General features: G+C 49.9%; 1 protein-coding gene across 1 annotated transcript; it reads left to right on the forward strand.

Moving 5' to 3' along the window:
• Nucleotides 1-32,049: 32,049 nt before the first annotated feature.
• trhra (thyrotropin-releasing hormone receptor a) lies at nt 32,050-42,044 on the forward strand. Its single transcript, XM_038808493.1, has 2 exons — nt 32,050-32,873; nt 41,631-42,044. The coding sequence occupies exons 1-2, from the start codon at nt 32,091-32,093 to the stop codon at nt 42,042-42,044; spliced, it is 1,197 nt and encodes a 398-aa protein (XP_038664421.1). The 5' UTR covers nt 32,050-32,090.
• The last annotated feature ends 30,045 nt before the right edge of the window (nt 42,045-72,089 follow it).

Here is a 72,089-nt window from a genome sequence, read left to right on the forward strand (position 1 = left end):
GCATCCAACACTTTGTGTAATTGATCGTGCATCAGCCAGTTGGATAACGAACTGGCTAACCAATAGAAGTCAGAGAGTGGTGGTGGATGGCAAATATTCAGCCTGGAGCCCAGTTACCAGTGGCGTACCGCAGGGATCAGTTCTGGGTCCTCTGCTGTTTGTGATTTTCATTAACGACTTGGATGAGGGAGTTGAAGGGTGGGTCAGTAAATTTGCAGATGATACGAAGATTGGTGGAGTTGTGGATAGTGAGGAGGGCTGTTGTCGGCTGCAAAGAGACATAGATAGGATGCAGAGCTGGGCTGAGAAGTGGCAGATGGAGTTTAACCCTGACAAGTGTGAGGAAGGACAAATATGAATGGGGAATACAGGGTTAACGGTAGGGTTCTTGGCAATGTGGAGGAGCAGAGAGATCTTGGGGTCTATGTTCATAGATCTTTGAAAGTTGCCACTCAAGTGGCTAGAGCTGTGCAGAAGGCCTATGGTGTGCTAGCGTTCATTAGCAGAGGGATTGAATTTAAGAGCCGTGAGGTGATGATGCAGCTGTACAAAACCTTGGTAAGGCCACATGTGGAGTACTGTGTGCAGTTCTGGTCACCTCATTTTACGAAGGATGTGGAAGCTTTGGAAAAGGTGCAAAGGAGATTTACCAGGATGTTGCCTGGAATGGAGAGTAGGTCTTATGAGGAACGTTTGAGGGTGTTGGGCCTTTTCTCATTAGAACGGAGAAGGATGAGGGGTGACTTGATAGGGGTTTATAAGATGATCAGGGGAATTAGTAGAGTAGACAGTCAGAGACTTTTTCCCCGGGTGGAACAAGCCATTACAAGGGGACATAAATTTAAGGTGAATGGTGGAAGATATAGGGGGGATGTCAGAGGTAGGTTCTTTACCCAGAGAGTAGTGGGGGCATGGAATGCACTGCCTGTGGAAGTAGTTGAGTCGGAAACGTTAGGGACCTTCAAGCGGCTATTGGATAGGTACATGGATGACGGTAGAATGCTGGGGTGTAGATTGATTTGTTCTTAATCTAGGACAAACATTCGGCACAACATTGTGGGCCAAATGACCTGTTCTGTGCTGTATTTTCTATGTTCTAAGTATGAGAAAGTGTTGAAAGATTCCCTCGGTGCAATGTCCGGAGTTGAAGTGCAACTGAAGATCAAGCCAAACAGTACACCCAAATGTCTCAAAGACAGAACCACACCATACGCCATCAGGTCAAAAGTTGAAGAAGAAGTAGAAAGACTAGTTCAAACAGCAGTATTGAACCAATTGCTGCAAGTAATTGGGCAACACCAATAGTTCCTGTATTGAAATGTGATGGCTCAATGGTAATATGTGGAGATTTTAAAACAACTGTTAACCTGGCATTGTGCATAGATCATTATCCATCGCTGCTGATTGAAAAGTTGTTTGCTGGACTTTCTGGAGGGCAGAAATTCAGTAAATCTGATCTTTCACAGGCGTACCTGCAGGTGAATATGGCTGCTGAATCACAGCCATCACTCACCAGCTTAACGCAAAAACATCTGTTTCGTTACAGATGACTTCCTTTTGGAATAACATCTGCACCAGCTCTTTTTCAAAGAGGCATGAATCAAATTGTAAGTGGGTTGAATGGAGTGCAATGGTATTTGGATGATATACTCATCATCGGTTCAAGTGACCAAGAACACTTGAAGATCTTGGAAGCATCTCTGAAGCATTTACAGAGCCCCAATCTGAGAGTTAAAAAGGAAAAGTGTGACGTTTTTCAGTCATCCATAAATTACCTGGGTCATATCATCGATAAAGATGGCTTACACAAGGTGCCTAAGAAGATGACCGCAACCTTAAGAACACCATGTCCTCAAAATGTGACACAATTAAGGTTGTTTTTAGGATTGAAACCTTCACATGCCGATCTTAGCAACAGGACTGATGCCTTTACACACGTTGATGTGTGCCAAACAGGCATGGCAATGGTTAGAAGAATGTGAAACTGCAGACAATGAGGTAAAAGATGTATAACAGAAGTCAGAGCTGGTGGTTTATTACAATCCCAAGCTGAAGTTGCAATATTCTTGCGATGCCCCACCCTATGGTGTTGGTGCAGTTGTCTCATAATGCGAAGGACGACCAAGAGCATTTGCTTCTCGAACTCTTACTCACGCAGAAACGAATTACGCTCAGCTAGAAAAAGAAGATTTGTGCATCATTTTCAGGGTAGGAAAGTCCCACCACTACCTTTATGATCATTTTACTATTTTGACAGATCATCGACCCTTGGGCCGTATAAAGGTAAACCTTCTTTAGAAGCCAGTAAGTTACAATGGTGGTCAATGATATTGTTGGCACACACATACAATATCCAATATCGTGATTCAGAGCAACAGCAAATACTGATGCTTTCTCTGGATTGCTGTTACAAGTCAAGCAAGTACTTGAAGAACATTTCATTGACATCCTGTATTTCTCACTTGTGGATAATGTACCTGTGACTTCATCTCAATTTCAAAGATACGCAAGATCCAGTCCACTGATGGAGAGGTTGAGGGGGCGGCACGGTGGCACAGTGGTTAGCACTGCTACTTCACATTGCCAGGGTCCCAGGTTCAATTCCAGTCTGTGTGGAGTTTGCAGTTTCTCCTCTTGTCTGTGTGGGTTTCCTCCGGGTGCTCCGGTTTCCTCCCACAGTCTAAAGGTTCGGTGGTATTATGGGGATAGGGTGGGACTTGATGGGCTGAGTGTCTCCTTGGTGAGCAGGAGTGTATGAGGGTGATGGATGAACAGGATTTAGTGTAAATTAGGAAACAGGCATGTTAGATCTGGGTTGAAACCTGACAATAGGGAACGTGATCGAGGTTATCACTGTAGTTCTGTTTTCAGGTATTCCTGTATTTCAAATTGAGATGAGCCTTGTTATGTTTGAGAAGATGAACAGAGGCAGTCTCCCGGATCGATGTCCATCCCTCAGTCAAAGGGATTAAAACCGAGAACTACTCGGTTACGTAAGTGACGATTTGGTTTGAGCAAACTCTCTTTTCCTTCATTACAACATTTGAGTGCATTTCTGTAAATTCCTCATTGCCTGGGAAGTACTTTCGGACATCCTAAAGATGTATAAAGGTGGTTTATCAACACAACTTCATCCCTTCTAAGCACTAGAATCAGTATTAAATGGCAAGCTCGTTATTCCTAATTTAAACTGCGATTTAAAAAATGATTAAAACAATAAAATACCAAAGAGGTCAAATAATTTCAAATCATTCATTATCGAGAAATAACATTATGTAAATGTGGTAAGTTATTAATAGGTGCTATTAGGCTGCACTGGATAGCAACAAAAATCATTACAGGCCTTGTTACCTTGGAAACAGTCATCTGTCAAGAATACTCTGTGTGGCTTTGAGCTGTTTGCTTTCACATTAATGAATAGTTTTGGAAATTTCTGAAACGGCTGCCAGTACAACAACTTTAACACTTTAGCACCTTTAACAGGGTAACAATGTTTCACACTGGAATTGTTGCAGATTCACACCAGGACACACTGGGACAGGGGACCGCTCTAGGCAACATCTTAACGAAGGAGGGAGATGGATAGAGGCAGAGAGGTTTAGGGAGGGATCCAGAGCTTAGCCCCCAGAGAGCCAACAGCACACCCGCTAATAATAGCACAATTGAAACTGGGTCAGGGGTGCAGGAGTACAGGACCCACAGAGAGTTGTGGGGTTGGAGGAGGTTACAGAGATAGGGAGGATTGTGAGGCTGGAGGAAGTGGTTACAGAGAGAGGGAGGATTGTGAGGTTGGAGGAAGTGGTTACAGAGAGAGGGAGGATTGTGAGGCTGGAGGAAGTGGTTACAGAGAGAGGGAGGATTGTGAGGCTGGAGGAGGAGGTTACAGAGATAGGGAGGGTTGTGGGGCTGGAGGAGGTGGTTACAGAGAGAGGGAGGATTGTGAGGCCGGAGGAGGAGGTTACAGAGATAGGGAGGGTTGTGGGGCTGGAGGAGGAGGTTACAGAGATAGGGAGGATTGTGAGGCTGCAGGAGGTTACAGAGATAGGGAGGGTTGTGAGGATGGAGGAGGAGGTTACAGAGATAGGGAGGATTGTGAGGATGGAGGAGGAGGTTACAGAGATAGGGAGGATTGTGAGGCTGGAGGAGGTTACAGAGATAGGGAGGATTGTGAGGCTGGAGGAGGTTACAGAGATAGGGAGGGTTGTGAGGCTGGAGGAGGTTACAGAGATAGGGAGGGTTGTGAGGCTGGAGGAGGAGGTTACAGAGATAGGGAGGATTGTGAGGCTGGAGGAGGAGGTTACAGAGATAGGGAGGATTGTGAGGCTGGAGGAGGTTACAGAGATAGGGAGGGTTGTAGGGGCTGGAGGAGGAGGTTACAGAGATAGGGAGGGTTGTGAGGCTGGAGGGGGAGGTTACAGAGATAGGGAGGTTTGTGAGGCTGGAGGGGGAGGTTACAGAGATAGGGAGGGTTGTGAGGCTGGAGGAGGTTACAGAGATAGGGAGGGTTGTGAGGCTGGAGGAGGTTACAGAGATAGGGAGAGTTGTGAGGCTGGAGGAGGTTACAGAGATAGGGAGGGTTGTGAGGCTGGAGGAGGAGGTTACAGAGATAGGGAGGGTTGTGAGGCTGGAGGAGGAGGTTACAGAGATAGGGAGGATTGTGAGGCTGGAGGAGGTTACAGAGATAGGGAGGGTTGTAGGGGCTGGAGGAGGAGGTTACAGAGATAGGGAGGGTTGTGAGGCTGGAGGGGGAGGTTACAGAGATAGGGAGGGTTGTGAGGCTAGAGGAGGTTACAGAGAAAGGGAGGATTATGAGGCTGGAGGAGGTTACAGAGATAGGGAGGATTGTGAGGCTAGAGGAGGTTACAGAGATAGGGAGGATTGTGAGGCTAGAGGAGGTTACAGAGATAGGGAGGGTTGTGAGGCTGGAGGAGGTTACAGAGATAGGGAGGGTTGGGAGGCTGGAGGAGGAGGTTACAGAGATAGGGAGGGTTGTGAGGCTGGAGGAGGTTACAGAGATAGGGAGGGTTGTAGGGGCTGGAGGAGGTTACAGAGATAGGGAGGGTTGTGAGGCTGGAGGAGGTTACAGAGATAGGGAGGGTTGTGAGGCTGGAGGAGGTTACAGAGATAGGGAGGATTATGAGGCTGGAGGAGGTTACAGAGATAGGGAGGATTGTGAGGCTGGAGGAGGTTACAGAGATAGGGAGGATTGTGAGGCTGGAGGAGGAGGTTACAGAGATAGGGAGGGTTGTGAGGCTGGAGGAGGAGGTTACAGAGATAGGGAGGATTGTGAGGCTGGAGGAGGAGGTTACAGAGATAGGGAGGATTGTGAGGCTGGAGGAGGAGGTTACAGAGATAGGGAGGGTTGTGAGGCTGGAGGAGGAGGTTACAGAGATAGGGAGGATTGTGAGGCTGGAGGAGGTTACAGAGAGAGGGAGGGTTGTGAGGCTGGAGGAGGTTACAGAGATAGGGAGGGATTGTGCATGAGTAGATCTTACTGTGTGTAAATAAATAGTATTGAATTTGAACTAACTAACTGGTGTATTGGCTCTTTGATCAGTATTCGGGTTTGAACATTGTGGCGGTATCGAGAGATACCTGGCGACTCTACGTGTAAACATAATTAGGATTAAGGAAGGCGACCATATTGACTACCATATTTATAACCAGATAAATATAGCAACATTCACTGGCGACTCTGGTGGGACTCGACCTAAAAGTGGCCTAGTCACTCCGAGAGAACCCAAATTTGAATTAGAATCCAATTGGAAACAGAAAAACCACAAGCGTAAGACCAATACTGATCAAACAATCAAAATTCGGAAGTGTGTTATTTGCATGCGTACTAACAGGGATATAAGGTAAACCTGAGAGATTTTGTTGCGTAAAACTGTCGGGAGTTTTGTAGGCCGGAAATTAGCGTAAGCCGTACCCGTGTTTACGTCACCACTTTATCACCCCCTGTTCCAAATTCAGTAGAGACCCCAGAGATAGCGAGAAAAATGGCAATGAAGGCAATGGAACTCCTTATGAACCCCCAAGAATTCGGGGTCACAGCGACCAGTAGAGTAGGACAGTGTCCCGTATGGGAAGAGGAAATTAGAAAATATCTCAAAGGGAAAGGATGGCCCCTTTGGAGCGAATTCTGCGAGAATGACGAAACAGGTCCCGGGAGTATAGGGCATACTTGGTGGGAGAACCTGACAGAGATTCATAAGAAGAGCTTAGGGAAAGCTCGAAAGCCGATGGCAATCGTGTCCTGCTGGGCACAATTGCGAGGCACAGAGGAGGTCGTGAGGACGCTCCGCAGAGAGATTGAGGAGAGAGACAAGAGTAGTGAGGGAGATGTGAGCGAATATGTGAACGAGAACAGGGAACTGAGAGAGCAGTTAGCGGCGAGGGACAAGGAGGTGGCTGATGCCAAGCGGGCACACCAATCTTGTCTCGCCCATCTGAGCAGTTTTCAGTCCCAATATGACAAAGCCTACCAAGGCAACACGCGGTGTTGGTAAGACAGGGAACAGAACACCAAGTTGAGCAGTTATAGAAACAGTGTAACAATTTAAAAGCAGCCCTACGAGCACTCCACACTACCACGATGGAACAAAGGCAGAGCTCGGGAGATCACGCAAAATGTCGGAAGCAAATTGCAGAACTCTGCAATTCTGTTCAGAATGGGTTCCAGAGCACATTTGGACCCCAGTTAGACCAAGAAAATGGCCCCAATTGGCAGGAGTTAAATGAGACTGCCCACAGATATGTACATGGCACATGTACAAAGCACAAATCCCAGAAACGAAAAGCACCCCAACCCCCGACTGCACAGGCAGAACACACCCCTATGAACCCTGTAACCACACAGCGCAGGGCCACAGACGGAGACCCAGATTTCCTGTACACGACCCCATTAACCGTCACTCAATTAAGGGACGCGTGTGACAAGGTTACACCGTTCCTACCCACATCAGACCCCCACCAGTTCTTTGCAAGAGTAAAACAGCAGGCGACCATGTACTGCCTGGATGAAAAGGAGCAAGTGAAGCTCACAGTTTTGAGCCTCGACCCCTCAGACGTGGCAGCCCTTCTTGACCCACAAAATGTAGGAGGAGGCACACTCCAAGAAATGCACACAGCGATCCTAGACCGATCGGCTACAATAAGGGAGACCCCGTAGAAGGCCTAAACAAGTGTAGCAAAAGAAGACAGAACACCTCACAGTGTTTGTTGGATGCTTATGGATACATTTTACTGCGGTGTTCGGAGAGTTAGCCCGCGCCCATTTGTCCCCAGATAATATGGCCAAATGGACCCGCATCCTAGTCTCTCAAGCGACGAGGCAGGACAGAGAGCTTGTGCAAATTTCGACCCCTCAGACGAGGCCCACAACAAGAAATGGGTTTTGAAAAGATTGTCCCGCGCTTGGGAGCGGTCCATCCAAGATAAATCAGCGTATGGTAGAGCAGAGGAAGAGCAGGCAGACATGCATCCAGTTAGGACGCACCAGAACCCCGCATGGGTAAATGAGGGCAGGAACGGCCCACAGCAGACCAAATCCCAGGAGTGTTATAATTGCGGCCAATTAGGACACTAGAGTGCACTGCGCCCCAGAAGCAGCAGAGAAACCAGCAGACAGGCACCCTAAACAGGAATAGGGCAAAGCCAATCCACAATATTTGCTCCCGTTCTGATAGCACAGATATGAATGGCACCAATTGACATTGTTCGGACTCCCCAACTTGGGTCTGCGACACCCTTTGGGACAAATCCAGTAGACCAGTAGTGGCAGGCACAGTCCGGGGACACCCCGTGGAGTTTCTTTGGGACACAGGAGAGTCCCGTACCACGATAAATTCCTCCACAATGTTTCAGCGAGACACATGGCCCACCACAAACACCATTACTCTCAGCGGTTTTACAGGGCACTTACAGCAGGGACACATCACAGCCCCTGTAGCCATTCAGATAGGGAACTTTAAAACAAAACACCCCGTAGTTCTGGTCGACCTACCCCAGACAGCCGAACACATTTTAGGTATTGATTTTATGAGCTCCCACAATCTATCATTCGACCCCGTAAATAAATGTGTGTGGAGAATGGCAAAGGCCGCATGCGCCCCCGCCACTTGCTAATCACTGGCTTGGTGAATATTACAGGTCCCGACCCCAAACCCCAAAAGCAGTACGGTTTTCCCCAAGAAGCAGAGGGAGAAATCTCAAAAGTGATACAGAGTCTGCTTGATCAAGGCGTACTCTGATCAGTAGCCTCCACGAACAATGCCCCAATTTGGCCTGTCAGGAAACCCGATGGATCGTGGTGACTGACCATTGATTATCGGGCACTAAACAAAGTAACCCCAGTAGCAGCCCCCACCATAGCCACGGGTACCGAGACCATGCTCAAACAGGGACTACAGTCAAAACAATTTTGGTTTTGGACATTAGCAACGGCTTTTGGTCCTTTCCATTGGATAAAGCGTGCCAATACAAATTTGTATTCACATTCCAGGGACAGCAATATACGTGGACGTGCCTTCCACAAGGCTTCCACAACTCCCCCTCCATTTTCCACCGACAGCCAGCAAATGGTTTAGCGAAATTTTCCCGACCCGATTGTCTGGTCCAATATGTAGATGACTTGCTTTTGCACACTGACACTAAGAAAGAGCACATTTTGCTTCTCGATGAATTATTAGGACTCCTACAACAAATTGGCTGTAAAGTGAACCCAAAGAAGGCCCAGATTTTACAAGAAAAGGTGATTTGCTTAGGTACAGTAATCACACATGGCAAACGCGAGATCAAGCAGAAAAGAATCGACCCGATCGTCAAATTACCCCTGCCCCATAACGTCACAGCCCTCCGGTCATTTCTAGGACTGGTTGGTTACTGTAGAAACCACATCGACGGTTTTGCCACAAAGGCAGCGCCCCTATCCGACCTTCTCAAGAAGCAAGCACCTTGGGAATGGCTTCCATTGCACACGGATGCCGTGGATGCATTAAAAAGAGCCCTCAGCCCAGCCCCCGTGTTACAGGTCCCAGCTCCACTCTCCCCGTACGCGATAGAAGTAGCCAGCACCGACCGAACCCTTTCAGCCGTGCTCCTCCAAGAACAACATGATCATTTAGGCCCGTGGCAGACGCCTCATGTGTATGAGATCCAGTCGAGCAAGGATTTTCTGCCTACGAAAGGCACCTGCTCGCAGTTTTTTGGGCAGTTCAATACTTCGCCTACATTACAGGACTCAACCCCATCACACATTTTAACAGAGCACACCCCAACATAACTCCTACTTGATGGTAGAGTTAAGGATGGCACAGTCAGCCAAATCCACGCAGCCCATTGGACCCTTCTCTTACAAGGACGGGACATAACAAACCCACACTTTCCTCGCTGATAATTTACACTATGCAGGCACCCCACTTCAGTGTGAAATAATAACCACTAGACACAATACAGGACCCTTTGTACCAAAGTCAGCTCCCCCCAAAACCAGGTACTACACCCCAGAGACCCCAGCCCACAGACACATGCGCACCCCTTAGAATCTATGTGCATGGCTCCTCCACAATTTTAAACGGCAAAAGGATTACCAGTTGCGGTATTTATGTAGAGTACGCGCAGGGACGCGCGTTAGAAGAGATTTTGTTAAAATTGCGAGGACATTTAGGCTCGCAGGCAGCAGAACTAGCAGCCGTAGCTTACATTGTAGACCACCCCGACTCATTCCCGGCCCCAGCCAACATATATTCTGACAGTTTATATGTCTGTAACAGTTTAACAGAATTCCTACCCCTGTGGGAATCGAGAGGATTCGTTTCCGCAGATGGAAAGCCCCTATCCTCAGCCCCATTACTCCAGCATATCCTAAAGGCAGCCAAAGATAGAAAATATGGAATTATTAAAGTCCGTAGCCATCATTGTTCTTCTCCCCCCCTGGTAACGTTAAGGCAGACGCCCTCACTATTAGTACTTGTGATACTCTGCAGTGTCGTTCAGACCCTAAGACTGAGGAAATTGCGGAGGAAAGCCTCCCGCACTCCGATATACACATTCAGATCCCCTATTTTCAGACTTCAACAAACCCCCCAAACCCTTTAAGTGAATTAAAGTGTATCCGGTTTTTTTTTGTGTTTGCTGTTCTAATAAAAGAAATGTAAAACTCTGTGCTTGACTGCCAAGCCAGAGAGACCTGTGTTGCTGCTATTGTAGTTTAAAATGTTGTAAATTCTTTTGATTGATTGAGAATAGTTTAGCTAAGGGTAGTCAGAGGTTCCAGTTTTTTTATTTTGTAATGCATGCCTGAATGTCATAGTGCCCCATAGAATTTTATAATGATGTATGTACATAAAGTAAATTAGGTAAAAGTTTTAATTCATAGGACAGAGTAGTGTAGGGCCTGTCCTTGCTTATGGGTGCCCGACATGGGAGGAGAACGATGAAGATGCAGTAATTTGATCCTTCACGCTTCGCGTTGAGGATCACAAGGAGGGAGTGTAGCCACCTGGGGTGGCCACTTCCAGAATATAAAATGGATGATCGCAATGACTGTAGGCTCTTTGATCAGTATTCGGGTTTGAACCTTGTGGCGGTATCGAAAGATACCTGGCGACTCTAGAGCAAACGTAATTAGGATTAAGGAAGGCGATCATATTGACCGCTGTATTTATAACCAGATAAATATAGCAACAGGAGGACGCTGGGACAGACAGTCAGCACCTAGAGGAGAGTGTGAGAGGGGGACACTGGGACAGACAGTCAGCACCCACAGGAGACTGTGAGAGGAGGACACTGGGACAGTCAGCACCTAGAGTAGAGTGTGAGAGGAGGACACTGGGACAGTCAGCACCTAGAGGAGACTGTGAGAGGGGGACACTGGGACAGACAGTCAGCACCTAGAGGAGAGTGTGAGAGGAGGACACTGGGACAGACAGTCAGCACCGACAGGAGACTGTGAGAGGAGGTTAGTGGGACAGCCAGACAGCAGCACTTTGAGGAGAGTGTGATTTAACTACTTTGGTGGGGGTTTGGGTCGCAGAGTGGAGGTACAGTGGAGGGGGGGGGTCATTCTCAGCTAAATATAGAAGAAAAACAGAGTCAGTGTGGAAAGTAGAGCAACAATTGACATGTTAAGACACAAGGGAATAAGGCAAGGCTGGATGGCATTTAGTTCAATGCAAGGAGTCTAATGGGAAAGGCAGATGAATTGAGGGCTTTGACTAACACACAGCAGGAGAATACGTTTGCTCTCACAGAGACATGGTTGAGGGAGGGCAGGACTGGCAGCTCAATATTCCAAGGTATCGAATCTTCAGGCATGACGGGGTGGGTGTTTATGTAAAAGAGGAGATGGTGTTGCAATATTGATCAAGGAGTCAATTACTGGAGTGAGGAGAAATGACATTTTATCAAGCTCCTCAATTGAGGCCATATGGGTGGAACCTAAAAACAAAAACGGGGAAAATCATACCACAGACCCCCCCCCCCCCCCCCCCCCCCCCCAAACAGTCAGGAAGCGAGAGAAGTGCATATTTGTAGACAAATCTCAGAGAAGTGTGCTATCAATAGGGTAATAATAGTCGGGAATTTTAACTTCTCCACTAATAATTGGGATAGGATGAGTGTGAAAGGCTTAAAGGGGGCAGAATTTTAAAAATGAATCCAGGAGAGCCAACACCGAGAACGTTCAACAAGACAGAATCATTATAGAATCCCGACAGTGCAGCCAGAGGCCTTTCGACCCACTGAGCCTGCACCAACCCTTTGAAAGGCCATCCACCCTGGCCCCATTCCCCCACCCCATCCCCATAACCCCACATAACCTTCGGACACTGAGTGTCAATTGAGCATGACCAATCCACCTAACCTGCACACCTTTGGACTGTGGGAGGAAACCGGAGCACCCGGAGGAAACCCACGCACACACGGGGAGAACGTGCAGACTCCACACAGACAGTGACCCAAGGCCGGAATTGAACCCGGGTCCCTGGCGCTGTGAGGCAGTAGTGCTAACCACTGTGCCATCGTGCCTCAATACTGGACCTAATTTTAGGAAATGAAACCGGGCAGGTGGTAGAGGTGTCAGTGGGGGAGCATTTTGGTGATAGTGACCATAAAGAGTGACACAAGGGTTAGTGGGGGATTTCTTTGAACACATCCTCATCCAAGATTGTATTGCGGTTTAGGAGTTCTTTAAAGTGTACTCTGCATTGAAGGACGATGTTTTCTCTCACTCTCAAGAGGGTTCCGTCCTTACTCTGCACCAGTTTGAGGTCCAGACTGTTGGATCCACATATTGCCTTGGTGGCAGTGAGAAAGCCCCAGGTGCCGTGCTTGACAGCGAGGAGTTGCAGCTCCTTCACTTTCTCAGTCCGCTGTTGGTTCTTGTTTTTCCTAGTTCTTCTTTGTACCTCTGCCTTGGCTAATTGATGAGCTCTCCCCTCTGCCTTGCTGGTGACGTTGTTTTGCCCAGCCTGGAGAGCTCTCCTCCTCATGTCGATGAGTTGTTGGATGGTATGGTCGTTCTCTTTGAACCAGGCTTGGTGTTTCCTGGTCTTGTAGCTGATGGTTTCTTCCGGAGATGAAAGTAGGTCCAGTTCTAGTGGCAAGGGATCCTAAATAACTGGGATCTCCACCTACTGTTATAGCCCTCATCCGTCACAGCAGCCGTTGATATCGCACAAATGTCTACTGCCTGATCTGCCATTGAGCACTTGCTTTAGATTGTGCTTTGTCTTGTTCCTTTCCTCTCACCTTGGGTAACCCTGCCAGGAGTTTAAGACTCCAAATGGCATCTGTTGTGATCAATGGAACACTCATACTTCTCCACGGCAAGGTGGCGATCCAAGGAAGGTCAGCGCACTATAGGAAGGATGTGATTGCGCTGGAGAGGGTGCAGCAGAGATTCACCAGGATGTTGCCTGGGCTGGAGCGTTTCGGCTATCAAGAGAGGCTGGATAGGCTGGGGTTGGCTTCCTTAGAGTAGAGAAATCTGAGGGGGGAGGATGTACAAAATTATGAAAGATATTGAGAGGGTAAACAGGAAGAAATGTCTTTCCATTGGTAGATGGGTCAATAACCAGGGGGCAGAGATTTAAGGTAAGGGGCAGGAGGTTTGGGGGAAAAGCTTTTTCACCCAGAGGGTGGTGGGAATCTAGAACTCACTGCCTGAAATGGCGGTAGAGACGGAAACCCTCACAACATGGGAGGCACGGTAGCACAATGGTTAGCACTTGTGGTGATATGCATCACTGTAAATACACAAGTGGTTAATGTAAACACACGTAGACTAGCTAGACACTAGAGGGAGCACCAGAGACATGACACACAGACATTCAACCAATAGGTCAGTAAGGTAGGACACGACCAATGGGCATTCACGATACACACAGAGGTGACACTACCACAGGGGGGCATTACACCAACCCATATAAAAGGACACAGCACACATGATCTTCCTCTTTCCAGTGGAGACACTCAGTGAGTACACAGGGTTGATTTGAAACAAGTTGCTTCAAATCAGACCACATTTTAGATTCAAGTGTTGCGATTTCTTTCTTGTCAGTTGAACAATGACATGAAGACTTGCATTGCTGTAGCACCTTTCACCACCTCAGAACATCCCAAAGTGTTTTACACCCAATGAAGTAACTCTGAAGTGTAGTCACTGCTGTAATGTACAAAACATGGGAGTCAGTTTATCACTGTTGTGATCTGGAAGGTGCTCCTGAAGGGGTGGCAGAAGCAGATTCAATGGTGAACTTTCCAAAGGGAATTGGATAAATGCTTGAAGGGGAAATAACAGGGTCGTGAGAAAAGAGCAGAGGTAGGACTAATCAGAGAGGTTTTACAAAGAGTCAGTACTGATATAATGGCAAGAATAGCAATCTTCACTGCTGTATCATTCCATATGTTCTTTTTGTGCAGAACTAGTTCAGGAAAAGCCCCGCCCAATGATGCAGCTCCTTCCTGTCCCAGAATTTGATGGCCATATCCCATGAATGGTATCCCTTCTTCACCCAACAACAATCTTCTTGATGTACACACACACTCTCTCTCTCTCTCTTACTCTCACTCTCACACATTCCCGTATACGGTTAGAATCCTGGACAAACCCCCAATTTTATAAAGCTACAGGACCAGACCCCAGCCTTTGTCAGGATACTGTATGAGAACCCAAACAATTTTTCTATTTGTAAAACTGAGGAAAGGATATTTCACCCCGGAGCGATCACTCTGACCAATAGAGTTCTTTCATGTTAAAACAAACTTTTATTTAAACAGAGAATCAACACATCAACATCAAAAAAATAGCTTTACAATTAACAGTTAAACGGTTCTTAAGTACAGGGAAAAACTTAAACTTACTATCTATACCTGCTACTAACTCCAATTAAGCAACCCAGTATAGTTCAAATGCCACTTATAAATGAAGTTAACAAACAGATTACCTGCTTAGCTGTGTAGCTCTTTGGAGAGAGAGACCCTTTCAAGAGCAGTACCAGTACACTTCTGCTCAACCTAGCAGCATTTTGCAAAACTGGTGATCAACTTAAAATGCTCCTGTCTTATCAGGCTCAAATCCTTTCGCAAAACTACAGATAAACCTGGCTCCTTTCATTAATTACATCATCTGTATCCCACTTAGATTCTAGGACTAAATACAACTGCTCATAAATGATTTACTCTCCAGGGAATCTCCAGCAATCACAACAATATCCCATTAGCCTTTTATCTGTAACTAAGTAAGTGGTTTGAATTAATCATGACCTCACCTTTTACAACTACTTAATTACAGGTTTAGCAGCCACACAGTCTGGATACCTTAACCTAGATTCTTTAATAATATTACTGCAGCAAATATACACCTTAACCCAGGTTTTTAATTACAGTACTGCAACGGATGCAAAATATAATATATATAATTTTTTACATTCGTCACAACACTCACACTCTCTCATCCACACTCACACTCACTCTCTCAGACACACACACACACACACACACTCGTCCATGCACATACACGAACACACTGTCCAAGGCTTCCTGTTCCCAGGGAGTGGTTGCTGATGTAAAATCAGCTGCTGGAAACTCATCTCGTGGAGAAATCCTTTGTAGCAATTGGCCACACTGAGAGCTTCACCTGAAAGAGATGATAGAGACACCCTTTGTGCTGTCACTACAAGTTCAGTACGTTAATGTTCCAGTCTCCTGGGTGGATCATTCTATTTTCATTTCCACCTGTGGAGGATTATGTTTCCAATCCCTCCAAAGATTGATAATCATCGCTGGTTTTCACCAGCAGATTCCGGAAATATCTGATTCATTCTATCATGGTCGCATCTGTCACGTCTCCAAGTTGTGTAAGGAGGTGTGATCCTTGCACACAGCTGGAGAACTTATGTGAAACATTTTGTGCTGTGCTTATTCCTCTGACTAGATATTATATCAATTTCTGTCAGTGTCATCGCATAATAATTGTTATTTTAAGGTTTTGATGAGCAACGAGAATTTACGACTAACCTTGAATACTTGCGCTATAATTTTCAGATGAATTTTTTCACTGACATTCCAAGTTTCAAAATGAAGTGTTTTGGTGTTTGATAGGAATTCATAACAGCTTTGCCAACCAATCAAATTATCCTCATCATTCTGTCACTACCACTTTTCCAGACGCATTTTTGAAATAAGTAACTATGAATTATCATGAGCATTTATTTATTTAATGACCAATCTATCTGTGGGTGGAACGGTGTAAATTATAATGTTTGACTATGCCTTAATCATACATTTCATTCAGAAGGGGAAATCTGGTGATGGAATAATTGCCTCAGCATTTCAAGGGAAAGGAATACATGATCATCGAACGAACTTCCCATGATAGTTTCTGCAATATCCAACCTTTATTCCATTCTGTCATTTGCTGACACAAGGAACATTTTTAAATTTTGGTCACGGGCTGTTGGACATGGCTGGTTTTGGCCAGAATTTAGTGCCCTCATTGCCCTAATTAACCTTGAGAAGGTGGTGATGAGCTGCCTTCATGAACCAATGTAGTCCGTGTGGTGTAGGTACACCCACCGTGCTGTTGGGGAGGGAGCTTTAGGATCTGGACCCAGCGACAGTGAACTCTATGCAGCATGGTGGTGGGCAGGTGTCTGACCTGGAATTACGTCAATCGCTGAATGAGGCCTTTCGGTCCATCATGTCTGTGCTGACCATCAAGCACCTATCTATCCTAATCCCATTTTTCAGCACATGGCCCATAGCTGTGTATGCGATGGCGTTTCAAGAGCTAATCTAAGTGTCTCTTTAGTGTTGTGAGGATTCCCATCCTGCGACAATTGGAAGATGTTAGGAAAATTGGATTATAAATGTGGTGGGCAATTTAAGGCTTGCATAGAAGATCGGAGCAGCAGGAGGCCATTCGGCCCTTCGAGCCTCCTCCGCCATCCATCACCATCCTGGCTGACCATCCAACTCAAGCCTGGGGCTAGAAACCTGGGGTTAGAATGTGTTTATTTAACAATTATTCTGTTCTGCAGGGCCTGGGTGGTTTTACTAGGTGAAATGACAAAGGAATGGATAACGACTCGAAGACTTTAAGAATATTGGATTCTACGTCCTGGCCACTTAAGGGTTAGAATGCTGGGATATAGTGGGCTGGATTCTCCGATTTCAGCAATTGGCCAGAGAATCCCCGTTTCTGACCGAATCGGGGGCGGAGCCACTTTCACGATGCTCCGCCCCATATCAACGACCTCACGACATTATCTGAGGCCTGACCCCGATGCTCCGCCCCCAACCGGCCAAGTTCCCCACGGCGTGGGTCCCTCATGGTATTTTGTTTCCGGGAACTCAGCGTGGTGGCTGCGTCCTCAGTCCAGCTCCGTCACAGACGGGGGAGGGCCGATCAGCGGGCAGGGGGGGACTTTGCCGGGGGGCTGGGGGCAATATGGGGGGAAGGGGTGGTCCTGGGCGCACGAGCTGACCATAGGGTGGGCATTATTTCACAGGCCAGGTCCGCGAGCGGCCGGCGCCATGTTGCACAGCGCGGCCTCTGCCTCGCACACGCGCGGCCATGGATCGGCAATTCTCCAGGCCGTATCAGCAGCTGGAGCCGGCTGCCCTACGCTGCCTTGCTGCTAAACACCACCGTTCCCACGCCTGCTTGGGGACATAGCCTCAAAATCAGAGAATGCAGCCCAGTGTACTTTAAAAAGATTCTAGGAAAAGAAATGTGAAATTGATGAAGGAATGTGTGATTGAGTCTCGACTCATGGGCTGTGGTTTGACTGGGGAGTTAACGTGCTTTATCAGCCTGTAGAGATCATTTGTTTTTTTAGCCTTGGGAGATGAGGTCATTGTTGGGTAGATTTTACAGTGCAGAAGGAGGCCATTCGGCCCATCGAGTCTGCACCGGCTCTTGGAAAGAGCACCCTACCAAAGGTCAACACCTCCACCCTATCCCCATAACCCAGTAACCCCACCCAACACTAAGGGCAATTTTGGACACTAAGGGCAATTTTATCATGGCCAATCCACCTAACCTGCACATCTTTGGACTGTGGGAGGAAACCGGAGCACCCGGAGGAAACCCACGCACACACGGGGAGGATGTGCAGACTCCGCGCAGACAGTGACCCAAGCCGGGAATCGAACCTGGGGCCCTGGAGCTGTGAAGCAATTGTGCTATCCACAATGCTACCCTGCTGCCCACCAACAAGTTTGAAGAAGCTTTGATTCTGTCTTCACAAAAGAGGACACAAATCAGACACCAGACGTGTTGGAGAGTGAGAGGGAAGAACTGAGGGAGATCAGCATTAGTGGAGAAATGGTGCTGGGAAAACTGATGGGATTAAAGGCGGATAAATCCCCAGGGCCTCAGAATTTGCATCCCAGAGTGCTTAAGGAGGTGGCTCTGGAAATAGTGGATGCATTGGTGGTCATCGTCCAGGATTCTATAGACTCTGGAACTGATCCTGCAGATTGGAGGGTAGCTCACGTCACTCGGCTATTCAAAAAGGGAGGTAGAGAGAAAGCAGGGTATTATAGACCAGTAAGCCTAACATCAGTAGTGGGGAAAATGCTTGAATCCATTATCAATGACTGTATAGCAGAAGATTTAGAAAGCAGTGGCAGGATCAGTCAGAGTCAGCATGGATTTCTGAAGGGAAAATCATGCTTGACAAATCTGTTGGAATTCTTTGAAGATGTAACCAGTACAGGTGACAAGGGGGAGCCAGTCGATGTGGTATATTTTGACTTTCAGAAGTGTTTGACAAAGTCCCGCATAAGAGATTATTGTGCAAAATAAAAGTACATGGGATTGGGGGAAATGCATTGAGGTGGATAGAAAACTGGTTGGCAGGGAGGAAACAAAGAGTCAGGATTAATGGATCCTTTTCAAATTGGCAGGCAGTAACTAGTGGGGTCCCACAGGGATCGGTGCTGGGACCCCAGCTATTCACAATATTTATCAATGATGTGGATGAGGGAACAAAATGTAACATTTCAAAGTTTGCAGGTGATACCAAGTTAGGTGGGAGGGTGAAATGTGACAAAGATGCAGGGATCCGACAGCAAGATCTGGACAAGTTGGGCAAGTGAGAAAATCAATGGCAAATGCAGTATAATTTGGATAAGTGTGAAGTTATTCACTTTGGAAGCAAAAACATGAATGGTTGTAAATTTGGAGAGGGGAGTGTGCAGTGGGACCTGGGTGTACAGCAGGCGGTAAAGAAGGCTAATGGTATGTTGGCCTTAATTGCAAGAGGTTTTGAGTGTAGAAGCAGAGATGTGATACTGCAATTGTACAGGGTCTTGGTGAGGCCACACCTGGAGCATTGTGGGCAGTTTAGGTCTCCTTCTCTGAGGAAGGATGTTCTTGCTCTCGAGGGAGTGCAGCGAAGGTTTACCAGACTGATTCCAGGGATGGCGGGACTGTCATATGAGGAGAGATTTACGAGGTTGGGATTGTTCTCGCTGAAGTTCAGAAGAATGAGGAGGGATCTCATGGCGACTTATAAAGTTTTAACGGGACTAGACAGGGTAGATGCAAGTCAGATGTTACCAATGATGGGTGTGTCCAGAACCAGGGGTCACAGTCTGAGGATTTAGGGTAAACCATTTCAGACAGAGATAAGGAGACATTTCTTCACCCAAAGAGTGGTGAGCCTGTGGAATTCATTACCACAGGAAGTAGTTGATGCTAAACCATTGAATATATTCAAGAGGCGGCTGGATATAGCACTTGGGGAGAATGGGATCAAAGGCTATGGGGAGAAAGCAGGATTGGGCTATTGAGTTGGATGATCAGCCATGATCGTGATGAATGGCGGAGCGGGCTCGAAGGGCCAAAAGGCCTCCTCCTGCTCCTATCTTTCATGTATCTATGTAGGGTTCCCACTAATACTCGCCACTTTGTCTGCTTCTCCTTTTGCTTTTATGCTGTCCTTGACTTCCCTCATCAGCCATGAATGCCGTCCTCCCCTTAGCATGTTTCCTCCTCCTTGGGATGAATTTCTGTTGTGCCTCCCGAATAACCTCCAAAAACTCCTGCCATTGCTGTTCCACTATCTTCCCTGCTCGGCTCCTTCTCCAATCAACTCTGGCCAGCTCCTCCCTCATGTCTTTGTAGTTACCCTTATTTAATTGTAATACCGTGACATCTGATTGCAGCTTCTCCCACTCAAACTGCAGGGTAAAGTCTATCATATTGTGGTCACTGCCCAATATCAAGTCTGTCTCTAGGGGCTGGTTTAGCTCACTGGGCTAAATCGTTGGCTTTTAAAGCAGACCAAGCAGGCTAGCAGCACAGTTCGATTCCCGTACCAGCCTCCCCGGACAGGCGCCGGAATGTGGCGACTAGGGGCTTTTCACAGTAACTTCATTGAAGCCTACTCGTGACAATAAGTGATTTTCATTTCATTTCATTCATTCATTACATTGGGGCCTCACGGTAGCATGGTGGTTAGCATCAATGCTTCACAGCTCCAGGGTCCCAGGTTCGATTCCCGGCTGGGTCACTGTCTGTGTGGAGTCTGCATGTCCTCCCCGTGTGTGCGTGGGTTTCCTCCGGGTGCTCCGGTTTCCTCCCACAGTCCAAAGATGTGCGGGTTAGATGGGTTGGCCATGCTAAATTGCCCGTAGTGTAAGGTTAATGGGGGGATTGTTGGGTTACGGGTATACGGGTTATGTGGGTTTAAGTAGGGTAATCATTGCTCGGCACAACATCGAGGGCCGAAGGGCCTGTTCTGTGCTGTACTGTTCTATGTTCTATGTTCTATACACATCACCAAATCCACAATTGCCTGTTCTCTAGTAGGCTCTGGCACAAGAGGCTGCAAAAAAATATCTCTTAGACATTCCACAAATTCCTTTTCTTGGGATCCACTACCAACCTGATTTACCCAGTCCACCAGCATATTGAAGTTAACACTGCAATGAAGTTACTGTGAAAAGCCCCCAGTCGCCATATTCCGGTGCCTGTTTAAAGTGTTTGAGTCGCGAAATTCCACCTGTACTGACATAGCAGACACTTCACTATCGTTTCTGATCACAAACCTCTCATGGGTCTCTTCAAAGAGGACAAGGTCATCCCATTGATCACCATGGCAAGAATGCAATGATGGAAGTTAACTCTGTCTGTCTATGAATGTACATTCCAGCACCAATCTGAGATACACTGTGCGAATGTGGATGCTCTTAGCCACCTACCCCCAAAAGAAAGTATCACCTGTACTCTGGTACCACAATAAGTCATCATGGCATTGAACATTTTGACACTTTACAAGTATCGGCGAAGCAGATTAGGAACTGGACCAATCGAGATCCACTTCTATCTAAAGCAAGAGGCAAAACATTTATAGAATAACCAAAGTGATCAGAATAAAAATGTGATTCACATCGTTCCCTGTATATGTGAGAACTCTGGGAGTTTCAAGTTCAAAAAGGTAGACAAATTATATTAGTTTATTATGCCTAAAGTTCTGTCACAGTTACAGTGAAAAGTTAAATAACCATTGAGAAAGAAGCATTAGCACCACACTGGCCTGCAAGAAGTTCTGTGATTATGTTACGGGGTTAAGGTTTAAAATTGAAACGGACCACAAACCTTTGCTTAGTCTACTTAACTAAAAGAAAATTTCAAAAATACCACCTAGAATTCAATATTTTAGACTCGGACTCGTGAGATATGATTCAGTTACTGAGTATGTTCAAGGGAAGTACCAGATGATAGCAGATGCATCAGGCTGTCTCCACTTCTTTCCTTCAAGGCCTGGGAATATTTGAGTTTAAAGACAAAGTTTTCATCATCGTTGTTGATTAATGTGCCAGGGCTTTGAAATGAATAGGTTGCACAGCATCACAGTGGAGGCAGTCATGGTGCTGGGTTCAAGGTCCACTCCACATGTAGGAGCACAAAAATCAAGGCCCCGTCCCAGTACCGAGGCAGGGCTGCACTGCCAGAGGTGCTTGGCGAGATTCCTCACACGTTCAGGGCAGTGAGATAGTCCAGCCCTGCTGCAGTGGATGGGAGATTTGGCAGAGCGCCAAATTCTCCATCTTGGCTAGCAGCGGTAACGGGGCAGACTCGCAATGGAGAATCCCGGCTGCTGTCTTTTGGGACGTGATATTAAACTGATTGGCCTGACCAATAACTAAATCTCAATCAACGTCATTAAAAACAGATTGAATGGTTGTCACATTGCTGTTTGTGGGATCAGTACACAAACTGGCTCTCCTGTTTCCTACATTACAGCAGCAACTTCAACAACACATCATGGGTTGCAAAGCATTTTGGAATGTCCTGACGTTGTAAAGGAACTATATAAATGCAAATCTTTCTTTTGTCCTTCTCGTGTCTCCCTGTGTAAAACACCACAGGAAAATTATGTTGTCAGTATTCCAAAATGTTATGTGTGTGAGCATCTCCTGTAAAATATCGATCAAAGTAATTGTGTAAACACCTACATATGTAAACATTTGGAATCAATATTTGAAGGAAGCGTGACAACCTGAATCAATTGACTGTGGACAGTTTTCCAGCGACATAATTCTTCAAATTTCGTGCTTCAGCCCATTCCCTGGTGTGATGATTTATTGAAACGTATAGAATAGAAGGCCACTCAGCCCATTTAGTAATGTTTACATGCCAAAGAAGGTAGGATGTGTGTTCCACAACCAGAAACCACGGTTTAACTAGGAGTTTGACTCCCTACTGAGGGACCGGTCTGAGGCATTCAAGACAGGCGACCCTGACCTGTACAAGAAATCCAGGTACGACCTCCGCAAAGCCACCCGAGTTGCCAAGAGACAATATCAGACCAAGCTAGAGTCACAGACTAGCGACACGGACTCTCATCAGTTGTGGCAAGGCTTAAACAATATAATGGGCTACAAAGCAAAGCCGAGTAGAATTACCGGCAGCAGCGCACCCTACCCCGATGATCTTAATGCATTCTATGCTCGATCCGAGCAGGAAACTAGCAAACCGTTGTCAACTTCCCCAGCAGCCTCAGACGCACCCAAACCTACCGTCACATCTTCCAAAATCAGATCGGCCTTCTTGAAAGTGAACCCTCTGAAAGCAACGGGTCCTGATAGAGTCCCTGGCCATGCACTCTGATCCTGTGCAGTCCAACTGTTCACGGACATCTTCAACCTCTCCCGACTCCATTCCAAGCCTCCCACCTGCTTCAAGAAGACCACCATCATTCCGGTGCCAAAGGAGAACCAGACAATGTGCCTCAATCACTACCGTCCAGTGGCCTTGACATCAATCATTATGAAGTGCTTCGAGAGGCTCGTCATGAGACACGTCGACTCCATACTCCCAGAATTCCTTGATCTACTGCAATTTGCATACCGCCAGAACCGGTCCACAGCAAACGCCATCTCCCTGGCCCTACACTCATCCTTGGAGCATATCGACAACAAGGACTCCTACATCAGACTCCTATTCATTGACTACAGCTCCGCCTTCAACACCATAATCCCAGCCAAGCTCATATAAAAGCTCCAAAACCTAGGACTTGGCTTCTCACTTTGCAACTGGATCCTCAACTTCCTGACCCATAGACCACAATCAGTAAGAATAAACAACAACACCTGCTCCACGATAGTCCTCAACACCGTGGCTCCGCAAGGCTGCGTACTTAGCCCCCTACTATACTTCCTATACACACAACTGCGTGGAAAAATGTGGCTCCAACTCCATCTACAAGTTTGCTGATGACAGGATGTAGTGGGTTGGATCTCAAACAATGATGAGTTGGAGTACAGGAGGGAGATAGAGAACCTAGTGGAGTGGTGCAATGACAGCAATCTCTCCCTCAATGTCAGCAAAACTAAGCAGCTGGTCATTGACTTCAAGAAGCAAAGTCTCATACACCCCCCTGACCTCATCAATGGTGCCGAGGTGGAGATGGTTGACAGCTTCAAATGCCTACATGTGCACATCACCAACAATCTGTCCTGGTCCACCCACATCGACGCTGCGACCAAGAAAGCACAACAGCTCCTAAACGTCCTCAGAAAACTAAGGAAATTCAGCATGTCAACACTGACTCCTAACTATTTTTTACAGATGCACTATAAAAAGCATCCTATATGACTGCATCACAGCCTGGTATGGCAACTGCTCGGCCCGAGATTGTCCGGAAGGAGCTGCGCTCCGAAAGCTCGTGTTTGAAACAAACCTGTTGGACTTTAACCTGGTGTTGTCAGACTTCTTACTGTGCTCACCCCAGTCCAACGCCGGCATCTCCACATCATGCCTTATGGATAACACTGAGTGTTCAGTCCGCCTATCACTCACTGATCATGCAAAGATACCATCTGACGTATGGTGAGAAAGGCATTAAGAGGCTCATTAATGTTGCACTGAATGTGGGAGCCTAATTCCCCCAACAACTCACCAGGAAGATCTTGGTTTATTCACTCCGAACGTTCCATATTCTGTAAAATGAATCAGATTATGGAAGGAACAGCTGTTCTGCTGCAGAGTCAGAGAATTTACAGTGCAGAAGGAGGCCATTCGGCCCATCGAGTCTGCACCGGCCCTTGGAAAGAGCACCCTACTTAAGATCACACCTTCACCCTATCCCCGTAACTCCACCTAACCTTTTTGGACACTAAGGAGCAATTTATCACGGCCAATCAACCTAACCTGCACATCTTTGGACTGTGGGAGGAAACCGGAGCACCTGGAGGAAACCCACGCAGACACGGGGAGAACGTGCAGACTCCGCACAGACAGTCACCTGAGGCTGGAATTGAACCCAGGACCCTGCAGCTGTGAAGCAACATTGCTAACCAATGTGCTACCATGCCGCCCCTCCCTTCTTCTGGTCCTTATTCAGCAACTTCATTTATTCATGCAAAACATTGGGTTGGCTCAGTTTTGGAATATTTCCCTCTCGTTAATTGACTGATTGGTGAAATTATTCCAAGGATCAATAATTCAAAAAGCTGAAAGTACTATTTGTAACGATGGCTAAAATGGCTAAAAATGTTCATCCTTCATCATTTTAATGAGTGATATTTACAACTGTAGATCCATTACCGTCATTCCAATAATGATTCACTGTTTTATAAACATATTCTGAGCTTAGACATGCTTTATAATATTGATTCAAACTGTGAATTTTATATAAAACAAAGTGGGGTTTTCAAAAGCCTACGGAGGTTTTCCACATGTTTAGGATTTGTGATGATAATTGTTCATTGGTACAAAAGATGTCATTGCTCAAACCTGCTCAGTAGTGTAAGGAAACTCTAATAGCCAAGAAGGAAAGATAAATGATTTTAGAGTTAGACTCTAAAGTCTGGTCATGGAGTCCAGTCGTGCCACAACGTTAGTCTAATGTTGAAGTAAAAACAGAAAATCGTGGCTAAACTCAGCAGGTCTGGCAGCATCTGTGGAGAGAGAAACACAGTTAACGATTCAAGACCCAATGGCTTTTCTTCAGAGCACAGTCACATGGACTCAAGTCGTTAACTCGCCACAGACGTTGCCAGACCTGCTGTGTTTATCCAGCACTTTCTGATTTTATTTCAGATTTCCAGCATCGACAGTATTTTGCTTCTATTTCAGGCTGTTGTGTTTTTGTTTAACCATAATTACCAACTCTGCCCGATTTCCTAGTGGAAAAAAGTGGATAAAAACAATCCTATTTGGAAGATTTTTAACTTATTATTGTCACAAGTAGGCTTACATGAAATGAAATGAATGAAAATCACTTATTGTCACAAGTAGGCTTCAAATGAAGTTACTGTGAAAAGCCCCTAGTCGCCACATTCCAGTGCCTGTTCGGGGAGGCTGGTACGGGAATTGAACCGTGCTGCTGGCCTGTCTTGATCTGCTTTCAAAGCCAGTGATTTAGCCCTGTGCTAAACCAGCCCCAGTTAATTACATTAGCGCTGCAATGAAGTTACTGTGCAAAGCCCCTAGTTGCCACATTCCGGCGCCTGTTCGGGTACACAGAGGGAGAATTCTGAATGTCCAAATTACCTAACAAGCACGCCTTTCGGGACTTGTGGGAGGAAACCGGAGCACCCGGAGGAAACCGGAGCAGACACAGCAAGAACGTGTAGAGTCCGCACAATGACCCAAGCCGGGAATCGAACTTGGGTCCCTGGTGCTGTGAAGCAACGATGCTAACCACTGTGCTACCGTGCTGCCCCTCAACTTTAACTCTTGTTGGATTCCAAAGGATGTTCAAGGAAAAAGACTCGGTGATTTCCAGTCAGAGTCTACAAATGATGACCTGGACAGTACCAATTTTACTCTCGTATTGATCAAGTTGAATATATCTATCTTATTTCGCAAATAAATTTCAGTAATAATTTTAACCTGTCAAGTTACTGTTCTGTAATTGAAATATTTTTCACTTCTCTGAAATACGCATGGTAGCAAATCATGCGACAATGTTCATTTTAATAGTAGCACCTCAAAGAAGTAATTATTAGAGCAGAGAAGGTGAATAGAGCTGCTTAAAGTCATTCAGATGTTTTCGAAAGTAAATAAGGAGAAAATGTATCCAGTTATAGAGCGGGGCAGTAACCAAAGGACACAGATTTAAGATCATCGGTACAAGAACCTGAGGGGAGATGAGAACAGTTCTCACACAGTGAGATGTGATCTGGAAGCAGATTCAATAATAACTTTGAGAACAACATTAGATAAACATTTGAAGGAGAACAATTGCAAGGCTCGGGTGAAGAGCAGGGGGAGGGGACTAATTAGTTTGTTCTTTCATGCAGCCGCTACATTTGGCTGAATGGAACTTTATTGCTCTGTCTAATTCTATATTAGTCCGAAGGGCGAAGGAATTTGGGAGGGCAGAATGTGGAATGAGGAATTTTAGATCATAAGGGTAGATCACAAAAGCTTTGATCAGGTAGTTGGGCCAACTGAAAGAGCAAAAGAATCCAAAACACCATGTCCCTAGTTCAATTAGTGTGAAGTAAATGATAGAAAAATACTCCAAGTTTCATTTATAAAAGGCCTTTAACACAGCAAAATGTTCCAAGGTACTTCAAAGCATTGCCTGAATCAAAAACCTGAGCAAAGTGTTTTCAAGGGGCAGCAGGGTAGCATGGTGGTTAGCATAAATGCTTCACAGCTCCAGGGTCCCAGGTTCGATTCCCGGCTGGGTCACTGTCTGTGTGGAGTCTGCACGTCCTCCCCCTGTGTGCGTGGGTTTCCTCTGGGTGCTCCGGTTTCCTCCCACAGTCCAAAGATGTGCGGGTTAGGTGGATTGGCCATGCTAAATTGCCCGTAGTGTCCTAATAAAAAAAGTAAGGTTAAGGGGGGGGTTGTTGGGTTACGGGTATAGGGTGGATACGTGGGTTTGAGTAGGGTGATCATGGCTCGGCGCAACATTGAGGGCCGAAGGGCCTGTTCTGTGCTGTACTGTTCTATGTTCTAAGGATGGGAGAGAGACAGAGATGTTTAGGGAGGAAGTTCCCAAGTTTGGGAATGAATGCAAATGCAGGAAGCTGAGGTTGTACAAGAGGCCAGATATGGATAGGTGCAGAGATCTGAGAGTTGCGGAGCTGCAGGAGATTACAGAGAAAGGGAGGATAATAATCTTTATTAATGTCACAAGTAGGCTTACATTAACACTGCAATGAAGTTACTGGGAAAATCACCTAGTTGCCACACTCTGGCTCCTGTTCGGGTACACAGAGGGAGAATTCAGAATGTCCAATTCACCTAACAACACGTCTTTCGGGACTTGTGGGAGGAAACCGGAGCACCCAGAGGAAACCCACGCAGACACGGGGAGAATGTGGTGACTCCGCACAAACAGTGACCCAAGCTGGGAATGGAACCTGGGACCCTGGCGCTGTGAAGCAACAGTGCTAACCACTGAGCTACCCTGCCGCCTATGAGTGAGGCCATGAAGGGATTTGCAAACAGGCATGGGAATTTTAAAGTGCTCTTACAAATGTTCCCTTTAAATAAATAAAGATTTGCATTTATATAGCGCCGTTTATAGCCACAGGGTGGGCCAAAGCCCTCCACAGCCGATGAAGTACTTTTCCATAAGCGAATGTGGTGTCTCCAGGGGCTGGGTGCTGGAAGGACACAACTTTCCTGCAGTTTCCTGACAAGAGCTTTCCCTACCAAGGTGACCACAGGACAAGGCAACAGGATCAGCTGTGCTGCCTGATCAGGCTATATCAGCAGAGAACAGAGTGCTGCTGGGAAGAGAACCCCCTCCCCTGTGTGAGTGAAAGGGGGCTGCTTGTGAGGGTGGGGGTGTGCAACTGCTGTGTGCAATAAATAAACATTCATCTTTTATATTGTACCTGGACAACTGAGTTATTGAACTGAGAGAACCCCCAACAATCCCCAGCCCCTGGCCACATCATAGTTGTTACAATGTGGTATAAAATGGCAGCTAGTGTGTGTGCAGAGCAAGATCCCACAGACAGCAATGTCGACCAGGGAAACTGTTGATTGAAGGGTGAGGAGCTGTTTTCACGTCCTCCAATAGTGCTGTATGGTGTTATTTTTGAACACAGGGCAGAGCCTGAGTTTAATGCAGCATTGAACTCACAGTGCGAGGAGGAATGTGCGTTCAAATCCCAGATCGGGGCTTAATTATGTTTTTACTCCCTCCCCCCCCCCTTCAATCGAAGGGAAATCGGTGCAAAATAGACCCTTCTGAAGAATTTCAATGCAAATATTAAAAGATGCAACTAGTCTGTGCCAGCTTGACAGGGGGGCAGTGGCAATGTGTGACCAGCTTCTCTGTGCGATTTCTGTTAACTGCTGCAGGAATGGAAACTTGCCCTGGATTTGGGAGCAGTTTAGACATCTGGATCTGCAGGTGACAGGGAGCAGAGTGTTCGTGTCTAGAAACAAGACTGGGATTGTTCTGGAGGCTTAGCAGTGGAGATGTGAGAGTGAATCCTGTAACAAATCCTCAAGGAGGGTGTGTGTGTGTTGGGGGGGGGGGGGGGGGGGGGGGGGGGGGTACCAGCTCAGAGATTGTGTTTGTGTGTGGGGGGAGGGGGGGGGGGTACCAGCTCAGAGACTGTGTGCGTGTGTGGGGGGGGGGGGGGGGGGGGGGTACCAGCTCAGAGATTGTGTGTGTGTGTGTGTGTGTGGGGGGGGGGGGTACCAGCTCAGAGACTGTGTGTGTGTGGGGGGGGGGGGGGGGGGGGTACCAGCTCAGAGATTCTGTTTGTGTGTGGGGGGGGTACCAGCTCAGAGATTGTGTGGTGTGTTGTGTGTGTGGGGGGGGGGGGGGGGGGGGGGGGGGGGGGGGGGGGGGGGGGGGGGGGGGGGTACCAGCTCAGTGACTCAGACAGGCTGCTATAGGTATATTCCACCCGGCTGCTCAGCGGAGTGATCTCTAACACAGAGGAGCAACAAGGTAGGGACAAACTCTGGTCTGTGTACAAGTTGTGTGTGTGGGGGTGTGTGTGGGGGGAGGGGAGGGGGGGGGGGTCAAACTGGGTTTATCTGACTGTGCTCCTGAACTCACTCACTCCTTCTGTCAATGGGACCAGCCGGTTGTGGAGTGGGACCTGGTGGAGTTTGAGTCGAGGGGGGTTAGCTGGAGTTTTGACCGGGGAGAGGAGGGGGTGAGAGATTATTCCAGGTGGGGGAAATCTGGGGGCAGGAATTTGCAAACTGGGCTGACAGTGTCATGCGGGGGGGCGGGTTTCGGTTTGCGGTTAAAAGTCTCTTTTTCGAAGTAAACCAGGAGAGTGGATATAGAGAGAGATGGAGCAGGTTGGTGCTGGGTCTCTGATCTCTCTGATGGAAAGGGGCAGACTCTATCTTATCCCGAGAGATCCTCACCCTGCCTGAAAATGTACTCAATTCATCAGCCCCTCTGCTCACCGTTTCTGCCAATCATTCTGCCACATATTATGAGGCTATGTCTTGTGAAAGTGTGTAACTGAGCTGTCTCCGAGAGAGATGTACACAGTGACATTAGTTCCTGTATCTACATTCCTGGTATCTTTTAAAGAAAGGCATTAATTGAAACTGTTCTGCACCAGATGTTTGTGGAAGACAGTAAGGAGAATAATGCAGACAGTGTCCTGTTATATATCTACATGTTTACTGATATGGAAATGCTGGAGCACCGCAGCAAGGTGAACTTATCCAGTTTCAATTCTCAACCACAAGAGATTTTAAATCATCACATGAGCTTGAGTCAGCTAGGCTAGCTATAGCTTTGGTTTTAAAATACAATATCCTGGCTAGTCCCCCCTGCCCCAGGGTATTTAAACTAAATATACTTTACAGATATATTATAGCAGGAATTACCTCGCTGAAGAATCTACCTCTTGTTAAGAATTCCACTGATGTTACCCGCGAGAGTGTCTCGAAACCCCAAAGGATAACTTTAAACATTGGTTCTCAGTGGTGTATATTTGTTTGGAATAATATGAGGAACAATGTACAAGCCGGTGAGGAACCAGTCCAGTCGTTGTATAAACAATTAATAAATAATATATTCAAGGGAATAAAACAGAAAAAGACTATACATGATGACACTTAAGTATATTAATAAATAACACATTGTTTTTATCTGAAGTTACCTCTTGTTCCCAAAATATACCCACGTTCCCTGAATTATCATAGAATCGTAGAATCCCTCCAGAGCAGAAGGAGGCTATTTGGCCCATCGAGTCTGTACTGACCCAACCAAGAGCACATCTTTGGACACCAAGGGACAATTCACCATGGCCAATCCACCTCATCTTCACACCTTTGGACTGTGTAAGGAAACCGGAGCACCCGGAGGAAACCCACGCAGCTATCGGGTAAACATGCAAACCCCGCACAGCTACCTGAGGCCGGAATCGAACCCAGTTCCCTGGCACTGCGAGGCACCCTAAACTCACTGAGACACCCCCTTTCCCTAGAAACATTCAATTTTATTAACTCTATAGGTCAAGTCCAGCTAATAGTTACCCCACAATACCGCTTAGGTGACCAAACCTCTTCCTGGTTCAGTGGTGGCAAAAAACAACGTCTTTTAGAGGGCAATATCTGTAGTCTGCCGTGGCTCTAAATGTTAGATGGAACAGGCTTTCATGGCTCAGATCCCAGATGTAATTGGCCTATCTGAGTGTTGAATGAAGAACTAGCCTCCTTCCCCAATGAGGGTGCTAGCAGTTGCACAGTTCAATCTCTTTGACATTCCCCTCTGTGGATTCTGCTGTCTACCTCTCTCAAATGCCTTGTGTTTAGAAGTTACCATTTCTATAGCCCCACTGAGCTTTGGTAAACAATGTTTTTGAAATGGCCATTCACATCTCAATGTCTCTAGACACCTGCTAATCTTGTTACTGGGCAAACAGCATCTCATTATTCCTGTAGGTGCCTGCTAATCTTGTTACTGGGCTAACAGCATCTCATTATTCCTGCCGGAATAATTCCGCCTGCTAATCTTGTTACTATTATTCCTGTAGGTGCCTGCTAGTCTGGTTACTATTATTCCTGTAGGTGCCTGCTAATCTTGTTACTATTATTCCTGTAGGTGCCTGCTAATCTGGTTACTATTATTCCTGTAGGTGCCTGCTAATCTGGTTACTATTATTCCTGTAGGTGCCTGCTAATCTTGTTACTGGGCAAACAGCATCTCATTATTCCTGTAGGTGCCTGCTAATCTTGTTACTGGGCAAACAGCATCTCATTATTCCTGTAGGTGCCTGCTAATCTTGTTACTGGGCAAACAGCATCTCATTATTCCTGTAGGTGCCTGCTAGTCTGGTTACTATTATTCCTGTAGGTGCCTGCTAGTCAGGTTACTATTATTCCGGTGCTACTACAGCGGTATGCGTGTGGGGAATAGTGGTGTGCATGTAGGGAAGAGCAGTGTGTGCATGGGGCATAGCGGTGTGCATGTGGGGAATAGCGGTGAGCATGTGGGGAATAGCGGTGTGCATGTGGGGAATAGCGGTATGCGTGTAGGGAAGAGCAGTGTGCGCATGGGGAATTATGGTGTGCACATGGGGAATAGCAGTGTGTGCGTGGGGAATAGCAGTGTGCATATAGGGAAGAGCGGTGTGCACATGGGGAAAATTGGTGTGTACATAGGGAATAGCGGTGTGTGTGTAGGGAAGAATGATATGCTCATGGAGAATAGCAGTGTGCGTGAGGGGAATAGCGGTGTTGCAAGGGGAATAGCGGTGTGCGTGCGGGGAATAGTGGTGTGCATGTGGGGAATAGCAATATGTGTGGGGGGAATAGCAGTGAGTGCATGGGAATAGCGGTGTGCATGTAGCAAATAGTGGTGGGCATGTTGGGAATAGCGGTGTGCATGTAGCAAATAGTGGTGGGCATGTTGGGAATAGTGGTGGGCATGTTGGGAATAGTGGTGGGCATGTTGGGAATAGTGGTGTGCACATGGGATATAGCGGTGTGATTTTCTAAAATAATTTTTAGCTATGTTAAATTTTTAAGCCTTTCATTGGCTCAGTGAGATCATTAACAGATATCTTTCTTCTGTTGACCACAGTTCAGGAGAGATGTGGACATTTCACTGATGCTGCTGGGTAACAACACAATCTTAATAACATCGTGAAACCAAGTGGAACTATTTCAAACTGCCATGGAGAACCTGTCGTACTACAACGAGGAGCAGCTGAACGAGGAGTTTGGGAAGAGGACGGAGCCTAGTAATGGCTATCAGGTGGCAAGCATGTCCCTCATCCTGATGATATGTGGAGTGGGTATCTTGGGCAACGCCATGGTGGTCCTGGTGGTCCTCAGCACAAAGCACATGCGGACCCCCACTAACTGTTACCTAGTGAGCCTGGCCGTCACTGACCTGGTGGTGTTGATAGCTGCAGGTCTGCCCAACATCACCAACACCATCTACAGATCATGGATTTACGGTTATGTGGGCTGCCTGAGCATCACCTATCTCCAATATGTGGGGATCAATGTGTCCTCCTGTTCTATAACTGCCTTCACCATCGAGCGATACATTGCCATCTGCCACCCAATGAAAGCCCAGTTTATCTCCACTACATCCAGAGCAAAAAAGATCATCGTGCTGGTCTGGGCTTTCACCTGCCTCTATTGTGTGATGTGGTTCTTCCTGTTAGACATCAAGCAGACCCTCTACCAAGACATGGCCGTGGTGACCTGTGACTACAGGGTCTCCACAAAGTTTTACCTGCCCATTTATTTTCTCGATTTCTTTCTGTTCTACATTGTACCTCTCGTACTGGCCACTGTCCTGTACTGGATGGTCAACCAGATATTGTTCCTGGATCCCATGCCCACCGATCTGACAGACAGCAACAAGCGAACAAGGCACAGATCGCTTCCCCAGCAACAAGCAGGCGACTGTCTCACGTCCAACACAACAGCTACTTCCAGAAAACAGGCAAGTACATCCAGATATCGCCTGCCATTGTGCACGGACCTCCCCATCCCCACTCCTTGGTGCTTTGCTAATGTCACCTGCTCAGCAAGATTCCCAACTCCCTGGTCCACAAAGACCCCAGAGTGACCACTGTGTCTTTCAATTCATCGCTCACCCACAGACCTGCCCTTCAGCAACGAGAACAGAAAGTGCTGCAAACACCCACACCACAGGCCATCAATCTCAAACATCGGGCTGAATTTTCCCAGGCAGTTGGAGGAGGGTTTGAGGTGGGAGGGAGGGAGGTAGGGAGGGACAGAAGCTGTATTTAGAGAAAGATGCATCAGCCTGTTTGCTGGAATGTTCCGGTCACCTTTCCCAGGGACCAGCTCACTTTGAACATTTTCAGCCCACTTCTGTCTGACACAGTTTTATGGAAACCATTGAGCCATTTGTGCCTGAGCATTGCTCTCACCGTGCGGTTTACCAGCTCAGTGACCTATAACTCAAGGCTGTAGGGGGGATGCCAGCTCAGGTAGAAGCTCGGGAGCAGTAGGGAGGCGGGTGAGGTGGATAATTCAGAAAGTAACTGCAATCTCCCACTGAGATTGCAATTATTATGGTGTCGTATGGGCCCCACACTCTGTTACCACCCTCAGTGTCTCTGAGTGGGGGAGGGGGGAAGGGGGGGTCTGCATAGCAGGAGGTCACAGCAGCACGCCAGATCCAAAGTGTCTGACCTTGAATGGCAAAAAGGGGCAACGTTGACATTGTCGGAGGCTTCCAGAGCCTGAGAAGTTCCTGGAGGCTGATTCCTCCCATTCCGCTGGGTCTGATTCCTCCCATTCCGCTGGGGCAGCTCCTTCACATTCCGCTGGGTCTGATTCCTCCGATTCCGTTGGGTCTGACTCCTCCCATTCCGCTGGGTCTGATTCTTCCCATTCCTCTGGGTCTGACTCCTCCCATTCCGCTGGGGCTGATGCCTCCCATTCCGCTGGGTCTCCTCCTTCCCATTCCGCTGGGTCTGACTCCTCCCATTCCGCTGGGTCTGATTCCTCCCATTCCGCTGGGGCTGACTCCTCCCATTCCGCTGGGTCTGACTCCTCCCATTCCGCTGGGTCTGATTCCTCCCATTCCGCTGGGTCAGACTCCTCCCATTCCGCTGGGTCTGATTCCTCCCATTCCGCTGGGTCTGACACCTCCCATTCCGCTGGGTCTGATTCCTCCCATTCCGCTGGGTCTGATTCCTCCCATCCCGCTGGGTCTGATTCCTCCCATTCCGCTGGGTCTGATTCCTCCCATTCCGCTGGGGCTGATTCCTCCCATTCCGCTGGGTCTGACTCCTCCCATTCCGCTGGGTCTGATTCCTCCCATTCCGCTGGGTCTGACTCCTCCCATTCCGCTGGGTCTGATTCCTCCCATTCCACTGGGTCTCAATCCTCCCCATTCCGCTGGGGCTGATTCCTCCCATTCCGCTGGGTCTGATTCCTCCCATTCCGCTGGGGTTGATTCCTCCCATTCCGCTGGGTCTGATTCCTCCCATTCCGCTGGGTCTGATTCCTCCCATTCCGCTGGGTCTGACTCCTCCCATTCCGCTGGGTCTGATTCCTCCCATTCCGCTGGGTCTGACTCCTCCCATTCCGCTGGGTCTGATTCCTCCCATTCCGCTGGGTCTGATTCCTCCCATTCGCTGGGTCTGATTCCTCCCATTCCACTGGGTCTGATTCCTCCCATTCCATTGGGTCTGATTCCTCCCATTCCGCTGGGTCTGATGCCTCCCATTCCGCTGGGATTGATGCCTCCCATTCCGCTGGGTCTGACTCCTCCCATTCCGCTGGGTCTGCTCCTTCCCATTCCGCTGGGGCTGATTCCTCCCATTCCGCTGGGTCTGATTCCTTCCATTCCGCTGGGTCTGACTCCTCCCATTCCGCTGGGTCTGATTCCTCCCATTCCACTGGGTCTGATTCCTCCCATTCCACTGGGTCTGACTCCTCCCATTCCGCTGGGTCTGATTCCTCCCATTCCGCTGGGTCTGACTCCTCCCATTCCGCTGGGTCTGATTCCTCCCATTCCGCTGGGTCTGATTCCTCCCATTCCGCTGTGTCTTCTTCTTCCCATTCCACTGGGGCTGATGCAGTGACTCCACTTTTCCTTCCCCCAGCTCCTGCTGCATTCCCTCAACGGCGTACCTCAAGCTGTCCGGAATCACCCTGCAACCTCCTCAGGTCAGCACTTCAGAATGGGTGATCTCAGAGATGGCACCTTGTGTGGTTACTTCCTCGAAAATCAAACCCCAAGTCACGTGTCAATGGGACCAGAGCCCAATAAATGGACCCAACCGCAGAAATCTTCTAGCTCCAGAAAATAGTGCCCAGTAACTCGTGCAATTATCTTCACAGATGCCATCAGTTTCCAGCATTTTTCAGTTTGTATTTCAGATTTCAGGAATCTGCAGCATCCTGCATTTATGTTGCTCAGTACCTGAGTGTGAAGTTAAAGGAAAGATGAGTTAAGTTGATTAAACTCTTAACTACCTGAATATATCTGCCCTCAACAATCTCACTCCAGTTACCAGCTCTACCATTCAACTCGGTCAGACATGGAACCAAGCTCGTATCTTATGAAAATGAGTTTAGAATTATAGTTAAAATATCACATCCCTCACACTGACTCCTCTCACTCTCTCTCTCTGTCTGTTACTCCCTCTCTCACTCTTTCTCTCGTAGATACATAGCAGGTAGGAGCAGGAAGAGGCCTTTTGGCCCATCAAGCCCGCTCCGCCATTCATCACGATCATGGCTGATCATCCAACTCAATAGCCTAATCCTGCTTTCTCCCCATAGCCTTTGATCCCATTCTCCCCAAGTGCTATATCCAGCTGCCTCTTGAATATATTCAATGGTTTAGCATCAACTACTTCCTGTGGTAATGTATTCCACAGGCTCACCACTCTTTAGGTGAAGAAATGTCTCCTCATCTCTGTCTGAAATGGTTTACCCTGAATCCTCAGACTGTGACCCCTGGTTCTGGACATACCCATCATTGGCAACATCTTCCCTGCATCTAACCTGTCTAGTCATGTTAGAATTTGAGATCCCCCCTCATTCTTCTGAACTCCAGCGAGAACAATCTTAACCTAGTCAATCTCTCCTCGTATGGAGATGCCGGCGTTGGACTGAGGTGAGCACAGTAATTCACCTGAGGAAGGAGCAGGGCTCCGAAAGCTCGTGTTTGAAACAAACCTGTTCGTCTTTAACCTGGTGTTGTAAGACTTCTTACTGTGCTCTCCTCATATGACAGTCCCGCCATCCCTGGAATCAGTCTGGTAAACCTTCGCTGCACTCCCTCCACAGCAAGAGCATCCTTCCTCAGAGAAGGAGACCAAAACTGCCCACAATACTCCAGGTGTGGCCTCACCAAGGCCCAGTATAATTGCAGCAACACATCCCTGCTTCTATACTCAAACCTCTCACAATGAAGGCCAACATCCCATTAGCCTTTTTTACCGCCTGCTGCCCCTGCATGCTTAGCTTCAGCAAATGGTGCACAAGGACACCCAGGTCCCGCTGCACACTCCCCTCCCAATTTACAACCATTCAGGTAGTAATCTGCCTTCCTGTTTTTGCTTCCAAAGTGAATAATCTCACACTTATCCAAATTATACTGCATCTGCCATTGGTTTGCCCACTGGCCCAACCTGTCCAGATCTTGCTGTAGGATCCCTGCATCCTCGTCACCCTCCCACCTAATTTGGTATCATCTGCAAACTTTGAGATGTTACATTCTGTTCCCTCATCCAAATCATTAATATATATTGTGAATAGCTGGGGTCCCAACACCGATCCCTGTGGTACCCCACTGGTTCCTGCCTGCCAATTTGAAAAGGACCCATTAATCCCTACTCTTTGTTTCCTCTCTGCCAACCAGTTTTCTATCCACCTCAATACATTTCCCCCAAACCCATGTGCTTTAATTTTGCACAATAATCTCTTATGCGGGACTTTGTCAAACACCTTCTGAAAGTCCAAATATACCACATCGACTGGCTCCCCCCTGTCGACTGTACTGGTTACATCTTCAAAGAATTCCAACAAATTTATCAAGCGTGATTTTCCCTTCATAAATCCATGCTGACTCTGACTGATCCTGCCACTGCTTTCTAAATGTTCCGCGATATTGTCTTTGATAATGGATTCAAGAATTTTCCCCACTATCGATGTTAGGCTTACTGGTCTATAATTCCCTGCTTTCTCTCCACCTCCCTTTTTGAATATTGGAGTGACGTGAGCTACCCTCCAATCTGCAGGGACAGTTCCAGACTCTATAGAATCCCGGAAGATGACCACCAATGCATCCACTATTTCCAGAGCCACCTCCTTAAGCACTCTGGGATGCAGATTCTCAGGCCCTGGGGATTTATCCGCCTTCAGTCCCATCAATTTTCCCAGAACCATTTCTGTACTAATGTTGATCTCCCTCAGTTCTTCCCTCTCACTAAACCTTTCATTCTCCAACATTTCTGGTATCTGATTTGTGTTCTCTTTTGTGAAGACAGAACCAAAGTATGTATTTAATTGCTCAGCCATTTCTTTGTCCCTTATTATGCATTCCCCTGATTCTGTCCTACATTTCTCTTTACCAATCTCTTTCTCTTCACAAATCTATAGGAACTCTTAGTGTGAGTCCTCCTTTCGTACTGTACTTTCCCCTTCTTAATCAATCCCTTTGACCTTCTTTGCTGAATTCTAAACTGCTCCCAATCCACAGACCTATTAATTTTCTTGCCCAATCTGTCTGCTTCTTCCTTTGGATCGGATACTATTTCTAATTTCCTTTGTAAGCCATGGATTGACCCTCTTACCCATTTTGCTTTTGTGCCAGACAGGAATGAACAGTTGCTGTAGTTCCCCCATGCGTTCCTTGAATGTTTGCCATTGTCTATCCACTGTCATCTCTTTAAGTAACACTACCCAATCTATCAAGGCCAACTCACGTCTCATAACTTCATAGTTCCCTTTATTAAGATTCAGCACCCTATTCTCTGAATCAACTACTTCACTCTCCATCTTGATAAAAAAAATTCTATCATGTTATGGTCGCTCATCCCCAAGGGGTCGTGCACAGCCAGATTGGCAATGATTCCCTTCTCATTACACAGTACCCAGTCTAAGATGGCCTGCTCTCTAGTTGGTTCATAGAACATAGAACAGTACAGCACAGTAAAGGTCCTTCAGCCTACGACATTGTGCCAACCATTTATCTTAATCTATGCTCAACCTAACTTACACCCCTTCAAATTACTGCTGTCCATGTGCCTGTCCAAGAGTCGTTTAAATGTCCCTAATGACTCTGACTCCACCATCTCCGCTGGCAGTGCATTCCACACACCCACCACACTCTGTGTAAAGAACCTACCTCTGACATTTCCCCTATACCTTCCTCCAATCACCTTAAAATGATGTCCCCTCGTGACAGCCATTTCCACCCTGGGGAAAAGTCTCTGGCTATCCACTCTATCCATGCCTCTCATCACCTTGTACATGTCTATCAAGTCACCTCTCTGCCTTCTCTCCAGTGAGAAAAGCCCTTGCTCCCTCAACCTTTCTTCATAAGACATGCCCTCCAGTCCAGGCAGCATCCTGGGAAATCTCCTCTGCACCCTCTCCAAAGCATCCACATCCTTCCTATAATGAGGTGACCAAAACTGGACACAATATTCCAAGTGTGGTCTAATCAGGGTTTTATAAAACTGCAGCAAAACCTTGTTCCTCCACATATTTCCTCCACAGAAAATCATCCCATATACACTCCAGGAATTCCTCCTCTACGGCATTGTGGCTAATTTGATTTGCCCAGTCTATGTGAAGATTAAAATCACCCATGATCACCGATATTCCCTTGTTACATGCATTTCTAATTTCTTGTTTAATGCCATTCCCACCCTCACCCCTGCAGTTTGGGGGTCTATATATGACACCAACTAATATTTTTTGCCCCTTGGCATTTCTCAACTCTACCCATACAAATTCCACATTGTCAGAGCTAATATAATTTCTCACTATTGTGCTAATTTCCTCTTTAACCAGCAGTGCCACGTCACCACCTTTTCTTTTATGCCTGTCCTTCCTAAATACTGAGAACCCTGGGACATTCAGTTCCCATCCCTGGTCACCCTGCAGCCATGTCTCCATCATAGGGGCAGCACGGTAGCATGGTGGTTAGCATAAATGCTTCACAGCTCCAGGGTCCCAGGTTCGATTCCCGGCTGGGTCACTGTCTGTGCGGAGTCTGCACGTCCTCCCCGTGTGTGCGTGGGTTTCTTCCGGGTGCTCCGGTTTCCTCCCACAGTCCAAAGATGTGCGGGTTAGGTGGATTGGCCATGCTAAATTGCCCGTAGTGTCCTAAAAAGTAAGGTTAAGGGGGGGTGTTCTTGGGTTACGGGTATAGGGTGAATACGTGGGTTTGAGTAGGGTGATCATTGCTCGGCACAACATCGAGGGCCTGTTCTGTGCTGTACTGTTCTATGTTCTATCCCAATTATATCATACCAATTTATATCTATCTGCACAATTAGTTCATCCACTTTATTGCAAATGCTCTGTGCATTAAGGCAGGGAGCCTGTGGGTGGGATTCTCCGACCCCGCGCCGGGCCAGAGAATCGGCGGGGATCGGCTGCCAAATTGTCCGGTGCCGGGGGCGGGAATCGTGCCGCACTGTTCGGCGGCCGCTAATAGCGCCCCTCCCCCCGGTGATTCTCCGGCCCCCGATAGGCTGAGCAGCCGCCCGTTTTAGGCCGGTCCCACCGGCGTAAATTAGACCTGGTACTTACCGGCGGGACCTGACTCTGCGGGCGGCCTCCGGGGTCCTCGGGGGGGCGCGGGAGGATCTGGCCCCGGGGTTTGCCCCCACGGTGGCCTGGCCCACGATCGGGGCCCACTGATCCGTGGGCGGGCCTATGCCGTGGGGGCGCTATTTCCGTCCACACCGGCTGCTGTGAACCTCCACCATGGCCGGTGCGGAGATGAACCCCCTGCGCATGCCAATATGCGCCAACTCGTGCCGGCCGGCGGAGGCCCTTCGGCACCAGTTGGCACGGTGCCAACCCGCTGGCGCCAGCCTAGCCCCTGAAGGTGCGGAGGATGCTGGGCGGCCTGACACTGGAGTGGTTCACGCCAATCCTCGGTGCCGGGACTGCCCACCCCACCGGGTAGCGGAGAATCTCGCCCTTTAAATTTGTCTTTTCTCACAATGTTTGTCTTGCTCCCAATATTTTTCTCTTTTGCCCTGTTTGAATTTTGCCCTTGGTTTCTCCACCTATCACTTCTCTTATTCACTTTTATACCTTTTGTTTTGTCCTTGCTCCCTCTTTCTCTGACTCCTTGAACAGGTTCCCATCCCCGTGGCATATTAGATTATATGATAGTGGATAGTTCTCTCTCTCTGTCACACTAACTCCCTCTCTCTCTCTCTCTGTTACTCTCTCTCTCTCTCTGTCTGTCTCTCTGTCACTAACTCCCTCTCTCTCTCTCTCTGTTACTCTCTCTCTCTGTCTGTCTCTCTGTCACACTAACTCCCTCTCTCTCTCTCTATCACTCTCTCTCTCTGTCACTCTCTCTCTCTCTGTCACACTAACTCCCTCTCTCTCTCTCCCTCTGTTACTCTCTCTCTCTGTCTGTCTCTCTGTCACACTAACTCCCTCTCTCTCTCTCTATCACTCTCTCTGTCACTCTCTCTCTCTCTGTCACACTAACTCTCTCTCCCTTGTGTTGATATGCATCACTGTAGATACACAAGGGGTTAATGTAAATACACGTAGACTAGCTAGACACTAGAGGGAGCACCAGAGACATGACACACAGACACTCAACAAATAGGTCAGTTAGATAGGACACGATCATTGGGCTTTCACGATACACACAGAGGTGACACTACCACAGGGGGGCATTACACCAACCCATATATAAAGCACACAGCACACATGATCTTCCTCTTTTCAGTGGAGACACTCAGTGAGTACAGACACAGGGTTGATTGAACATCACACCCACCACGTGGATTGTAGCAGACTGGTTTGTCAGTCTGAGTAGTTATAAAAGGATTAACAGTAGAGGCGAATCCAAGTAGGAGAATTGTTAATAGTTTAATAAACGTGTTGAAGTTATCTCCAGGTCTGAACCTTCCTTTGTCAGAGTGCACATCAAGGAAGCCGCTTATGCTACGTCAAGAGCAGAACAAAACATCCCTCACTCTCTCTCTTCTTGTCCTGTCAAGATGGAGATGAACTGCCTTCAGGAACCACTCAGTGGCTCTGATATAACTGACTGATGATGCCTAGATGACCTGTTTCTGGGATGTGGGTTGAGGGTTAAATATTGGCCAGGTCACCAGCAAGGCCTCCCCCTGCACTACTTCAACATTCAGCACCTGAGAGAGCAGAGAGGGTCCCATCCAGAGGTGCCTCTGACAGTGCAGCACCCTCTCCGTATTGCACTTGGAATGTCAGCTGAGACTTTATCAATTCTCCAGAGTGAGGAAGTGAATGTAAAGGTGGCAATATGACAGTAAAATGTGTAAACACTGAAATGCCTTGGTGACAGTTATTCTGGTGTATAGAAATGTGAGTAAGTCTCACAATGATATCCTTGCAGTTGAGTAATGCATTCGTGAGGGATTTGGGGCAATGATAAATAGCTGAATTCAAAGGGAAACTGATTCAAGTTTGTGCTGTTGAGGTCGGTATCAATGCTTAAAGAATGTTTCTTCCGGTGACTGTTTAGGTGACCAAGATGCTGGTTGTTGTTGTCATTCTCTTTGCTCTTCTGTGGATGCCTTACAGGACCCTTGTGGTCATCAACTCCTTCCTGAGTCAGCCCTTCACCAACCCCTGGATCCTGCTATTCTGCCGCATCTGCATCTATCTGAACAGCGCCATCAACCCCATCATTTATAATCTGATGTCCCAGAAATTCAGGACAGCCTTTTGGAAGCTGTACAAGTGCGAGGAGAAACAATTGGAGAAAGCAGGCGGCAATGGCGTGCCTCTGAATTACAGCCTGAAGGAGCCTTTCAATGGAAGCCCTGATCACTTCAACACTCAGCTCGAAGACATCATGGAGCAGTTCCTACCCCCCAAGGAGGTCCCCCTTACTGGCACGAGTAAGTCGGCACAGGCAGGGGTCAGTCAAGTCTGACATCCGGCAAAGGGGTGGAAACAAAATATATAATTTATTCCTTATGGATGAATAATATTGTGATCAAGAAAGACTGGAGATCAATGCAGACGTGACCACAAATAGTGCTGCACAATTTCCCCCCAAAACAACTGGCTAATCAAATTAATAAACCAGTTGCTGGTGAATCACTGTACTCATTGTCAATTTTGTATCATTATTTAGGGTATAATCAATCTGACTGTGGCCTGTGGTGTCTTGTATCAGCTTCATGTGGCTCTGTTAGTGATCCTGTGGTTGGAGTGTGTAGAATAATCAACATTTCAGACACAATCCAAGGATAAAAAAATTCAAATCAGGATTCAGATAATCCAATTGCGGGGAATGACACTGTCGATGAAGCTAATCCTCTGGGTTCAGCGGTGTGCACAGTGCATCCGACTGATTTCAAATATTTTCAGAGACTGTAGGTTAGCAAGAGAACTTCTTACAATTCGAGGTATTTGAAGTTCAACTCCTTAGAGGAGGTTTTATTCTTTTATGATTTACACAACTCAAAGTTTTAACATGCCTTAGAAAAAGCAGCCAAGGTTCAACTCATGTCCCTTCCGAGTGCTCCGGGTGGCTTTGCGAATGCTCATTAACCCTACTCCATCCACACAAAATTGCCACCTGCAGAAATCGCCGTGTTCGGCTTTTGTTGTGAACCTGGATTGGAGGCAGGAATGGAAGATCTGGAGCAGAAATGGAGATTCGAGCATTTGTGTTGCGGGGGGGGGGGGGGGGGGGGGGGGGCAGTGAGATTTCAGGAAATGGAGGACGAGGGGTCTGGGGGAATATCAGGTCCTCCAAATTGTGAGAGGATTTGTGAGCGTGAATAATGAAGGATGGTTTCCAATGGTTGGATATTTGGCAATAGGAAGATGCAGACTGAGAATGGTCACTCTGAGTCCAGTACAAACACGGTGGGCCGAAATTGCAGAATGGAATTGGAAATAAATGTACATTAGCTTTTCCAGTTTATCTGAACACTTTAATTTAGTAACTGATAAAAAAAAATATTGGCGATGGAGAGTAATGATTTGGCTGAGTGGGGTATCAGGGAATGCATCTAAACAGAGTTGGCAACTGGAGTAAATGGGAAGGTTGAAATTCTTTACACCGTGTGGTTAGAATTCAGGATTCAACATGAGGAATATCGAGTGAAACAGAGGGCGGATCATCATTAAAAAGGGAATTGGATTTTGCACCTTTGAAATATAAACTTTCTCTTGCTTAAAGTTTGTAGAAGGAGAATGAAGTGAGGCACAGATCACTTCACCATCAGCTCGAAACAGCTGCTCCAAATCCTCATTGGCACGTCCGTTGTTATCAGGAAAGGAGGGAATCTTTAATTGAGATCTTGACTTCAAGATGCCGAAGATTAAGTTATTATTTTTAGAGTGAGCCTGTGCTTTGAGGTAGCACTGGAGAAGTTTGGTGTATTGATAGGGGTGTTTCTCTATAGTGTGGCAGACGGGGACAATCCTTCACCCTGCCTCTATCTCGGCTGGTGGCTGCACTCTTTCTTCAGAATCAGAAGGTTCTGTCTCCATTTGAGGATCCAGAGATTGGAGCACATTATGCAGCTGACACACCAGTGCAGTGCTGAGCAAGTGCTGCACTGTCAGACATGCCGTGGAGGCCATTGGTTCTCTGTCAGGTGGAAGTAAAAGATCCCAGAGCACAATTTCAAAGATATTGACAGGTTCAGTAAGTGGGTAAAAAGTTGGCAAATGGAGTGTAATGTGGGAAAATGTGAAGTTGTTCATTTTGGAAGGGGGAACAAAAGAACAGAGTTTTATTTAAATAGAGAAAAACTGCAGAAAGCTGCAATACCAAAGGGACTTGGGGGGGACTTGTGCACGAAACACAGCAAGCTAGCACACAGAGGCAGCAGGTAGTCAGGAAGGCTAATGGAATGTTGGCTTATTTCAAGAGGTTGGATATAAGAGTAGGGAAGTCTTACTGTAACTACAAGGTGAGAACACATCTGGAGTACTGTGAGCCGTTTTGGTCGGAGCCCACCGGTCCGCGGGCGGGCTGGTTCCATGGGGGCCTATTGTACTCCGTGCCGGGCCCCTGTAGGGGTCCGGCATATTTCCCGGGGGCCGGCGCAGAGAAGGGAACCCCCACGCATGCGCGGAAATACGCCGGCCGTAGCGCGCATGAACGAACTCGCTCCGGCCGTTCCGCGCCGGCTGAAGCTACGGGGACCACTCCGGCACCAATCTAGCCCCCTAGGAAGGGGGGAATTCCTCACTTTCGGGGACCGTTGTCGCCGGAGTGGTTGGCGCCGCTTTTCACGCCGGCGTGGGGACACAGCCCCATTATTAGAGAATCCCGTCCACGATTTCATTGGGGGGCGATTCAGAGAAGGTTCACTCGGATTATCCCCGGTATGGAGGGAGTGTCTTATGGGCAAAGGTCAAAGAGGTTGGAACTCTATTCCTTGGAATTTAGAAGAATGGGAGGTAATCCCATTGAAACATGTCGGATTCTTAAGTGGCTGACGGGGTAAACGCTGAGAGGATGTTTCCCTTCATGGGAGAGTCGAGGGTCAGAGGGCAGAGTCTCAGAATCAAGGGGATGAGGAGGAATTTTGTCTCTCAGAGGGTTTGTGATGACTATAAGAAATTGGTATATGTATCATATTATATGTGTCTGGTGCAAAAATGGGTTTAAAAGGCTGGTTATGGGTTAGTATATATCTGCTGCAGTAATTTTTCTTTAACTCCTTGTTTAAAAGACAGACAGACTTTGTGGCTGCAAAACATGCAATGAGGATGTCATAAAAATGAGATCATCATTCTTTCAAAACCATGTTTATGTTTACAAGGAGAGGCCTAATGGGTTTTTGTTATGGTTTCTGGAGGGTAAATCAGGGTTGGTCTTGGATTTGTGTGGGATAAAGGTGATGTAAGTAATGGGAGGAGCCAGGTCTGTAGCTGGCAGGTTTTTTAGTTTAGTTAGTTTTCTGGAAGCTGTGAGCTCAACAACAGCTTTTGCAGAAGGCTGTCAAATTAATCTGACAGACAGAGATCTGCAGACTATTCACTGAAAGGGTCTCTCTCTTCAAACAGTCTTGTAAAATAATTCTTTATCCAAAAACAGGCGAGTATTCCTGTGTTTGCTAACTTTATTTAAAAATGTTTTTTGACCTGTGATGGGTTTTGCTTGATTGGAGATCAAGCAGGTATCAATTAGGAGTTAAAGTGTTTCACTTCATTGTTAAGCATTGTTTAACTGGTAACTGTAAGCTACATTTCTGTGATGTTACTGTAGTTTAATACTGTTAGTAATAGAGTTTGTTTTAATAAACCATTTCCCTATTTGTGCGTGAAATCACTCTGGAGTAAAGTATCCTTTCCCCACAGATTTTACAATTTGAAAATTGATTGGGATTCCAGTCCGGTATCGTAGCAACTGTTGAGGTCTGTTCCAGGATCACAATAGTTATAAGTCTTTGGGACTCCTCACCACAGGGAGCTGTCGTGACAGAGTCCTTGTGCATATTTAAGGCTGAGATAGATTCTCGATCAGTAAGGGAAATCAACGGTTACTGGAAAGTGGCAGGAAAGTGGACGTGAAGGACGCCAGATCGACCATGATCCTATGGTCTTATGGTCTAAGAGTAGGGTGCAGTGGGGCGGGGAGAGAGGGGGGGCTGGGAGGAGGGGGGGTTGAGTTCTCCTTGGTATCCTGGACCAATATTTATCCCACAGACAACCGATTGCCACACTGCCGTTTGAGGAGTCTTGCTGGACGCATGTTGGTGCCAACATTTCCCACGTTACAACAGAGAATCCATTTGATATCTCATTGGCTGCAGAACACTTTGGGATATTCCGAGATTGTGAAATATGCTGCGGAAAGTCTTTTGTTCGTTGTGACTCCCCCCTTATCCAGAGCCTTACCTCAACGTAAATCATTAAACAATATGAACAGTATCTTTGGCAATAAGTTTCATTAACCTCCCCAGCTCACCCCACTTTATAAGACACATGCTGCCCTAAATGGATTCTCTCAACCTTGACATGAATCTCTCGGCACTGTTCAATCTTTTATGTTTTCTGCCCAGTTATTTTTTTAAATGCAATATTTGGAATAGACCTGCATTTATATAGCACCAGTCACAACCTCAAGATGTCACAAAGCGCCAACAAAGTATTATTTGAAGTGTAGACACTGCTGTACAGTAGGAAACGCAGCAGCCAATTTACACACAGTAAGATCCCAAAAAAGCAATGAGATGATTTGCCCAGATCACCTATTTTTGTGAAGTTGGTTGAGGTTTGAACATTGGCCGGGAATCTGGGGAGAACCTCAGCTCTTCCCGAAATAGCGGAAGTCAGATTTTTGATGCAGATCTCAGAGGTCAGATACGGCCTCAATGTCATGTCCCAATCAAAGGGGATCACAGCCACAGCGCAGCGCTCGGGGCACCCCCGCAGCACCGAGAGCACCCCCGCAGCACTGAGAGCACCCCCGCAGCGCTGAGAGGACCCCCGCAGCACTCGGGGCACCCCCGCAGCACTGAGAGCACCCCCGCAGCACTGAGAGCACCCCCGCAGCGCTGAGAGCATCCCCGCAGCGCTCGGGGCACCCCCGCAGCACTCGGAGCACCCCCGCAGTGCTCGGGGCACCTCCGCAGCACTGAGAGCACCCCCGCAGTGCTGAGAGCACCCCCGCAGCGCTGAGAGGACCCCCGCAGCACTCGGGGCACCCCCGCAGCACCGAGAGCACCCCCGCAGCACCGAGAGCACCCCCGCAGCACTGAGAGCACCCCCGCAGCGCTGAGAGGACCCCCGCAGCGCTGAGAGGACCCCCGCAGCACTCGGGGCACCCCCGCAGCACCGAGAGCACCCCCGCAGCACCGAGAGCACCCCCGCAGCGCCAAGAGCACCCCCGCAGCGCTGAGAGCACCCCCGCAGCGCTGAGAGCACCCCCGCAGCGCTCGGAGCACCCCCACAGCACTGAGAGCACCCCCGCAGTGCTGAGAGGACACCCGCAGCACCGAGAGCACTCCCGCAGCGCTCGGGGCACCCCCGCAGCGCTGAGAGCACCCCCGCAGCGCTGAGAGCACCCCCGCAGCGCTGAGAGCACCCCCGCAGCGCTCGGAGCACCCCCGCAGCACTGAGAGCACCCCCGCAGCACTCGGAGCACCCCCGCAGCACTGAGAGCACCCCCGCAGCACTCGGAGCACCCCCACAGCACTGAGAGCACCCCCGCAGCGCTCGGGGCACCCCCGCAGCACCTAGAGCACCCCCGCAGTGCTGAGAGCACCCCCGCAGCACCGAGAGCACCCCCGCAGCACCGAGAGCACCCCCGCAGCGCTGAGAGCACCCCCGCAGCACCGAGAGCACCCCTGCAGCACCGAGAGCACCCCTGGAGCACCCCCGCAGCACCGAGAGCACCCCCGCAGCGCTGAGAGCACCCCCGCAGCACCGAGAGCACCCCTGCAGCACCGAGAGCACCCCTGAAGCACCGAGAGCACCCCCGCAGCGCTCGGAGCACCCCCGCAGCGCTGAGAGCACCCCCGCAGCATGCCCCCCGCAGCATGCCCCCCCGCAGCATGCCCCCCGCAGCATGCCCCCAGCAGCATGCCCCCCCCGCAGCATGCCACCCCCGCAGCATGACCCCCCAGCAGCATGCCCCCCCAGCAGCATGCCCCCCCGCAGCATGCTCCCCCCGCAGCATGATCCCCGCAGCATGTCCCCCGCAGCGTGCCCCCCGCAGCATGCCCCCCTCCCCAGCATGCCCCCAGCACTGCACTGTGAGTGTCGGCCTAGATTTGGGGTTCGAGTCTCTGAACCCAGAACCTTGTGATCCACGGGTGATAATATTGCCAACTGAGTCCAGACTGACGCCTCATTGACAAATATCAATACATAAATGTGACATTGTTGACGCTGTCAATGTGTTTTTATTTTACTGTTTGACAATAGAGAGGATATTCAAAAATGATAATTGCCATTTTTTTAACGTTGGTTGAAAATGTAATTTATGGACTTCTGGTTGCGGCTATGCGGAGCTAAGCCGCACGTTCGGCAGCTCCCGCTTTAAAAGGGCTTGTGGGCTCTTTTAAGGGCCCCAAACGACGCTGATTCGACGATTCCTGGTGGATAAAGGGGTCTGGAGCAAAACCCCCCGGGATTTATGGTGCGGACTCGGAGTGGGGCGAGGAGAAAAACGGCAGCAGCTCCACTGGAAAAGCGGGGGAAGGTGGACAAAATGGCGGCCGGTGGAGCCCCTGAGGAGTGGAGGCAGTGGGCGGAGGAGCAGCAGGCGGCCCTTCTGCGCTATTTCACGGAGCTGAAAGGGGAGTTGTTGGAATCCCTGAAGGTAACGACGAGTAAGCTACTGGAAACCCAGACAACCCAGGGTGCAGCGATACTCGAGTTACAGCAGCAGGCCTCTGAGCGCGAGGAGGAGGTTTCGGCCCTCGTGGGGAAGGTGGAGATACACGAGGCGCTTCATAAAAAGTGGCAAGATCGGTTCGAGGAGATGGAGCTTCGGTCACGGAGGAAGAACCTGCGGATCCTGGGCCTCGCGGAGGGGCTGGAGGGGTCAGACCTGCCGGCCTATGTGGCCGTGATGTTGAACTCGCTGGTGGGGGCAGGATCCTTCCATCTGCCCCTGGAGCTGGAGGGGGCCCACAGAGTACTGGCCAGGAGGCCCAAGGCGAATGAACCCCCGCGGGCGGTGCTGGTGCGGTTCCATCGGTTCAGTGACCGGGAGTGTGTTCTCCGATGGGCCAAGAAGGTGAGGAGTAGTAAGTGGGAGAATTCGGTAGTGCGTATCTACCAGGACTGGAGTGCGGAGGTGGCCAAGCGGAGAGCCGGGTTTAACCGGACGAAGGTGGTGCTCCACGGAAAGCAGGTGAAGTTCGGCATGTTGCCGCCTGCGCGCCTGTGGGTCACCTACAAGGACCGGCATCACTACTTTGAGTCCCCGGAGGAAGCGTGGGCCTTTGTGCAGGCTGAAAAGCTGGACTCGAACTAGAGATTGGGGGCTGTGGGAGTTTTTCTATTCATGTATCATTGTTTATGCTGTAGCTGGTTATTCTGTCTGTTTCTGTTTTTTCTCTCACTTTTGGACGATGTGGGTCATGGTTTTGTGTTCTAAGGGGGGTACTGGGGTTTGTGATTGATCTGTGTCTTTGTTTGTACGGAGTTGGTGGTTGGGTTGGGACTGCGGTTTGGGAGCTGCGTTGGGGGGGGGGTGGGGCAGTGTGACAGCGCGGGCTTTTCTCTGGTTTCCCGTGCTGCGGGACGAGGGGGTGGAGCTGGTGGCGAGGGGCGTGGTTATTAGACCGGGTTTCCCGCGCTGAAGCGGTGCCAAGGAGCTGATGCAGGGGAGGAGGGGGGACCTCCTATCGGGAGGGGTCGGAGTTAGAGCGGGAGCTGCCGGGGTCAGCAGAAGTCAGCTGGCTCACGGGAGTACAGTGGAGGGAGAGTCGCGGCTAGGAGGGGTCCTAGCCTGGGGCGGGGTGGGGGGGATACCGGGTTGCTGCTGGATTGGCCAGGGAGGAGTTCGGGGGGGGTCGGGGTGAGGTTCTATCGCCGTGGGAAACGGGCCGAATGGGTGCTGGCCAGGGGCGAGCAGTCGATGGGCCATGGCTAGTCGACGGGGGAGGGGGGCGGGGTGCCCCCTGATCCGGCTGATTACGTGGAACGTGAGGGGGTTGAATGGGCCGGTTAAGCGGGCCCGGGTGTTTTCGCATCTGAAGGGGCTGAAGGCGGACGTGGCCATGCTCCAGGAGACCCACTTGAAGGTGGCGGACCAGGTCCGTCTGAGGAAGGGGTGGGTGGGGCAGGTTTTCCACTCAGGGCTCGACTCGAAGAACCGGGGGCTGGCGATCCTGGTGGGGAAGTGGGTGGCGTTTGAGGTGTCTGAGGTGGTGGCTGATAGTGGCGGCGGATATGTGATGGTGAGCGGTAAGCTGCAGGGGGAAGAGGGTGGTGTTGGTTAATGTGTACGCCCCAAATTGGGATGATGCTGGTTTCATGAGGCGTATGTTGGGCCGCATTCCTGGCCTGGAGGTGGGGGGCTTGATCATGGGGGCGGACTTCAATACGGTGCTGGATCCCCTACTGGATCGTTCTAGTTCAAGGACAGGCAGGAGGCCAGCGGCGGCCAAGGTGTTGAGGGGGTTTATGGACCAGATGGGAGGAGTGGATCCCTGGAGGTTTGGGAGGCCGAGGGCTCGGGAGTACTCTTTTTTCTCCCGTGTGCACAGGGTTTATTCCCGCATTGATTTCTTTGTTTTGAGTAGGGGGCTGGTCCCGAGGGTGGAGGAGGCCGAATATTCGGCTATCGCGATTTCGGACCATGGTCCGCATTGGGTGGATCTGGAGATGGGGGAGGTGCGGGACCAGCGCCCGCTTTGGCGTCTGGACGTGGGGTTGTTGGCTGATGAGGAGGTGTGTAGGAGGGTTCGGGGATGTATCGAGAGGTACCTCAAGGTCAATGATACTGGGGAGGTCCAGGTGGGGATGGTGTGGGAGGCTCTGAAGGCAGTGATTAGGGGGGAGCTGATCTCCATCCGAGCCCATAGGGAGAGGGGGGAGAGGAGGGAGAGGAGGGAGAGGGAGAGACTGGTGGAGGAGCTGTTGAGTGTGGATAGGAGGTACGCGGAAGCCCCGGAGGAGGGATTGCTGGGGGAACGGCGTAGCCTGCAGGCCAAGTTTGATTTATTGACCACCAGAAAGGCGGAGACACAGTGGAGGAAGGCGCAGGGAGCGGTGTATGAGTATGGAGAGAATGCGAACAGGATGCTGGTGCACCAGCTGCGTAAGCGGGACGCGGCTAGGGAGATTGGTGGAGTGAAGGATAGAGATGGGAATGTGGTACGGCAGGGTGCAGAGGTCAATGAGGTATTTAGGGACTTCTATAGGGAACTGTACAGGTCGGAGCCGCCGGCGGTGGGAGGGGGAATGGAGAGTTTTTTGGACAGGCTCCGATTTCCAAGGGTGCAGGAGGAGCAGGTGGAGAGACTGGGGGCGCCGATCGAGTTGGAGGAGCTGGTCAGTGGGATTGGCCACATGCAGTCGGGGAAGGCGCCGGGACCGGATGGGTTCCCGGTTGAATTTTATAAGAAATATGCGGACCTGCTGGGCCCCCTGTTGGTCAGGACCTTCACTGAGGCATGGGAGGGGGGTGTTCTGCCCACGACGATGTCTCGGGCACTAATCTCCCTGATCCTGAAGCGTGATAAGGACCCCTTGCAGTGTGGTTCATACAGGCCGATTTCACTGCTGAATGTAGACGCCAAGTTGCTGGCGAAGATCTTGGCCACTAGAATAGAGGACTGTGTGCCAGGGGTGATACATGAAGATCAGACGGGTTTTGTGAAGGGGAGGCAGCTGAACACTAACGTGCGAAGGCTGCTAAATGTGATAATGATGCCGGCAGCAGAAGGAGAGGCGGAGATTGTGGTGACATTGGATGCGGAGAAGGCCTTTGACAGGGTTGAGTGGGGGTACTTGTGGGAGGTGTTGGAGAGGTTTGGGTTTGGGGTGGGGTTTATTAAATGGGTGAGGTTGCTATACGAGGCCCCGATGGCGAGTGTAACGACAAATGGGAGGAGGTCCGAGTACTTCAGGCTCCACCGTGGGACGAGGCAGGTGTGCCCCCTGTCCCCCTTGCTTTTTACGCTGGCAATTGAGCATCTTGCCATGGCTCTCAGGCAGTCGAGGAGGTGGAGGGGTTTGGTGCGAGGTGGGGAGGAGCACCGAGTGTCGCTGTATGCAGACGACTTGCTGCTGTATGTAGCAGACCCGGTGGGGGGAATGCCGGAGGTGATGGAGATTCTTGCTGAGTTCGGGAGTTTCTCGGGATATAAATTGAACCTGGGCAAGAGTGAGCTGTTCGTCGTACACCCGGGAGATCAGGAGGGGGGGATTGGTAGGCTCCCGTTAAAGAGGGCAGTGAGGAGTTTTAGGCACCTGGGGGTTCAGGTGGCTACGAGCTGGGGGACTCTGCACAAGCTCAATTTTACTAGGTTGGTGGGGCAGATGGAGGAGGAATTTAAAAGGTGGGACATGCTGCCGTTGTCGTTGGCGGATAGAGTACAGTCCGTTAAAATGACGGTGCTCCTGAGGTTTTTGTTTTTATTTCAGTGCCTCCCCATTTTCATTCCGAGGGCCTTTTTTAGGAGGGTGAACAGCAGCATTCTGGGATTTGTTTGGGCGCACGGGACTCCGAGGGTAAGGATGGTCTTTTTGGAGCGGGGCAGGGATAGAGGGGGGCTGGCGCTGCCCAACCTCTCTGGGTACGATTGGGCGGCTAATGTCTCGATGGTACGCAAGTGGGTAACGGATGGGGAGGGGGCAGCCTGGAAAAGGATGGAGATGGCGGCCTGCGGAGGCACAAGCCTGAAGGCACTGGTAATGGCTCTGTTGCCGCTCCCTCCAACGAGGTACACCACGAGCCCGGTGGTGGCGGCCACCCTCAAAATTTGGGGGCAGTGGAGGCGACACAGAGGGGAAGTGGGGGGCTCGGTGGAGGCCCCGCTGCGGGGAACCACCGGTTTGTCCCAGGGAACATGGATGGCGGGTTCGTGGGGTGGCACAGGGCGGGCATTAGGAAGTTGGGAGACCTGTTTATTGACGGGATAGTGTTTAAGTTAATTTGCTTATTGTTAATTTATTTTGTTGTTTATTGGGGTTGGGGGGGGTGGGGGGGTTTGTTATATGCGTTGTTACAGGTGCCGGGGGGTGTTTATTATTATTATTGTTATTGTTATTATTGTTTTGTTGATATATATTTTTCAAAAAATTCCAATAAAAAATTTTTTTTTTAAATGATGTAATTTATATATGATCATAGAAATCTCTGTCTGTTCCAAGTCTATTACATGAAATGAAGTGTCACAATATTACCCAACTGTCAATAAATTAACTGAGGAATTACTGAAAATAATGAGATGATGGGAATTATATTATTAACCAGCTCACAATCTTGTTGAGGAAAATAGCTGGAAATTGTTAGAGCATAGAATCGGTGCCATTAAACTGTGAATGAACATAATGCAGATTGTTAAACCTGACTGATGTTGCACTGTAAAGAATTTGGCAGTGATATTATTGAGGAACATCCATTCTGACTGTGCAATATTGGCTGTATCCTTCACATAGTGTGAACTGGGAGGTGAAAATCAAGTGAGTGTATATCAGACACCTATCAAATCAAAGAAAGCAGAGTAGAACAGCTCAGGATGTCCCAGAGGGAAATCCAAAATAAATTTATTCAACAACAAAAGTAAAGGTCGCAACGTGGCCCACAGCTCCAAGGTGCCAAATGGGAAGACAGTTCTAGCAGTCCGCTTCTGTGCCGGCTTTTATGAAGTGATTTCTATGAGCCCGAGCTGATGGGCCTCCGCCCACTAGGGGAGGAGTTCACATTCCATGTGTCCCACAGGAAGATCAATTGGGGCATTCCTGGGGGCCTTGTGAGGGTTATTAGCATTCCTCTCCCCCCCCCCCCCCCCCCCCCCCCCCCCCCCCACCCAAGCCCAAAGCTTCCCTGCAGTGGATTATTGAGGGGTCTCCTTCACCATGGTGTGCTCTTCGTAGGGGTTTGGTCGGGAGGGATGTATCATGTCAGGAGTGCCTCTTTCACACCGAATGCCGAGGGGACCCCTGCCAGAGGTCCACCTCTGCCCCCATGGTCCTGTGGGATTGCTGAGGATTCTGTGTCCATTTCAGACACCGGGTTGTCCACGTCCTGCTGGGTACGGGTCCCCAGGGTGTGCTCCTTGCCTTTGAGGGGGTCCACCTGTTCTGGCACAGTCCGTTTTCCAGCCTGGACCATGTAGAGGATTGGCCCCGTTCCCTCCACTACCGCCTCTGGAATACACTCGGATGTGGCCGGGTTTTGGTCGATCCTGGGACTCTAACGGGAGGTTCACCCTGAACCTTGTTGCCGCCTCTTTATGCACTACTGAAAAAAACCCTGAAATGTGGAAAGCAGCAGAGGTAGAAATATTGGCCAGGGTCAAGCGAAAGCTGATATCTTCAAAACTGTGGACACCTGTCAAAGCCGCTTGTCCACAGGTGCAATGCCTGTCCCCAGAAATTTTGAAAGTGGACTGCGTTCCCAGATTTAAACCCTCTGTTACGCGTTCGGTTACCGTGACACCTCTTCTGGATCCCCTGCTTCTTTCCCACCTTCCCGCCAAGGTTCCAGAATGTTGGATTGAGGCGGGTCCGGAGGTGTCGGTCAGTAACTCTGACAGCGCTATCCTGGTGTGGCGCAGTCTGGTGAGTAAACAGGAACTGTGCCAGCTTCGTGTAACCAACCCTGCCGTCTGTTTAAATGTCTAGCCTGTCCGATCCGCCAGACCGTTGGAAGGCGGGTGATATGGGGCGGTTCGGATGTGTTTCACCCCATTGGTGCGCATAAATCCTCGAGATTCCTCACCGATGGAAGGGGTACCATTGGTGCCCAGTTCTCTGAGGAGACGGTCTGGCTGGCAAGTTCCGCTCCCCACCAATAAAAACATTTCTAAGTGTTGGCTTGACCAGGGTAAACTCCCCAAGGCCCAAATAAATGACTAAATGTTGACGAATACTAGTCTGGACCTCTCCCAAACAGCCGACAGCAAAACCCGCTAAACACACCCTAAATTACACATAGAACACCCTTCGAACAGGACTGGCGGGAACGGAGAGCTAACAGGCCACCGGGAATCGGCTAAGGGCTTCCGTCTGTGCGATCTGTACGCTTGGATGATATTCAAATGTGCATTCGTAGGCCTCAAACAGCAAAACACATCATTGATTCCTGGCCAAAGCTATCAGCTGCATAATGTTACCCCCATTGGACAGGCCGGGTAAGGGCTTATGGTCCGTGATTACAATAAAATGAGGCCTCCGGATGTAATGGTGACATTTCTTAACTGCACAAATCACAGCCAGTTCAACCTTTCCAATCTGCACATAGCAGCACTCTGCGTGGCCAGAGTTCTGGACGCATGGCCATTCCGTCCGATCTGCCCACCAATGGGATAACACGGTAGCACAGTGGTTAGCACTGTTGCTTCACAGCACCAGGGTCCCAGGTTCAATTCCCGGCTTGGGTCACTGTCTGTGCGGAGTCTGCGCGTTCGCCCCGTGTCTGCGTGGGTTTCCTCCGGGTGCTCCGGTTTCCTCCCACAAGTCCCGAAAGACGTGCTGTTCGGTGAATTGGACATTCTGAATTCTCCCTCTGCGTACCCGAACAGGCGCCGGAATGTGGCGACTAGGGGCTTTTCACAATAACTTGATTGCAGTGTTAATGTAAGCCTACTTGTGACACTAATAAAGATTATAATAATTATCATTAACATTGGCCAATGCCCTAGGGGGAGGAATTGCACACGTGGACAAGCGGCTTTGACAGGTGTCCACAGTTTTGAAGATATCAGCTTTCGCTTCACCCTGGCCAATATTTCTACCTGTGCCCCTTTCCATATTTCTGGGTTTTTTTAGTAGCGCATGAAGAGGCGCCAACAAGGTTCAGGGTGGACCTCCCGTTGGAGTTAGCAAGTCCCAGGAACGACCGAAACCCTGCCACATTCTCAGGTGTTGGGATTCCCTTGATGGCCTGGACTTTTTCCTCCATCGGGTACAACCTGTCCTTATCGACACAGTATCCCAAATATGTGAGCTTTCACCTGGAAGCTGTACTTGCCCCTTTTCAGGTGAACACTCATGTTGGAAAACCATTGAAAGGCCTCTCTCAGCTTTCCCCGGTGTTCTTTCTCGGTGACTCCGTTAACAAGTACATCGTCCAGGGAGACGGCCACCCTGGGGAGCCCGTGGAGGATGTTTCCCATTGTCCCACTGGAAAAGTGCAGCCGCTGATGACACCCCGAATGGAGCCGGGTGTCTCCGGACAGCTCCATCTGGGTGTTGGCAATAACGTATTTTCTAGATGCTGTGTTTAACTGCAGCTGGAGGGACGCGTGGCTCATGTCCAGCCTCGTGAAGGAATGGCCTCCAGCTACCTTCGCTTTCGGGTTCTCTACACGTGGCCATGGGGCGCCGGCCCGGCCAGAGGCCCAGCTGACAGTCAGTTTATAGTCGCCACACAGGCCAACAGACTTGTCTCACTTCAGCACCAACCATTAAGCTGTCCACTCTGCGGACTGGACTGGGGTTTGGTGCCCATGTCCTGCAGACTCAGGCCATCTTCCACCTTAGACAGCAGAGCGTAGACGACTGGACCGGACCTTGGGCTGGGCCTCTGGGACAACGTAGATTTTAGCGGTGGCCCTCTTTATCTTTCCCAGGCCATCCTGGAAAACGTCTGGATACTTTCCGAGGACTTCATTCAAACCACCATTACCCATCCAGATATTGTTTGCCAGTCCAAGTGGACTCGTTGTAACTAGTCACGGCCAAAGAAGCTGGGCTCCGGACCCAAAGGAAGCTGTTAGCAGAACAACCAGCGGCAGCCGGACTGACTGCTGTTCATGAGTAACTGGAGCCACCGTGGTCCTTGTGATGGTCAATGGTTCTCCGGTGTAAGTTGCCAGCTGGGCCTTGGTATCCTTCAAGCCCAGGTGTTGGATCCCCAGATGGAGCCTATGGAATGTCTGATGTACAATATCTGAAACCGCTGCCCCTGTATTGATCTCCATGTCCACGGGCTGACCATTAACTTGGACATTTATTCTTATTGGGGCTACTTTGGGGGCCCTGATGCAGTTGAGATGAAGTCATCTTCCTCGGGTGGGACAATGTGCAACGCCCTGTTTTGGGGTGCTTGTGTCACCTGGTCAGGGCGCCATGTTCACTGGCGATTCTGGTGGCCTCAATCGCCACTGTTCCTGTGCAGCACCATGGTGGGTGCTCCATCCCAACCTCTGGGAGATGTCCCGTTGGGCTGTGGTGGCCCTTGGCTAGAAGGCCTGACCACGGCATTGTTTCGGAGGGGACTGGGTCATGTAAGTTCTATCCTTGGGGGAACATTGCTCGTCAGAATGGGGTTCGGCCAACGCTGTGCACATCGCAGTTCATGGAACCCTGTAGTTGCTGAATCCTATTCTCCGCCAAGAGCGACAATTCTATGGCCCATTTTAGATCCAAGAGGGTTCTGATAACAGCTTCCTTTGGCTCGCCATATTGTTTATGCCACACACCAACCGATCTCTTAACATCTCAGGGAGGGATGGGCCAAAGTTACAATGCTTGGTGAACCTACAAAGGCATGTCAAAAACTCAGTAACCGATTCCCCAGAGGTTCACCCAGCTGTGTTAAAGCGGTCTCTCTGCCTGACCACCAACGGTTTGCAGTCAAAATGATTCACAAGTTCCACGAGTTTGCTGAAGGTTCTTGAATCCAGGGCCGCCGGGTAGGTGAGGCTCTTAATTACGCTGCAAGTCAGGGGCCAGCCGGTCAGGGTTGATACGTTTTGATGGTCATCTCCAAGAATACCATTAACCTTGAATAAATATCACTTCTGTTGAGTATACTGGGCCCAATTTTCCACACCTGGAAAGGCCTCTAGCCATCCGAAAAGGGGCATTTTCAAATCTCACCAACCTCGTTGTTGTGCTGGGTCACGCTGCCCAGGATCGCAGACGTTTGTTTCTTCGTCGCCAGTATAAAATCTCAGGAGGCTCGAGCAGGTAAATTCAAAAGAGGTTATTTCGACAATAAAAGTAAAAGCTGCATCGTGGCTCACAGCTCCAATATCCCAATTCGGATGACAGATCTCGCTGCTCACACCCCGGGCCGCTTATCTGAGGCAATTTTACAAGCCCCAGTCGATGGGTCCTCACGCATTGGCAGTGGAGCTCGTATTCTGCGAGTGCCACAGAGAGATCAATTGGACTGTCCGCAGGGGGCTCGTAGGAGCTCTAACACAGAGAGATTTACCCATTGTGGGGAAAGTGCATTCTGTCAGTGAGTTCAGAATGATGTGGTTTCAACACCAACTACAGGAGCTTATCCAGTCTGAATGCAGCACTGAGGGAGTGCCACACTGTCAAAGGGTCAGTACTGAGGGAGTGCCGCGCTGTCAGAGGGTCAGTACTGAGGGAGTGCCACACTGTCAGAGGGTCAGTACTGAGGGAGAGCCACACTGTCAGAGGGTCAGTACTGAGGGAGTACTGCACTGTCAGAGGGTCAGTACTGAGGGAATGCTGCACTGTCAGAGGGTCAGTACTGAGGGAGTGCTGCACTGTCAGAGGGTCAGTACTGAGGGAGCCCACACTGTCAGAGGGTCAGTACTGAGGGAGTGCCGCATTGTCAGGGTCAGTACTGAGGGAGTGCCGCACTGTCAGAGGGTCAGTACTGAGGGAGTGCCGTACTGTCAGAGGGTCAGTACTGAGGGAGTGCTGCACTGTCAGAGGGTCAGTACTGAGGGAGTGCCGCACTGTCAGAGGGTCAGTACTGAGGGAGTGCTGCACTGTCAGTGGGTCAGTACTGAGGGGGTGCCGCACTGTCAGAGGGTCAGTACTGAGGGACTGCTGCACTGTCAGTGGGTCAGTACTGAGGGAGTGCTGCACTGTCAGGGTCAGTACTGAGGGAGTGCTGCACTGTCAGAGGGTCAGTACTGAGGGAGTGCCGCACTGTCAGAGGGTCAGTACTGAGGGAGTGCTGCACTGTCAGAGGGTCAGTACTGAGGGAGTGCTGCACTGTCAGAGGGTCAGTACTGAGGGAGTGCTGCACTGTCAGAGGGTCAGTACTGAGGGAGTGCTGCACTGTCAGAGGGTCAGTACTGAGGGAGTGCTGCACTGTCAGAGGGTCAGTACTGAGGGAGTGCCGCACTGTCCGAGGGTCAGTACTGAGGGAGTGCCGCACTGTCAGAGGGTCAGTACTGAGGGAGTGCCGCACTGTCAGACGGTCAGTACTGAGGGAGCGCCGCACTGTCAGAGGGTCAGTTCTGAGGGAGTGCCGCACTGTCAGAGGGTCAGTACTGAGGGAGTGCCGCACTGTCAGAGGGTCAGTACTGAGGGAGAGCTGCACTGTCAGAGGGTCAGTACTGAGGGAGTGCTGCACTGTCAGAGTGTCAGTACTGAGGGAGTGCCGCACTGTCAGAGGGTCAGTACTGAGGGAGTGCCGCACTGTCAGAGTGTCAGTACTGAGGGAGCGCCGCACTGTCAGAGGGTCAGTACTGAGGGAGTGCCGCACTGTCAGAGGGTCAGTACTGAGGGAGCGCTGCACTGTCAGAGGGTCAGTACTGAGGGAGTGCCGCACTGTCAGAGAGTCAGTACTGAGGGAGTGCCGCACTGTCAGAGGGTCAGTACTGAGGGAGAGCTGCACTGTCAGAGGGTCAGTACTGAGGGAGTGCTGCACTGTCAGAGGGTCAGTACTGAGGGACTGCCGCACCGTCAGAGGGTCAGTACTGAGGGAGTGCGCACTGTCAGAGGGTCAGTACTGAGGGAGCGCCGCACTGTCAGAGGGTCAGTACTGAGGGAGTGCCGCACTGTCAGAGGGTCAGTACTGAGGGAATGCTGCACTGTCAGGGGGTCAGTACTGAGGGAGTGCCGCACTGTCAGAGGGGCAGTACTGAGGGAGCGCTGCACTGTCAGAGGGTCAGTACTGAGGGAGTGCCGCACTGTCAGAGGGTCAGTACTGAGGGAGTGCCGCACTGTCAGAGGGTCAGTACTGAGGGAGTGCTGCACTGTCAGAGGGTCAGTACTGAGGGAGTGCTGCACTGTCAGAGGGTCAGTACTGAGGGAGTGCTGCACTGTCAGAGGGTCAGTACTGAGGGAATGCCGCACTGTCAGAGGGTCAGTACTGAGGGAGTGCTGCACTGTCAGAGGGTCAGTACTGAGGGAGTGCCGCACTGTCAGAGGGTCAGTACTGAGGGAGTGCCGCACTGTCAGGGGGTCAGTACTTAGGGAGTGCCGCACTGTCAGAGGGTCAGTACTGAGGGAGTGCCGCACTGTCAGAGGGTCAGTACTGAGGGAGTGCCGCACTGTCAGAGGGGCAGTACTGAGGGAGTGCTGCACTGTCAGAGGGTCAGTACTGAGGGAGTGCCGCACTGCCACCACCAGAGGTGGTTTAAACCACGCCGGCGGGAGAGGCCTGACAGCGGCGGGACTTCGGCCCATCGTGGGCCAGAGAATCGCCGCAGGGGGGCCCGCCGACCGGCGGTGCGCAATTCCCGCCCCCGCCGATTCCCGGGTGGCGGAGAATTCCGGCCACGGCGGGGGCGGGAGTTACGAAGGCCCCGGGCGATTCCCCGACCCTGCGGGGGGGGGGCGGAGAATTCCGCCCCTTGTTTTTATGATGGGGGATGACGACGCCATTGCTGTGTACACACTTTCAGAACAGGAATGCACAACTGCAAGACATCATCTGCAGGCTTGTCATAGCATACTTTAACACATGCTGGCTGACCTTCACCCCCCCAGGTCATGTGACCCCATGTGGCTCCGTATTCTATCTCATACTGCATTGCACAGACCGCGGACTGCGGAAGCAGATTATCTGATGACTAACGCAATTCTGCTGTGGGAGCTTGCTCTACACAACTGGCCACCGTGTTTCCTACATTACAACAGTTACTCCATTTCAAAAAGTATTTCATTGTTTGTGAAACGTTCTTGGGACATTTAGGATTGTGACAATCTCTACACAAATGCAGGTTTTCTTTCTTTTTTTTTTATAAATAATTTTTATTGAAATTTTTCGATACAAACATTCACCCCTACTACATTTTAAATTATAACACAACAAATCCCCCCTGGAAAATCCTCCCCACGCCCTCCCCCGCGCGCACCCCCCCGCCTTCTCCCCCCCCCCCCCCCCCCCCCCCCGCGCTACCAGTCTAGCAACCAAACCGTTTTTCCCTTTCTGCCGATGGCCTCGGGCAGCCATTGCCCGCGACCCCCCGCTGACGTGCTCCCTTCGTTGCTATCCCCCCCCCCCTCCCTTCCCCCCCCCCCCCCCTTTCTCCCCGGGTTGCTGCTGTTTCGGCCTCCAGTTCCTATCTCTGATCCAGAAAGTCAAGGAAGGGCTGCCACCGCCGGAAGAACCCCTGTACCGACCCTCTCAGGGCGAATTTGATTCTTTCCAATTGGATGAAGCTTGCCATGTCGTTTAACCAGGTGTTAACACTTGGTGGCCTTGTGTCCCTCCACTGAATCAAGATCCTTCTCCGAGCTACCAAGGACGCAAAGGCCAATATTCCGGCCTCCCTTGCCTCCTGTACTCCTGGCTCCACCCCAACCCCAAAAATCGCTAGCCCCCACCCTGGTTTGACCCTGGTTCCCACCACTCTCGATACCGTCCCCGCCACCCCCTCCCAGAACTCCTCCAGTGCCGGACACATCCAGAACATATGTGCATGGTTCGCAGGGCTTCCCGAACACCTGACACACCTGTCCTCACCCCCGAAGAACCGACTCATCCTAGTCCCCGTCATATGGGCTCTGTGCAGCACCTTAAATTGGATGAGGCCCAACCTTGCGCACGACGACGACGAATTGACCCTCTCTAGGGCATCCGCCCATGTCCCATCCTCTATCTGCTCTCCCAGCTCCGCTTCCCACTTATCTTTCAGCTCCTCTATCGGTACCTCCTCCACCTCCTGCATTATTCTGTAGATGTCCGAGACCTTCCCTTCACCGACCCAGGCCCCTGACAGCACCCTATCACTCGCCCCTCTATCGGGAAGCAAGGGAAATCCTTCCACCTGTCGTCTGGCAAATGCCTTCACCTGCAGGTATCTAAACGTGTTCCCCGGGGGGAGCTCAAATTTCTCCTCCAGCTCCCCCAGGCTCGCAAACCTCCCCTCTATGAACATGTCCCTCAGTTGCCTGATGCCCGCCCTGTGCCAGCTCTGGAATCCCCCGCCAGTGTTCCCCGGGACAAATCTGTGGTTCCCTCTCAGTGGCGCCGCCATCAGACCCCCCACTTCCCCCCTGTGTCGCCTCCACTGCCCCCAGATTTTAAGGGTGGCCGCCACTACCGGACTCGTGGTATACCTTGTGGGGGGGAGCGGCCATGGTGCCGTTACTAGCGCCCCCAGGCTTGTATTGCCGCAGGACGCCCTCTCCATACGTTTCCAAGCTGCCCCCTCCCCCTCCATCACCCACTTGCGCACCATCGATGCGTTCGCCGCCCAGTAGTATCCGGAAAGATTGGGTAGGGCTAATCCTCCACTGTCCCTACTCCGTTCCAAGAAAATCCTTCTCACTCTAGGGGTGCCATGTGCCCACACATAGCCCATAATGCTGCTAGTTACCTTCTTGAAGAAGGCCCTGGGGAGAAAGATGGGCAAGCACTGGAACAGAAACAAGAACCTCGGGAGGACCGTCATTTTGACTGACTGCACCCTCCCTGCTAGCGACAGCGGTACCATGTCCCACCTCTTGAACTCCTCCTCCATCTGCTCCACCAGCCTTGAAAAGTTCAGCTTGTGGAGGGTCCCCCAGTTCCTTGCCACCTGCACCCCCAAGTACCTGAAGCTCTTTACTGCTCTCTTAAAGGGGAGCCGCCCAATTCCCTCCCCCTGATATCCTGGGTGTATCACAAAGACCTCACTTTTACCCACATTTAATTTATATCCCGAAAAGTCCCCAAACTCCGCTAGTATTTCCATTACCTCCGGCATTCCCCCTTCCGGGTCCGCCACATATAACAACAAATCATCCGCATAGAGTGATACCCGATGTTCCTCCCCTCCCCTTGTCAGTCCTCTCCACCCCCCTGAACCCCTCAGTGCCATCGCCAACGGTTCGATCGCTAATGCAAATAGTAAGGGGGATAGGGGGCATCCCTGCCTGGTACCTCGATGGAGCCCAAAATACTCTGACCTCCTCCCGTTTGTAACCACACTCGCCATCGGGGCCGAATACAACAGCTTCACCCACTTGATAAATCCCTCCCCAAACCCAAACCGTTCCAGCGTCTCCCACAGGTATTCCCACTCCACCCTATCGAATGCCTTCTCCGCATCCAGTGCTACCACTATCTCAGCCTCCCCCTCCACTGCTGGCATCATAATCACATTCAACAGTCTCCGGACATTTGTGTTAAGTTGTCGTCCCTTTACGAACCCCGTCTGGTCCTCATGGATTACCCCTGGCACACAATCCTCTATTCTGGTTGCCAGGACCTTTGCCAACAGTTTGGCATCTACATTCAAGAGGGAGATGGGCCTGTAGGACCCGCACTGTACTGGGTCTTTGTCCCGCTTCAGGATCAAGGAGATCAGGGCCTGTGACATTGTCGGGGGCAGAACCCCCCCCTCTCGCGCCTCATTGAAGGCTCGCACCAGCACTGGACCCACCAAGTCCACATACTTCTTATAAAATTCCACCGGGAACCCATCCGGCCCCGGCGCCTTCCCCGCCTGCATCTGGCCTATCCCTTTAACTAGCTCCTGCAGCTCTATCGGCGCCCCCAGCCCCTCCACCCGTTCCTCCTGGACCTTTGGGAACCTCAATCTATCGAGGAAGTTCTCCATTCCCCCCCTCCTCCTGGGCGGCTCAGACCGGTACAATTCCCTGTAGAAATCCCTGAAGACCCCGTTCACCTCTTGCCCCTTCTGCACTACATTCCCTCCCTTCTCTCTCACTCCCCCAATCTCTCTGGCTGCATCTCGCTTGCGCAGCTGGTGTGCTAGCATCCTGCTCGCCTTTTCCCCGTACTCATAGACCGCGCCCTGTGCCCTTCTCCATTGCGTCTCCGCCTTCCTAGTGGTCAGTAGGTCAAACTGGGCCTGTAAACTGCGCCGCTCCCTCAACAGCCCCTCCTCTGGTGTCTCCGCATATCTCCTGTCCACTTCTATAAGTTCCCCCACCAATCTCTCCCTCTCCTGCCTCTCCTTCCTTTCTCTGTGTGCCCTTATGGAGATCAGCTCTCCTCTGATCACTGCTTTCAGGGCCTCCCAGACTACCCCCACCTTCACCTCGCCCGTGTCGTTCGTGCCCAGATATCTCTCAATGCCCTTCCGGACCCTTCCGCACACCTCATCGTCCGCCAGCAACCCCACATCCAGGCGCCACAACGGGCGCTGGTCCCGTGCTTCCCCCAGTTCTACCTCTACCCAGTGTGGTGCATGGTCCGAAATCGCAATGGCCGAGTACTCCGTGTCCTGCACTCTCGAAATCAGCCCCCTGCTCAGTACAAAAAAGTCTATTCTGGAGTACACCCTGTGGACGTGGGAGAAAAAAGAATACTCCCTCGCCCTTGGCCTGCCAAATCTCCAAGGGTCTACCCCCCCCATCTGCTCCATGAACCCCCTTAGCACCTCTGCCGCTGCCGGCCTCCTATTCGTCCTGGAACTCGATCTGTCCAGCCCAGGGTCGAGCACTGTATTGAAGTCCCCCCCATGATCAGGCCCCCTGCCTCCAGACCCGGAATGAGGCCCAACAGGCGCCTCATAAAACCCGCGTCATCCCAATTCGGGGCATACACATTCACCAGCACCACATTCTCTCCCTGCAGCCTACCCTTCACCATCACGTACCTACCCTCCTTATCTGCTACCACCTGCGCCGCCACGAACGACACCCTCTTTCCCACCAAAATCGCCACCCCCCGGTTCTTTGCGTCCAAGCCTGAGTGGAACACCTGTCCCCCCCCCCCCCTTCTCAGGCGTACCTGGTCTACTACTCTCAGTGAGTCTCCTGCAACATTGCCACATCCGCCTGCAGTCCCTTTAGGTGTGAAACAACCCTTGATCTCTTGACCGGCCATTCAGCCCCCTCACGTTCCAAGTAATCAACCGGGTCGCGGAGCGACCCGTCCCTTTCCCCTGTCTATTAGCCATGTCCTGTCCCCTGTTCGCCCCGGGCCGACCCTCCCCTTCTGACCCGTTCCCCATGGCGATGGCCCCCCCCCTCTATCCTCCCGTCTTCCCTTCCCGTCCTCGGCCTTTCCAGCAGCAACCCGGTATCCCCCCCTAACCCCCCTTCCCCCCACCCCCCCCCTGGCTAGGACCCTCCTAGCCGCGGTGTATCCACCATCGTACTCCCGAGAGTCAGCTGGTTTTCGCTGACACCGGCTGCCCCTGCACACTCCGGACTCCTCCCGATGTGGGGGGGGAGGGGCCTCCCCCCCCCCCTTGCCATCCCTCTCTGACCCCCGCTTCAGCGCGGGAAAAGCCGCCATTGCTGGCCACACCCACTCTTCTCTCCTCCCCCTTCCTCCGTCCCGCGCGCGGGAAACAGGGGAAAGCCCGCGCTTTCGCACGGCCACAACCCTACCCCGCCATCTTAATTCCACCCCCGTCCCCATCCAGCCCCTAAAAAAGCCCCCTTAAACGAGAGGAAGAAAAAGAGGAAAAGAAACACGCATAACCAACTTGCACCCCCCCCCGTCCCGCCTCCCCCAACTTAACAATATAACAATATAAATAACAAATCTCAAATAAATACATAAATACATAACTATGCCTGCATAACTAATAACTACCCAATAATAACGTATTTAAACCATCACCCTCCATCGAACAGAACAGTAACCATAACCCTTAAAGAACAGATCAAAAAACAGGTAAAAAAGCCCCCCTACAACAACAATAATTAAGGGAAGTTGGCAACGGGAAGAGACACACAAAAGGAACAAAGAAACCCCCCATAACACAAGTTTCAAAGAAACCAAACGATCCATCAACTTTAACCAAGTTCCGACCTGGCCTAAGAAAGAACATGGGCCACTTGATCAGTCAAGGGTACTCGGGCGGCCTCGACCGCCGGCGTTCCCAAGTTCTAGTTCAGGTCCAGCTTTTCCTCCCGAACAAAAGTCCATGCCTCCTCTGGGGTCTCAAAGTAATGGTGCTGGTCCTTGTAGGTGACCCACAAGCGCGCTGGCTGCAGCATTCCGAACTTGATCCTCTTTGCGTGCAGCACCGCCTTCGTCCGGGTTAAACCGGGCCCGCCGCTTTGCCACCTCCGCACTCCAGTCCTGATATATCCGCACCGCGAATTCTCCCATTTGCTGCTTTTCTCCCTCTTGGCCCACCTCAGCACTTTCTCCCGATCACAGAAACGCTGGAATCGCACCAGCACCGCCCTCGGGGCTCGTTCGCCCTAGGCCGCCTCAGCCATGACCCGATATGCTTCTTCCAGCTCCAGGGGCGATGGACCGGCCCCCTCTCCCATCAGGGAGCTCAGCATCTCCGCTACATATTTCGGGAGATCAGCCCCTCCAGGCCTTCTGCTAGGCCCAGGATCCTCAAGTTCTTCCGCCTCATTCGAGTGTCCAGCTCCTCAAAGCGGCTCTGCCATTTCAGGTGGAGTGCCTCGTGCACCTCCACCTTTCCCACGAGGACCGTGGCTTCCTCCTCCCTCACCGCCATCTCCTGCTGCAGCTCTCTTATCGACGCCTCTTGGGTCGCCTGGGCCCCCATCAGCCTTGTGGTCGTCGCGCAGGTTTTCTTTCTTAATACATGTTAATGAGGAGCTTAATCCTTTTCACATCAACAGAGCAAACTGGAGGCGGTTCAACACTGCGCCTCCTTCCCCTTATCCATTACATTTACAGCAGCATCAACCCACTCATCTTTAACATGCCCATGCCCTTGTTAAAATGCAAACTAATGAGTTGGCATAAGAGAATTGCGCAGGGTAATTTTATAAGCTATCAACTGTTGGAGATATCTTCTTCACAATTAACGTCAAGATTTTGAAAATCATTCTTGTCTTATTGCATCTGAAGAAGCATTGAGTGCTGTTGCAAGGGTAGTTGGTACTGAATGGAATCCATTTAACTCCATGGGGTAGGCTTTCAGATAAATAACCTCTGCAGAGCTGATATATAGCTGCGAGGATAACCAGTGTGTTACTGGGCAAGTTGCTGAGTAATAAGGAAAAGCAGCAGTCGGGGGACAGTGCAATTACTCACAAACCATAGATGGGTCTTTGTTTCAAAATTCAATGAGCCTGACTAACAGGGCAACTTAGAAATGCTCTTCTACAGTACAATATATCCAGGTTCACATCGGAAAACCGTCCCCTGACTGTCTTCCATGAGCATACCATCAGCTGCAACTATTAAACTTCTGAACACTGGTTGAATTTTGACTGGCTTTCATTATCTGGATCTTTGTTCAGAAAAAAGAGTTATCAACGATTTCTAGAAAAGGAGAGGCCATTAAATATTGAACGCGTGGTTTGAGACTTTATCTAATCTGTTGTTAAAATCGATTCAATGTCACAGTGAGATCTAATAGAAAACGGATTATTTGTGCTTTGCAAATCTGTACCAGCATTTAGAACACACCGCTCTCATTCAGGAAATCAATCTTTCTTCGTAGCTCATGAGAATAAAATAAATATTAATTAAAAGTTGCTGTTGTTGACTTATTGTCAGATACGGAAGGTATTTGAGAAAATGCTCCTATGCCTCGTTGTCCCAATATTGAACCTTAAAGGTGAAAGAGAACATCACACAATCAAATTGCCTCTCAGTACCCAGACAGTGCAGTGTTACAGCTGATTGATACCACAGGCTGGTTTCTGACAGAGGAACAGGCAGTTTGCATAAGATTCCCCATAATTACTCAAGTAAAGCACCAATAACTGATTGCGATGGAATGTTTGTTCATAGGGTGAGGTAGCCTGTCCTGTACAGAAGTGTCTAACCAATTCTGGTGCTTATTGCAAAACAATTACAAGGCTCCTTGGCTTCAGTAACCCAGGGGAAGAGTTTTGAAAATATTTTTCCTTTCTCAGGTTACAAAGCCAATGGACAGGCAAAGCCCTAATCCATCTCATGCTTGCTCCAAAACCAATTCAAATTCAAATTGAATTCAACACATAGCCCCTCAAGAGAGACAGAAAGGGAGAGATCTTTTCTTTCTTGCATAAATATACTTTACTCACGAAATATCTGAGAGAACATTAAAACGTTTCAAAACAGCTATCACACAAAGTGCAATAATATTCAGATTCTCTGCGTACATAAGGTTGCACTCTGAGGTGCTTCAATACGACAGTGATACATGTAAAATTCACCGTTATACATTCAATGTGAGTCGTACAGCCCAAGGGGGTTCTGTATAATTCCCCGCCCCTCTGTTCACTCTGGCTGAAAGGTCTTAGACAGCGACCTTCCCCCATTGAGCCTCAACGCGTAGTCCTGGGCTTTGGAATGTGCCCGTCTGACACACCCGATTGGGGACAACTCTTTGCACTGGAAGACCAACAGGTTTTGGGTAGTGTTGATGATCCTCCAGCAACAGTTGATGTTTGTCTCCAGTGTGCATCCCTGGGAAACAGCCGTGGAACACCGAGTCCTGCACTATGGTCAAAAGAAAAGCCGTGTTTAATGGAGTAACAGTCGCTCGTTACAAGAATGGAGTCCAGTTCGGGATGGTCTATCCGCCTCGTCTTAGAGTGACATTTTGAGGCAAAATACTATTTTTCCTACATGTCGGGAGATGAGGACTCTTGTGAAAAGGCACAACTGTCCACTGTATAATTTGGTTTATGATCCTGTCATCTGGTATGTCGGACTGTCTGGATATCTTGTTTTTTCCTTGTTTTTGTTGGGGTTGTGTCTTATTGCCTTTGATTAGATTCAAGGTTCTCTATGGTGAGGGGTTTTGTTCTTTACATTAATACCCCTTCTTTTTTCAGCGTCATTATTTGGTATGTAACAGCTAATCATTTGTGGAACGTGCAAGTAAATGCGGCCTTTGTATTTTTTAATTCTAATTAATTTTTCTCCAGTGGGAGTCTCCTGCTAACTAGATAGTTTAACGGCAGTGCTAACTAGATAGTTAATGGCAGTGCTAACTAGAGAGTTAACGGCAGTGCTAACTAGATAGTTTAATGGCAGTGCTAACTAGATAGTTAATGGCAGTGCTACTAGCTAGTTAACGGCAGTGCTAACTAGATAGTTAACGGCAAGTGCTAACTAGATAGTTAATGGCAGTGCTAACTAGATAGTTAACGGCAGTGCTAACTAGATAGTTAATGGCAGTGCTAACTAGATAGTTAACGGCAGTGCTAACTAGATAGTTAACGGCAGTGCTAACTAGATAGTTAATGGCAGTGCTAACTAGATAGTCAACGGCAGTGCTAACTAGATAGTAAACGGCAGTGGTAACTAGATAGTTAACGGCAGTGCTAACTAGATAGTTAACGGCAAGTGGTAACTAGATAGTTAACGGCAGTGCTAACTATATAGTTAACGGCAGTGCTAACTATATAGTTAACGGCAGTGGTAACTAGATAGTTAACGGCAGTGCTAACTAGATAGTTACGGCAGTGGTATAGGAGGGTCGCTGCAGCTTATTATAGTAGTTTTTAGAGAATGAGCTTCGAGTTTTTGTTATGTTTGGTTTTATTAAAGGTTTTAGTTTGAGGATAAGAAAGAGCTTGGAGTCTTCTCGGGCTACAAACTCAATCTGGGCAAAAGTGAAATCTTCCCAGTGAACCACCGGGAGTGTGGATGAGCTGCAGGGACTGCCATTTAAACAGACCCAAAACAATTCCACTACCTGGGGATCCAAATCGCCCACGACTGGCACAGATCCACAAATGGAACCTGACCAGTCTGGTGGAGGACCTGCAGCGGTGGGGTACACTACCACTCCCCGGGGGGGGGGGGGGGGGGGGGGGGGGGGAGTGCAGGCGAGCAACCTGAACGTACTGCCCAGGTTCCTCTCCCTGTTCAGATCCCGACCAATCTGCATCCCTTTTTTAACATGATAGATACAATGATCATGGTGTTGTGTGCAGAGAGGGAAGAATCCAAACATCCTCAAAAAAATGTCTTCAGAGAAAGAGAAGGGTCCTGAACCTCCCAAACTGCAATACTACACCTTGGCGGCTACAGAGGAAAGAGTCAGGGGATGGGTAAGGTAGCCAGAAACAGAATGAGTAAGGATGGAGAAACGTTCCTGCATTGGGATGTCCCTGCAGACCCAGCCACAGCACCATGCCCATTCCCTGCCAGCCAAGCAGCCCAGGCATGGAAACAGCACCATGCCCATTCCCTGCCAGCCAAGCAGCCAGGCATGGAAACAGCACCATCCATTCCCTGCCAGCCAAGCAGTCCAGGCATGGAAACAGTAGGAACCACATCAGGCTGAAGGAAATGTCCACCATGGCCCTTATCTGGGAGAATCGTGCCCACAATCACACACACATACCAAACCACCTCTCCCACCTCACACTCACCCAAACCACCTCTCCCACACTCACACTCACCCAAACCACCTCTCCCACACTCACACACTCACCCAAACCACCTCTCCCACACTCACACACTCACCCAAACCACCTCTCCCACACTCACACACATACCCAAACCACCTCTCACACACTCACCCAAACCACCTCCCACACTCACACACTCACCCAAACCACCTCTCCCACACTCACACTCACCCAAACCACCTCCCACACTCACACACTCACCCAAACCACCTCTCCCACACTCACACACTCACCCAAACCACCTCTCCCACACTCACACACTCACCCAAACCACCTCTCCCACACACCACACTCACCCAAACCACCTCTCCCACATTCACACACTCACCCAAACCACCCTCCCACACTCACACACTCACACACACCACCTCTCCCACACACACACACTCACCCAAACCACTCTTCACACTCACACTCACCCAAATCACCTCTCCCACACTCACACACTAACCCAAACCACCTCTCCCACATCACACCACTCACACAAACCACCTCTCCCACACTCACACAAACCACCTCTCCACACACTACACACTCACACAAACCACCCTCCCACCCACACTACACAAACCACCTCTCCCACACATCACACTCACCCAAAACACCTCTCCCACACTCACACTCACCCAAACCACCTCTCCTCACTCACACACTCACCCTCTCCACACTCACACTCACCCAAACCACCTCCCACACTCACACACTCACCCAACCACCTCTCCCACACTCACACTCACACAAACCACCTCCCACTCACACATCACCCAAACCACCTCTCACACACACACACTCACACAAACCACCTCTCAACACGCCCACTCACACACTCACCCAAACCACACACACCACACTCACCCAAACCACCTCTCACACACTCACACAAACCACCTCCCACACTCACACACTCACCCAAAACCTCTCCCACACTCACACACTAACCCAAACCACCTCTCCCACACTCACACTCACACAAACCACCTCTCCCCACTCCACACACCCCACCCAAACCATCTCTCCACACTCACACTCACACAAACCACCTCTCCCACACACTCACACACTCACCCAAACCACCTCTCCCACACTCACACTCACCCAAACCACCTCTCCCACACTCACACACTCACACAAACCACCTCTCACACACGCCCACTCACACACTCACCCAAACCACCTCTCACACTCACACAAACCACCTCTCACACACGCCCACTCACACACTCACCCAAACCACCTCTCACACACTCACACAACCACTCTCACAACGCCCACTCCCACACTCACCCAAGCCACCTCTCCCACACTCACACAAACCATCTCTCACACATCCCACAAACCACCTCTCACACAAACCACCTCCCCACTCACACACTACACAAACCACCTCTCACACACTCACACAAACCATCTCTCACACACCCACACCCACACAAACCACCTCTCACCCACTCCCACACTCTCCCAAATCACCTCTCACACACTCACACAAACCACCTCTCACACACTCACCCAAACCACCTCTCCCACACTCACACACTAACCCAAACCACCTCTCACACACTCACACACTCACCCAAACCACCTCTCCCACACTCACACTCACACAAAACCACCTCTCCCACACTCACACACTCACCCAAACCACCTCTCCCACACACACACTAACCCAAACCACCTCTCACACACTCACACACTAACCCAAACCACCTCTCCCACACTCACACACTAACCCAAACCACCTCTCCCACACTCACACTCACACAAACCACCCTCCCACACTCACACACTCACCAAACCACCTCTCCCACACTCACACCACACAAACCACCTCCCACACTCACACACTCACCCAAACACCTCTCCCACTCACACTCACACAAACCACCTCTCCCACTCTCACACTCAC

The sequence above is a fragment of the Scyliorhinus canicula genome, chromosome 10 (genome assembly GCF_902713615.1).
Source record: "Scyliorhinus canicula chromosome 10, sScyCan1.1, whole genome shotgun sequence".
Classification (NCBI taxonomy): Eukaryota; Metazoa; Chordata; class Chondrichthyes; order Carcharhiniformes; family Scyliorhinidae; genus Scyliorhinus; species Scyliorhinus canicula.

Bases quoted from the DNA above. Each gene is read 5' to 3' on its own strand.
- trhra (XM_038808493.1), top strand. From the start codon at position 32,091: ATGGAGAACCTGTCGTACTACAACGAGGAGCAGCTGAACGAGGAGTTT. The intron at 32,874-41,630 runs GCAAGTACATCC...GTGACTGTTTAG, and splicing joins CAGCTACTTCCAGAAAACAG to GTGACCAAGATGCTGGTTGT.